This window comes from Pseudophryne corroboree, chromosome 1 (assembly GCF_028390025.1).
Source record: "Pseudophryne corroboree isolate aPseCor3 chromosome 1, aPseCor3.hap2, whole genome shotgun sequence".
NCBI classification, from domain to species: domain Eukaryota; kingdom Metazoa; phylum Chordata; class Amphibia; order Anura; family Myobatrachidae; genus Pseudophryne; species Pseudophryne corroboree.
Window position 1 is genome coordinate 1,198,979,946 of NC_086444.1, and position 72,089 is coordinate 1,199,052,034.

The window sequence follows — 72,089 nt, forward strand, 5'->3', positions numbered from 1 at the left end:
ATGGATAGTATAGTATTACTTATACTTATGGACGACGAGTGCACTGACGACACAGAGGTAGGTACAGCCGTGGCCTACCGTACTGTTGCTTAGTGCTTATATATATAAAATACTGTATAACGGACCTGGTGGACACTGTCAGCAGACTGCTAAACTAGTATAAAGAAAGAAAAAAAAACATCACAGGTATACAATGTAGATGGATGGATAGTATAGTATTACTTATACTTATGGACGACGAGTGCACTGACGACACAGAGGTAGGTACAGCCGTGGCCTACCATACTGCTGCTTAGTGCTTATATATATAATATACTGTATAACGGACCTGGTGGACACTGTCAGCAGACTGCTAAACTAATATGAAGAAAGAAAAAAAAAAAACACCACAGGTATACAATGTAGATGGATGGATAGTATAGTATTACTTATACTTATGGACGACGAGTGCACTGACGATACAGAGGTAGGTACAGCCGTGGCCTACCGTACTGCTGCTTAGTGCTTATATATATAATATACTGTATAACGGACCTGGTGGACACTGTCAGCAGACTGCTAAACTAGTATGAAGAAAGAAAAAAAAAACACCACAGGTATACAATGTAGATGGATGGATAGTATAGTATTACTTATACTTATGGACGACGAGTGCACTGACGACACAGAGGTAGGTACAGCCGTGGCCTACCGTACTGCTGCTTAGTGCTTATATATATAATATACTGTATAACGGACCTGGTGGACACTGTCAGCAGACTGCTAAACTAGTATGAAGAAAGAAAAAAAAAACACCACAGGTATACAATGTAGATGGATGGATAGTATAGTATTACTTATACTTATGGACGACGAGTGGACTGACGTCACAGAGGTAGGTACAGCCGTGGCCTACCGTACTGCTGCTTAGTACTTATATATATAATATACTGTATAACGGACCTGGTGGACACTGTCAGCAGACTGCTAAACTAGTATGAAGAAAGAAAAAAAAAACACCACAGGTATACAATGTAGATGGATGGATAGTATAGTATTATTTATACTTATGGACGACGAGTGCACTGACGACACAGAGGTAGGTACAGCTGTGGCCTACCGTACTGCTGCTTAGTGCTTATATATATAATATACTGTATAACGGACCTGGTGGACACTGTCAGCAGACTGCTAAACAAACTAGCATGAAGAAAGAAAAAAAAACACCACAGTGTTTTTCAGGCAGACAAACGTATACTGGACTGGTGGTCACTGTCAGCAAAACTGTGCACTGTACTCCTGCTATAACTGCTCCCCAGTCCCCACAATTAGGCAGTGTGAGCAGAGCAGTGCACTCAGCACAGATATATCATGCAGCAGTGCAGCACACTGAGTGAGCACAGCCACAGATATGGTGGAGCATTTTTTTTCAGGCAGAGAAACAAAGGATTAAAATCACTGGTGGTATAATCAAAACCCTGCACTGTACTCCCTAACAGCTGCTCCCCGTCCTCAATACTCCCCACAATTATAACAATGTCACTCCTAGTCTTTTCTATTACGGAGAGGACGCCAGCCACGTCCTCTCCCTATCAATCTCAATGCACGTGTGAAAATGGCGGCGACGCGCGGCTCCTTATATAGAATCCGAGTCTCGCGAGAATCCGACAGCGGGATGATGACGTTCAGGCGCGCTCGGGTTAACCGAGCAAGGCTGGAGGATCTGAGTCGCTCGGACCCGTGTAAAAAAAAGGTGAAGTTCGGGCGGGTCGGATTCCGAGGAACCGAACCCGCTCATCACTATGTGCAGCGTAATATAATTTGGTATTATTTTGTGGCCACGCCCCTTCCCCATGAAGCCACGCTCCTATATTTTGCCTTATTTAAAATATAATGGGGGAGGGGGGGGGCACGCCGATGATATTTCTTGCACACAGCGCTAAAATGTCTAGTTATGGCACTGGCGCCCAGCATCCTCTACGGACTACGAGAAAAGGATTTACCAGTAGGTAATTAAAATCCTATTTTCTCTTAGGTCCTAGAGGATGCTGGGGTCCATTTTAGTACCATGGGGATGTACCAAAGCTCCCAGTACGGGCGGGAAAGTGCTAATGTTCCTGTAGAACTGACTGACCAAACTGAAGGTCGTCAGCAGTCAAGGTGTCAAACCTGTAAAACTTAGCAAACGTGTTTGCCCCTAACCAAGTAGCTGCTCTGCAAATTTGCAATGCTGAGACCCCCGGGCAGCTGCCTAGGAAGAACCCACTTTCCATGTAGAGTGGGCTTTTACCGAACTCGGTAACGGCAATCCTGATATGGAATAAGCGTGCTGAATGGTACCTCCGATCCAGCGCTCAATAGTGTGCCTAGAAGCAGGACCCCCAATCTTGTTGGGGTCATAGAGGACAAACAAAGATTCTGTTTTCCATATCCGAGCTGTTCTTGCAACATAAGTCCTCAACGCTCTGACGACATCCAAGGACTTTTGAAACGGCTGAGGTGTCAGAAGCCACTGGCACCACCACAGGTTGGTTGATATGGAAATAAGACACAACCTTTGGAAGAAAATGCTGACGCGTCCGCAGTTCAGCTCTATCTTCATGAAAAATCAAATAAGGACTCTTGTGTTACAGAGCCCCTAATTCAGACACTCATCTGCCTGAGGCCAAGGCCAACAGTATGACCACTTTCCAAGTGAGAAACTTCAACTCTACCTCTTGTAGAGGATCAAACCAGTCCGATTTTAAGGAAATGCAACACCACATTAAGATCCCATAGTGCCGCAGGAGGCACAAAGGGAGGTTGGATGCGCAGAACCCCCTTCACGAACGTCTGGACCTCAGGAAGGGAAGCCAACTGTTTCTGAAAGAAAATGGACAAGGCCGAAATTTGGACCTTGATAGACCCTAATCTCAAGCCAGCATCCACACCCGCCTGTAGAAATAGGAGAAGATGTCCTAATTTAAACTCCACTGCAGGAGACTTCTTGGATTCACACCAAGATACATATTTTCTCCAAATACGATGGTAATGTTTGGACGTTACCCCTTTCCTGGCCAGAATAAGTGTGGGAATGACTTCATTGGGAATACCCTTACGGGCTAGGATCTGACGCTCAACAGCCATGCTATCAATCGCAGCTGCGGTAAGTCTTGATAAACAAACGGCCCCTGCTGAAGCAGGTCCTCGCGAAGAGGAAGAGGCTGAGGATCTTCCAGTAATAACTCCTGAAGATCTGGACACCAAGCCCTCCTTGGCCAGTCTGGAGCAATGAAAATTGCTCGAATCCTTGTTCTTGTGATGATCTTGAGAACTTTTGGTATTAGTGGAAGTGGAGGGAACAGATACACTGACTGAAACACCCACTGGGTCACCAGTGCATCCACTGCTATTGCTTGTGGGTCTCTTGACCCGGAACAATATTGCTTCTTGTTGAGACGTGATGCCATCATATCTACTTGAGGAACGCCCCAACGATCTCCTACCTCTACAAAGACTTCTGGGTGGAGGCCCCATTCTCCTGGATGGAGAGCGTGTCTGCTGAGGAAGTCTGCTTCCCAGTTGTCCACTCCCGGAATGAAAATTGCCGACAGAGCTTTTGCATGTCTTTCTGCCCAGAGGAGTATCTTTGTCACCTCTGCCATTGCCGCTCTGCTTTTTGTTCCGCCCTGGCGGTTTATGTAAGCTACTGCCGTTACATTGTCCGACTGGATCTGTATGGGACGACCTTGAAGAAGGTGTGCCGCTTGATGAAGGCTGTTGTACACAGCTCTCAATTCCAGAATGTTTATGTGAAGGAGTACTTCTTGACTTGACCATCGTCCTTGGAAGCTTTCCCCTTGCGTGACTGCTCCCAACCTCGGAGGCTTGCATCTGTGGTCACCAGGATCCAAGTCTGAATCCCGAACCTGCGTCCCTCCTGGAGGTGAGAACTTTGAAGCCACCACAAGAGTGAAATTCTGGCTTTTGTTGACAGGATTATCCTCCGGTGCATGTGTAGGTACGATCCGGACCACTTGTCCAGTAGGTCCCATTGGAACACCCTGGCGTGGAATCGGCCAAATCGTAGAGCCTCGTATACCGCTGCCATATTCCCCAGCAGGCGGATGCACTGATGAATCGATACGCGTGCTGGTTTTAAAACTTGTTTGACCATCCTCTGGATCTCCAGAGCCTTTTCCACCAGTAGGAATACTTTCTGTGCTTCCGTGTCCAATATCATTCCCAGAAATGATAACCTCATTGTGGGTTCCAATTGTGATTTTGGAAGGTTTATGATCCAACCGTGCTGTTGAAGCACCGTCAGGGAAAGTGCAATGTTCTGCACTAGTTTCTCCCTGGATCTCGCTTTTATGAAGAGATCGTCCAAGTATGGGATGACTTTGACTACATTCTTGCGAAGAAGAACCATCATCTCCGACATCACCTTGGTGAATATTCTCGGAGCCGTGGAGAGCCCGAAAAGCAATGTTTGGAACTGGTAGTGGCAGTCCTGCACCGCAAACCTCAGGTATGCCTGATGCGGTGGGTAGATGGGAACATGTAAATAAGCATCTTTGATGTCCATCGATACCAGAAATTGCTTTTTCTCCAAGCTGGAGATCACCGCTCTCAGGGATTCCATCTTGAATTTGAACCTTTTCAAATAAAGATTCAGAGTCTTTAGGTTTAAAATCGGTCTGACCGAGCCATCAGGTTTCGGCACTACAAACAGGCTTGAATAAAACCCTTTTTCCTGTTTTGACACAGGAACTAAGGAAATTACATTGGCCCTCATTCCGAGTTGTTCGCTCGCTAGCTGCTTTTAGCAGCATTGCACATGCTAGGCCACCGCCCTCTGGGAGTGTATCTTCACTTAGCAGAATTGTGAACGAAAGATTAGCAGAATTGCGAATAGAAAATTCTTATCAGTTTCTAAGTAGCTCGAGTAGCTACACTGCTATCAGCTCAGCCAGTTTCGTTCCTGGTTTGACGTCACAAACACGCCCTGCGTTCGGCCAGCCACTCCCCCGTTTCTCCAGACACTCCCGCGTTTTATCCTGGCACGCCTGCGTTTTTCCGCACACTCCCAGAAAACGGTCAGTTTCCGCCAAGAAACACCCACTTCCTGTCAATCACACTCCGATCACTTCAACCAGAGGTGGATTGGCCATAGGGCTTACAGGGAAGATTCCCGGTGGGCAGACGCACCCGTGGGGCCTGTTTAGTTTGAGGACATGTGGTCCTTTTTATAGACATACTGAATAAGATGTAAAATAATTTGCATATATGAAAATTACTTTGCCACTTAAGGGGGGTACTCACGAAGCGATATTCTAAACAATCTGACTAGATTGCTTAGAATTTGAGCATTATCGCTCCGTGTGTACCCCCTACAGCGATAGCGATGCGCAGCCCCGCGCATCGCTATCGCTGGTACTAGATTGGCCTGCATGCATGCAGTGAGCGCCCCCCCCGTCTCCCCCTGCGCGCTCAGCACAGATCGCGCTGTGCTGAGCGGTGGGAGAGATGTGTGCTGAGCGGTTCGCTCAGCACACATCTCTCCCGCATCGGGCCGTCCATATGGGCCTTATGCCTGTGATTGCAGATTATTTAGTGTATGCTCTGTCTGCCTGCTTGGCTGACATATAAGATTGAGTGAATAGTGATTGGGATACGGTTGGTGTAATAAGCAAGAAAATATATCTTTCTAAAGAATTATATAGTTTCCTAAATTCTAAAGGTGTATCATATAATGTGCTCATAATATTTAATTTTGTTTCCTTTTAACTTCCCCCTTGATGCTGGACATCCCCACTATCTGGAAAGTCTTGGGGGGAGGGTGCTGCTGCCATGGCCCATGGCTAGACCTTACACCTCTGGTGCTGCCCATGTGGGGCCACTAGTACAAATTTTTCCAGGGATGCTTTTTGTTCCCAATCCGTCCCTGACTTCAACGATGAAAATTCTTCATTCGGATGTGAGTAAATCTACTAAGTTTTGTGCTAAAATACTTAGCGCATGCGCACTGCGTACCATGCGCATGCGTATTTTTGACTTAAACGCTCCGTTGCGAAAATTGGCAACGAGCAAACAACTCGGAATGACCCCCATTGTCTTGACATAATTTCTGTATTGCGTTCAGCACTTTTGCTCTGTCCTGAACAGAAGCTGGTAAGACTGATTTGAAAAATCGGCATGGGGCAGGTCCTGAAATTCCAATTTGTACCCTTGGGATACTATCTGCAATACCCAAGGATCCAGATCTGAGTGAACCCAGACCTGGCTGAAAGACAGTAGATGAGCCCCCACCCGATCGTACTCCCGCAGGGGAGCCCCAGCGTCATGTTGAGGTTTTAGCAGAAGTAGCTGTTGACTTCTGCTCCTGCGAGCCTGATGGTGTTGTAGATTTTTTGCCCCTTCCTCGCCCTCTTCCTGCGAAGAAGGGGGTACCCTTTGCCTTTTTGGACTTGTTGGGCCGAAAGGATTGCATCGTATGAGAATGAAATCCTTTCCTAGGTGGAGCAGCTGCGGAAGGCTGACTTGCCTGATGTAGTTGTTGAAATCAGGGCATCCAGCTTGTCTCCAAAGACGGCTTCTTCATTGTAAGGAAGCGCCTCAATGTTCTTTTTGATTCTGCATCAGCATTCCATTGGCGGATCCACAGCGCCCTGCGGGCTGAAATCGCCATAGCGGAGGATCTTGAACTCAGCAACCCAATATCCTTCATAGCTTCAACTAAGTAACCTGCAGCATCTTTGATATGGCCGAGAGTTAGGACTATTTCATCCCTGTCAACTGTGTCTATGTTAACAAGCAAGTTGTCAGACCATTTTTCCACAGCGTTACCCACCCACGCACAAGCAATGGTGGGCCTGAGCATCGTTCCGTTAGCCGTATATATGGATTTCAGGGTTGTTTCTAATTTACGGTCAGCTGGATCTTTTAAGGCGGCTGAACCAGGGGCAGGCAAAACAATTTTCTTAGACAGCCGAGAAACTGAAGTGTCTATCATTGGGGGAGTCTCCCATTTGTGCCTGTCTTCCTCAGGGAAAGGGTACGCTACACGTATCCTTCTGGGAAGGGTACATTTCTTCTCTGGGTTAGCCCAGGATTCTTCAAAGAACGCATTCAAATCCTTTGAAGGAGGAAAAGTCACAACCTGCTTTTTATTTAATTTAAAATAACCCTTTTCCTCTGGGACCAGTGTTGTTTCAGGAAACTCCAACACTTCCTTTATAGCAACTGTCATACATTGTATGCTTTTGGCTAATTTGGGGTCTACCCCTCTCAAATCCCCAGTGTCGACGTCAGAGTCGGAATCTGTGTCTGTGTCCCCTTGCATTATCTGGGCCAGAGACCTTTTCTGGGAACTGGATGGGACCCGAGTGGATGATATGGAGGGGTCAGTAAACAGTGCATCCTCCACAGACTGCCTCCAATATTTAGTCTGTTGTTCAGACTCAGAATTTCTTAGCAAGCATTGACATATTCTTTTGCAACATTCTCACCCACTCCGGCTCTTTGTGAGAGGGAAGGACCACCACATTACCCTCTTGTGTATCTAAAATGGGTTCTTCCTGGGAAGAACCCTCCCCAATGTCTGACATGTTACACACTTGTGTATACACACACACACACACACACCCCTGTCACACAGGGGAGCTATTGGGGACAGACCCACACTAAAGTCTGTCAGAGAGACACAGAGGGATTTGCCAGTCCACACACTGCGCCTTATTGTGAATTGTGGAAATATTACCCACTTACAGCGCATATATCAATAATAGGCCCACAGACCTAATTATAATGAACACTCTCTGCCCCTTCTATAACACCCTGTACTTGTATCAGTTGTCATGAGGAGAAACAGCGTTCAGAAGCTTCACACTGGAGTTTCTGCAGGAGAAAATGGCACCCAGTGCATACCTCCCAACATTTCTTCTTTATAAAGCGGGACACATGCGCTCCCGAAAAAGGGGCGTGCCCTAAGAAAAAGGGGCGTGGTTTAACGTGAGTACCCGCTATCGCGAGCCACGCCCCATTTTCGTCACTGAGGGGGCATGCCCAGCGCTCTGTGAGCCGCTGGCATGCCCCCTGTCCCTCTGACTTCAGTGAATAGACGCTGTGCACATGCGCACAGCGTCTATTCACCGCTGCTCTGCTAAGCAGGGCAGCGACAGACAGAGCCTCCCAACTGCCCCCCCCCCCCCCACCGCGGGACACTGCGGCCCGCGGGTGGGACAGCGGGACAGTCCCCAAAAAACGGGACTGTCCTGCGAAAATCGGGACAGTTGGGAGGTATGCCCAGTAGAGATGAGCGGGTTCGGTTCCTCGGAATCCGAACCCCCCCGAACTTCAGCCTTTTTACACGGGTCCGAGGCAGACTCGGATCTTCCCGCCTTGCTCGGTTAACCCGAGCGCGCCCGAACGTCATCATCCCGCTGTCGGATTCTCGCGAGGCTCGTATTCTATCGCGAGACTCGGATTCTATATAAGGAGCCGCGCGTCGCCGCCATTTTCACACGTGCATTGAGATTGATAGGGAGAGGACGTGGCTGGCGTCCTCTCCGTTAGAATAGATAGAGACACTTGAGTTGATTTACTACTAACTTAGTAATTTTGGGGAGCATTAGGAGTACTCAGAGTGCAGAGTTTTGCTGATAGTTACTAGTGTGACCACCACCAGTTTTATTTATTATTTAATATAATCCGTTCTCTGCCTGAAAAAAAACGATACACAGTCACATACCATATCTGTGCTCAGCCTCAGTGTGCTGCATGATAATATCATCTATGTATATCTGACTGTGCTGAGTGCTCACTGCTCACACAGCTGAATTGTGGGGGAGACTGGGGTGCAGTTATAGCAGGAGTACAGTGCACACTTTTGCTGCCAGTGTGACTGACCAGTGACCACCAGTATATTGTCTGCCTGAAAAAGTTAAACACTCCTGTGGTGTTTTTTTTTTTAATTCTATAAACGCATTCTGCTGACAGTGTCCAGCAGGTCCGTCATTCATTATATTATATAGATATTTACCTGCAGTAGTGTTATATTTTTTTTGTTCATCTCTATCATCTTAATCATCTCTATATTAGCAGACGCAGTACGGTAGTCCACGGCTGTGGCTACCTCTGTGTCGTCAGTGCTAGTCCATAATTGTATACCTGCCTGTGGTGGGGTTTTTTTTTCTATCTTCTTCATACTAATAGTTTAGGAGTCTGCTGACAGTGTCCAGCAGGTCCGTCATTATATTATATATACCTGCAGTAGTGATATATATATATTTTTTATATCATTATCATCTCTATACTAGCAGACGTAGTACGGTAGTCCACGGCTGTAGCTACCTCTGTGTCGTCAGTGCTCGTCCATAATTGTATACCTACCTGTGGTGGGGGTTTTTTTTTCTATCTTCTTCATACTAGTAGTTTAGGAGTCTGCTGACAGTGTGCAGCAGGTCCGTCATTATATTATATATACCTGCAGTAGTGATATATATATATTTTTTATATCATTATCATCTCTATACTAGCAGACGCAGTACGGTAGTCCACGGCTGTAGCTACCTCTGTGTCGTCAGTGCTCGTCCATAATTGTATACCTACCTGTGGTGTTTTTTTTTTTCCTATCTTCTTCATACTAGTAGTTTAGGAGTCTGCTGACAGTGTCCAGCAGGTCCGTCATTATATTATATAATACCTGCAGTAGTGATATATATATATTTTTTATATCATTATCATCTCTATACTAGCAGATGCAGTACGGTAGTCCACGGCTGTAGCTACCTCTGTGTCGTCAGTGCTCGTCCCTAATTGTATACCTACCTGTGGTGGTTTTTTTTTTCTATCTTCTTCATACTAGTAGTTTAGGAGTCTGCTGACAGTGTCCAGCAGGTCCGTCATTATATTATATATACCTGCAGTAGTGAAATATATATATTTTTTATATCATTATCATCTATACTAGCAGACGCAGTACGGTAGTCCACGGCTGTAGCTACCTCTGTGTCGTTAGTGCTCGTCCATAATTGTATACCTACCTGTGGTGGGGTTTTTTTTTCTATCTTCTTCATACTAGTAGTTTAGGAGTCTGCTGACAGTGTCCAGCAGGTCCGTCATTATATTATATATACCTGCAGTAGTGATATATATATATTTTTTATATAATTATCATCTCTATACTAGCAGACGCAGTACGGTAGTCCACGGCTGTAGCTACCTCTGTGTCGTCAGTCACTCGTCATCCATAAGTATACTAGTATCCATCCATCTCCATTGTTTACCTGAGGTGCCTTTTAGTTGTGCCTATTAAAATATGGAGAACAAAAATGTTGAGGTTCCAAAAATAGGGAAAGATCAAGATCCACTTCCACCTCGTGCTGAAGCTGCTGCCACTAGTCATGGCCGAGACGATGAAATTCCATCAACGTCGTCTGCCAAGGCCGATGCCCAATGTCATAGTACAGAGCATGTAAAATCCAAAACACAAAATATCAGTAAAAAAAGGACTCAAAAATCTAAAATAAAATCGTCGGAGGAGAAGCGTAAACTTGCCAATATGCCATTTACCACACGGAGTGGCAAGGAACGGCTGAGGCCCTGGCCTATGTTCATGGCTAGTGGTTCAGCTTCACATGAGGATGGAAGCACTCAGCCTCTCGCTAGAAAAATGAAAAGACTTAAGCTGGCAAAAGCACAGCAAAGAACTGTGCGTTCTTCGAAATCCCAAATCCACAAGGAGAGTCCAATTGTGTCGGTTGCGATGCCTGACCTTCCCAACACTGGACGTGAAGAGCATGCGCCTTCCACCATTTGCACGCCCCCTGCAAGTGCTGGAAGGAGCACCCGCAGTCCAGTTCCTGATAGTCAGATTGAAGATGTCAGTGTTGAAGTACACCAGGATGAGGAGGATATGGGTGTTGCTGGCGCTGGGGAGGAAATTGACAAGGAGGATTCTGATGGTGAGGTGGTTTGTTTAAGTCAGGCACCCGGGGAGACACCTGTTGTCCGTGGGAGGAATATGGCCATTGATATGCCTGGTGAAAATACCAAAAAAATCAGCTCTTCGGTGTGGAAGTATTTCAACAGAAATGCGGACAACAGGTGTCAAGCCGTGTGTTGCCTTTGTCAAGCTGCAATAAGTAGGGGTAAGGACGTTAACCACCTCGGAACATCCTCCCTTATACGTCACCTGCAGCGCATTCATCATAAGTCAGTGACAAGTTCAAAAACTTTGGGCGACAGCGGAAGCAGTCCACTGACCAGTAAATCCCTTCCTCTTGTAACCAAGCTCACGCAAACCACCCCACCAACTCCCTCAGTGTCAATTTCCTCCTTCCCCAGGAATGCCAATAGTCCTGCAGGCCATGTCACTGGCAATTCTGACGAGTCCTCTCCTGCCTGGGATTCCTCCGATGCATCCTTGCGTGTAGCGCCTACTGCTGCTGGCGCTGCTGTTGTTGCTGCTGGGAGTCGATGGTCATCCCAGAGGGGAAGTCATAAGACCACTTTTACTACTTCCACCAAGCAATTGACTGTCCAACAGTCCTTTGCGAGGAAGATGAAATATCACAGCAGTCATCCTGCTGCAAAGCGGATAACTGAGGCCTTGGCATCCTGGGCGGTGAGAAACGTGGTTCCGGTATCCATCATTACTGCAGAGCCAACTATAGACTTGTTTGAGGTACTGTGTCCCCGGTACCAAATACCATCTAGGTTCCATTTCTCTAGGCAGGCGATACCGAAAATGTACACAGACCTCAGAAAAAGACTCACCAGTGTCCTACAAAATGCAGTTGTACCCAATGTCCACTTAACCACGGACATGTGGACACGTGGAGCAGGGCAGACTCAGGACTATATGACTGTGACAGCCCACTGGGTAGATGTATTGACTCCCGCCGCAAGAACAGCAGCGGCGGCACCAGTAGCAGCATCTCGCAAACGCCAACTCTTTCCTAGGCAGGCTACGCTTTGTATCACCGCTTTCCAGAATACACACACAGCTGAAAACCTCTTACGGCAACTGAGGAAGATCATCGCGGAATGGCTTACCCCAATTGGACTCTCCTGTGGATTTGTGTCATCGGACAACGCCAGCAATATTGTGTGTGCATTAAATCTGGGCAAATTCCAGCACGTCCCATGTTTTGCACATACCTTGAATTTGGTGGTGCAGAATTATTTAAAAAACGACAGGGGCGTGCAAGAGATGCTGTCGGTGGCCAGAAGAATTGCGGGACACTTTCGGCGTACAGGCACCACGTACAGAAGACTGGAGCAACACCAAAAACGCCTGAACCTGCCCTGCCATCATCTGAAGCAAGAAGTGGTAACGAGGTGGAATTCAACCCTCTATATGCTTCAGAGGTTGGAGGAGCAGCAAAAGGCCATTCAAGCCTATACAACTGACCACGATATAGGAGGTGGAATGCACCTGTCTCAAGCACAGTGGAGAATGATTTCAACGTTGTGCAAGGTTCTGCAACCTTTTGAACTTGCCACACGTGAAGTCAGTTCAGACACTGCCAGCCTGAGTCAGGTCATTCCCCTCATCAGGCTTTTGCAGAAGAAGCTGGAGACATTGAAGGAGGAGCTAACACTGAGCGATTCCGCTAGGCATGTGGGACTTGTGGATGGAGCCCTTAATTCGCTTAACAAGGATTCACGGGTGGTCAATCTGTTGAAATCAGAGCACTACATTTTGGCCACCGTGCTCGATCCTAGATTTAAAACCTACCTTGGATCTCTCTTTCCGGCAGACACAAGTCTGCAGGGGTTCAAAGAACTGCTGGTGAGAAAATTGTCAAGTCAAGCGGAACGCGACCTGTCAACATCTCCTCCTTCACATTCTCCCGCAACTGGGGGTGCGAGGAAAAGGCTCAGAATTCCGAACCCACCCGCTGGCGGTGATGCAGGGCAGTCTGGAGCGACTGCTGATGCTGACATCTGGTCCGGACTGAAGGACCTGCCAACGATTACGGACATGACGTCTACTGTCACTGCATATGATTCTCTCACCATTGAAAGAATGGTGGAGGATTATATGAGTGACCGCATCCAAGTAGGCACGTCAGACAGTCCGTACGTATACTGGCAGGAAAAAGAGGCAATTTGGAGGCCCTTGCACAAACTAGGGATGAGCGGGTTCGGTTCCTCGGAATCCGAACCCGCCCGAACTTCATGTTTTTTTACACGGGGCCGAGCGACTCGGATCTTCCCGCCTTGCTCGGTTAACCCGAGCGCGCCCGAACGTCATCATCCCGCTGTTGGATTCTCGCGAGGCTCGGATTCTATCGCGAGACTCGGATTCTATATAATGAGCCGCGCTTCGCCGCCATTTTCACACGTGCATTGAGATTCATAGGGAGAGGACGTGGCTGGCGTCCTCTCCGTTTATAGAGAAGAGAGTGAGACAGTAGAGAGAGACACAGTAGTAATTTTGGGGAGCATTAGGAGGAGTACTAGTTACTTGCTGAAGTGATAGATAGTGTGACTGTATATTATCTGACTTGTGGGGGAGACACTGACAGTGGGGAGCAGTTAGAGTCTGAGAGCAGGACTCAGGAGTACATATAACGTACAGTGCACACTTTTGCTGCCAGAGTGCCACACTGCCATTGTGACCACACTGACCACCAGTATAATATATATTGTGATTGTCTGCTTAGGAGTACTACTTGAAAAAAGTGTTTAGAAAGTAGACTCTTTTTTGGGAGCACTCTAATTCAGAGGGTAGAAATATAATTAATTAATTAATACTGGTAAAACCATTTTTATTAGATTTATACATTAAAAAATATTTTTAGGAGTATTTGCGTGAAAAATTAGAAGCTTTGCGAAAATATAAAACACATTATAATTGGTACGTGATATCCGTATCACAGTGTATCGGTTGCCGGAAATTAATGACTGTGGTTACAGAGTTCATACATCATTGCACATTAAGATTTATGTAATGTATGACCATCATTTATTCAGCAAGTATCCATTGTGGATTACAGTAGATGCTGAGAATTAAATCATAGGTCATATGAAAGTCAGGTGCCCCGTAGTATGTATATATGTAAATATATATGGGTGACACTTTCTAGGGGAGTCAATTTATTGCAGTACCAGGGTGTTCAGAGGTGGTCTCCCATCCTAGTACTAACCCGGCCTTTCACTGCTTAGCTTCCAAGGTCAGAAGAGATTGGGCATCTCCAGTGATGTATGACCGCAAATATTGTACTCTCCCTCTAAGATCACCAAAAAATGTGCAGCCACTTTGTTATAGGAGTTCCAAAGTGCCCAATGTTTTGGGTGTGGATGGCAATATAGGGGAGTAAAATTGTTGCAGTACCTGGGTGTTCAAAGGTGGTCACCCATCCTTTTACTGACCCGGCCTTTCACTGCTTAGCTTCCAAGATCGGAAGAGATTGGGCATTTCCAGTGAGGTATGACCGCAAATATTATACTCACCCTCCTCAATCATCCAAAAAATTATATTATAATTGTCAAAAAGTAGTAAGTTATATATACATAAGGTGCAATAAAAAATTGGGATAATATGTAGCCACCTGGCTTATTTACCCTGTAACAATCAGCCACAGGTAACAATATACACATGAGTGAAGGTCTATTGTGTGGGTATAATTTCTAAACACCACATAATTAGATTATGTGGTGTTTAGAAATTACAGGGTAAATAAGCCAGGTGGCTACATATTATCCCAATTTTTTATTGCACCTTATGTATATATAACTTACTACTTTTTGACAATTATAATATAATTTTTTGGATGATTGAGGAGGGTGAGTATAATATTTGCGGTCATACCTCACTGGAAATGCCCAATCTCTTCCGATCTTGGAAGCTAAGCAGTGAAAGGCCGGGTCAGTAAAAGGATGGGTGACCACCTTTGAACACCCAGGTACTGCAACAATTTTACTCCCCTATATTGCCATCCACACCCAAAACATTGGGCACTTTGGAACTCCTATAACAAAGTGGCTGCACATTTTTTGGTGATCTTAGAGGGAGAGTACAATATTTGCGGTCATACATCACTGGAGATGCCCAATCTCTTCTGACCTTGGAAGCTAAGCAGTGAAAGGCCGGGTTAGTACTAGGATGGGAGACCACCTCTGAACACCCTGGTACTGCAATAAATTGACTCCCCTAGAAAGTGTCACCCATATATATTTACATATATACATACTACGGGGCACCTGACTTTCATATGACCTATGATTTAATTCTCAGCATCTACTGTAATCCACAATGGATACTTGCTGAATAAATGATGGTCATACATTACATAAATCTTAATGTGCAATGATGTATGAACTCTGTAACCACAGTCATTAATTTCCGGCAACCGATACACTGTGATACGGATATCACGTACCAATTATAATGTGTTTTATATTTTCGCAAAGCTTCTAATTTTTCACGCAAATACTCCTAAAAATATTTTTTAATGTATAAATCTAATAAAAATGGTTTTACCAGTATTAATTAATTAATTATATTTCTACCCTCTGAATTAGAGTGCTCCCAAAAAAGAGTCTACTTTCTAAACACTTTTTTCTGTACTGCCTTACATTGACTCTGTGGAGCACCACTGAAAGCAACAACCAGGTGGGGCCAAGATTGACTATCCATACCCCTTGTTGCTATATCTAGAAGCAATTCGAGATAATTCAGTTTTTCAGAGGCTACTAATTATACTACTAATCTATTTGAGGACTTGTGCGGTTCCCAAAAACTTCCTTTTTTTCATAGGAGTACTACTTGCAAGTTGCTGATAGTGTGACCAGTAACCTGACCACCAGTCACCACCAGTTTAATATATATATATATATATATATATAATTGTATATAATATATATATAATATTGTATACCACCTACCCGTGGTTTTTTCTTTCTTTCTTCTTTATACATACTACTATAGTAGCTTACTGTAGCAGTCTGCGGTGCTGCTGAGCTGACTGTGTCCAGCAGGTCCGTCATCAGTCATTACATAATAAATATATATACCTGTCCGGCTGCAGTACTAGTGATATTATATATATATATATATATTGATTTCATCTCATTATCATCCAGTCTATATTAGCAGCAGACACAGTACGGTAGTCCACGGCTGTAGCTACCTCTGTGTCGGCAGTCGCTCGTCCAACCATAATTGTATACCACCTACCCGTGTTTTTTTTTTTTCTTTCTTCTTTATACATACTACTATAGTAGCTTACTGTAGCAGTCTGCGGTGCTGCTGAGCTGACAGTGTCCAGCAGGTCCGTCATCAGTCATTACATAATAAATATATATACCTGTCCGGCTGCAGTACTAGTGATATTATATATATATATATATATATATATATATTGATTTCATCTCCTTATCATCCAGTCTATATTAGCAGCAGACACAGTACGGTAGTCCACGGCTGTAGCTACCTCTGTGTCGGCAGTCGCTCGTCCATCCATAATTGTATACCACCTACCCGTGGTTTTTTTTCTTTCTTTTTTCTTTATACATACTACTATAGTAGCTTACTGTAGCAGTCTGCGGTGCTGCTGAGCTGACAGTGTCCAGCAGGTCCGTCATCAGTCATTACATAATAAATATATATACCTGTCCGGCTGCAGTACTAGTGATATTATATATATATATATATTGATTTCATCTCCTTATCATCCAGTCTATATTAGCAGCAGACACAGTACGGTAGTCCACGGCTGTAGCTACCTCTGTGTCGGCAGTCGCTCGTCCATCCATAATTGTATACCACCTACCCGTGGTTTTTTTTTTCTTTCTTCTTTATACATACTACTATAGTAGCTTACTGTAGCAGTCTGCGGTGCTGCTGAGCTGACAGTGTCCAGCAGGTCCGTCATCAGTCATTACATAATAAATATATCTACCTGTCCGGCTGCAGTACTAGTGTGATATAATATATATTGATTTCATCTCATTATCATCCAATCTATATTAGCAGCAGACACAGTACGGTAGTCCACGGCTGTAGCTACCTCTGTGTCGGCAGTCGCTCGTCCATCCATAATTGTATACCACCTACCCGTGGTTTTTTCTTTCTTTCTTCTTTATACATACTACTATAGTAGCTTACTGTAGCAGTCTGCGGTGCTGCTGAGCTGACAGTGTCCAGCAGGTCCGTCATCAGTCATTACATAATAAATATATATACCTGTCCGGCTGCAGTACTAGTGATATTATATATATATATATTGATTTCATCTCATTATCATCCAGTCTATATTAGCAGCAGACACAGTACGGTAGTCCACGGCTGTAGCTACCTCTGTGTCGGCAGTCGCTCGTCCATCCATAATTGTATACCACCTACTCGTGGTTTTTTTTTTTTCTTTCTTCTTTATACAAACTACTATAGTAGCTTACTGTAGCAGTCTGCGGTGCTGCTGAGCTGACAGTGTCCAGCAGGTCCGTCATCAGTCATTACATAATAAATATATCTACCTGTCCGGCTGCAGTACTAGTGTGATATAATATATATTGATTTCATCTCATTATCATCCAGTCTATATTAGCAGCAGACACAGTACGGTAGTCCACGGCTGTAGCTACCTCTGTGTCGGCAGTCGCTCGTCCATCCATAATTGTATACCACCTACCCGTGGTTTTTTTTTTCTTTCTTCTTTATACATACTACTATAGTAGCTTACTGTAGCAGTCTGCGGTGCTGCTGAGCTGACAGTGTCCAGCAGGTCCGTCATCAGTCATTACATAATAAATATATATACCTGTCCGGCTGCAGTACTAGTGATATTATATATATATATATATATTGATTTCATCTCATTATCATCCAGTCTATATTAGCAGCAGACACAGTACGGTAGTCCACGGCTGTAGCTACCTCTGTGTCGGCAGTCGCTCGTCCATCCATAATTGTATACCACCTACCCGTGGTTTTTTTTTTTTCTTTCTTCTTTATACATACTACTATAGTAGCTTACTGTAGCAGTCTGCAGTGCTGCTGAGCTGACAGTGTCCAGCAGGTCCGTCATCAGTCATTACATAATAAATATATATACCTGTCCGGCTGCAGTACTAGTGATATTATATATATATATATTGATTTCATCTCATTATCATCCAGTCTATATTAGCAGCAGACACAGTACGGTAGTCCACGGCTGTAGCTACCTCTGTGTCGGCAGTCGCTCGTCCATCCATAAGTATACTAGTATCCATCCATCTCCATTGTTTACCTGAGGTGCCTTTTAGTTGTGCCTATTAAAATATGGAGAACAAAAATGTTGAGGTTCCAAAATTAGGGAAAGATCAAGATCTACTTCCACCTCGTGCTGAAGCTGCTGCCACTAGTCATGGCCGAGACGATGAAATGCCAGCAACGTCGTCTGCTAAGGCCGATGCCCAATGTCATAGTACAGAGCATGTAAAATCCAAAACACCAAATATCAGTAAAAAAAGGACTCCAAAATCTAAAATAAAATTGTCGGAGGAGAAGCGTAAACTTGCCAATATGCCATTTACCACACGGAGTGGCAAGGAACGGCTGAGGCCCTGGCCTATGTTCATGGCTAGTGGTTCAGCTTCACATGAGGATGGAAGCACTCAGCCTCTCGCTAGAAAACTGAAAAGACTCAAGCTGGCAAAAGCACCGCAAAGAACTGTGCGTTCTTCGAAATCCCAAATCCACAATGAGAGTCCAATTGTGTCGGTTGCGATGCCTGACCTTCCCAACACTGGACGTGAAGAGCATGCGCCTTCCACCATTTGCACGCCCCCTGCAAGTGCTGGAAGGAGCACCCGCAGTCCAGTTCCTGATAGTCAGATTGAAGATGTCAGTGTTGAAGTACACCAGGATGAGGAGGATATGGGTGTTGCTGGCGCTGGGGAGGAAATTGACAAGGAGGATTCTGATGGTGAGGTGGTTTGTTTAAGTCAGGCACCCGGGGAGACACCTGTTGTCCGTGGGAGGAATAGGGCAGTTGACATGCCTGGTGAAAATACCAAAAAAATCAGCTCTTCGGTGTGGAAGTATTTCACCAGAAATGCGGACAACATTTGTCAAGCCGTGTGTTGCCTTTGTCAAGCTGTAATAAGTAGGGGTAAGGACGTTAACCACCTCGGAACATCCTCCCTTATACGTCACCTGCAGCGCATTCATAATAAGTCAGTGACAAGTTCAAAAACTTTGGGCGACAGCGGAAGCAGTCCACTGACCAGTAAATCCCTTCCTCTTGTAACCAAGCTCACGCAAACCACCCCACCAACTCCCTCAGTGTCAATTTCCTCCTTCCCCAGGAATGCCAATAGTCCTGCATGCCATGTCACTGGCAATTCTGACGAGTCCTCTCCTGCCTGGGATTCCTCCGATGCATCCTTGCGTGTAACGCCTACTGCTGCTGGCGCTGCTGTTGTTGCTGCTGGGAGTCGATGGTCATCCCAGAGGGGAAGTCGTAAGCCCACTTTTACTACTTCCACCAAGCAATTGACTGTCCAACAGTCCTTTGCGAGGAAGATGAAATATCACAGCAGTCATCCTGTTGCAAAGCGGATAACTGAGGCCTTGACAACTATGTTGGTGTTAGACGTGCGTCCGGTATCCGCCGTTAGTTCACAGGGAACTAGACAATTTCTTGAGGCAGTGTGCCCCCGTTACCAAATACCATCTAGGTTCCACTTCTCTAGGCAGGCGATACTGAGAATGTACACGGACGTTAGAAAAAGACTCACCAGTGTCCTAAAAAATGCAGTTGTACCCAATGTCCACTTAACCACGGACATGTGGACAAGTGGAGCAGGGCAGGGTCAGGACTATATGACTGTGACAGCCCACTGGGTAGATGTATGGACTCCCGCCGCAAGAACAGCAGCGGCGGCACCAGTAGCAGCATCTCGCAAACGCCAACTCTTTCCTAGGCAGGCTACGCTTTGTATCACCGGTTTCCAGAAAACGCACACAGCTGAAAACCTCTTACGGCAACTGAGGAAGATCATCGCGGAATGGCTTACCCCAATTGGACTCTCCTGTGGATTTGTGGCATCGGACAACGCCAGCAATATTGTGTGTGCATTAAATATGGGCAAATTCCAGCACGTCCCATGTTTTGCACATACCTTGAATTTGGTGGTGCAGAATTTTTTAAAAAACGACAGGGGCGTGCAAGAGATGCTGTCGGTGGCCAGAAGAATTGCGGGACACTTTCGGCGTACAGGCACCACGTACAGAAGACTGGAGCACCACCAAAAACGCCTGAACCTGCCCTGCTATCATCTGAAGCAAGAAGTGGTAACGAGGTGGAATTCAACCCTCTATATGCTTCAGAGGTTGGAGGAGCAGCAAAAGGCCATTCAAGCCTATACAATTGAGCACGATATAGGAGGTGGAATGTATGGCCTTTTGGATGGCCCTTCCAAAAAACACTCCCCAAACAGCACATGACGCAAAGAAGAAAAAAAGAGGCGCAATGAGGAAGCTGTGTGAGTAAGATAAGCGACCCTAGTGGCCGACACAAACACCTGGCCCATCTAGGAGTGGCACTGCAGTGTCACGCAGGATGGCCCTTCCAAAAAACACTTCCCAAACAGCACATGACGCAAATAAAAATGAAAGAAAAAAGAGGTGCAAGATGGAATTGTCCTTGGGCCCTCCCACCCACCCTTATGTTGTATAAACAGGACATGCACACTTTAACCAACCCATCATTTCAGTGACAGGGTCTGCCACACGACTGTGACTGAAATGACGGGTTGGTTTGGACCCCCACCGAAAAAGAAGCAATTAATCTCTCCTTGCACAAACTGGCTCTACAGAGGCAAGATGTCCACCTCATCATCATCCTCCGATATATCACCGTGTACATCCCGCTCCTCACAGATTATCAATTCGTCCCCACTGGAATCCACCATCTCAGCTCCCTGTGTACTTTGTGGAGGCAATTGCTGCTGGTCAATGTCTCCACGGAGGAATTGATTATAATTCATTTTAATGAACATCATCTTCTCCACATTTTCTGGAAGTAACCTCGTACGCAGATTGCTGACAAGGTGAGCGGCGGCACTAAACACTCTTTCTGAGTACACACTTGTGGGAGGGCAACTTAGGTAGAATAAAGCCAGTTTGTGCAAGGGCCTCCAAATTGCCTCTTTTTCCTGCCAGTATAAGTACGGACTGTCTGACGTGCCTACTTGGATGCGGTCACTCATATAATCCTCCACCATTCTTTCAATGGTGAGAGAATCATATGCAGTGACAGTAGACGACATGTCCGTAATCGTTGTCAGGTCCTTCAGTCCGGACCAGATGTCAGCATCAGCAGTCGCTCCAGACTGCCCTGCATCACCGCCAGCGGGTGGGCTCGGAATTCTGAGCCTTTTCCTCGCACCCCCAGTTGCGGGAGAATGTGAAGGAGGAGATGTTGACAGGTCGCGTTCCGCTTGACTTGACAATTTTGTCACCAGCAGGTCTTTGAACCCCAGCAGACTTGTGTCTGCCGGAAAGAGAGATCCAAGGTAGGTTTTAAATCTAGGATCGAGCACGGTGGCCAAAATGTAGTGCTCTGATTTCAACAGATTGGCCACCCGTGAATCCTTGTTAAGCGAATTAAGGGCTCCATCCACAAGTCCCACATGCCTAGCGGAATCGCTCCCTTTTAGCTCCTCCTTCAATGCCTCCAGCTTCTTCTGCAAAAGCCTGATGAGGGGAATGACCTGACTCAGGCTGTCAGTGTCTGAACTGACTTCACGTGTGGCAAGTTCAAAAGGTTGCAGAACCTTGCACAACGTTGAAATCATTCTCCACTCCTAGATGGGCCAGGTGTTTGTGACGGCCACTAGGGTCGCTTAGCTTAGTCATCCAGCGACCTCGGTGCAAATTTTAGGACTAAAAATAATATTGTGAGGTGTGAGGTATTCAGAATAGACTGAAAATGAGTGGAAATTATGGTTTTTGAGGTTAATAATACTTTGGGATCAAAATGACCCCCAAATTCTATGATTTAAGCTGTTTTTTAGGGTTTTTTGAAAAAAACACCCGAATCCAAAACACACCCGAATCCGACAAAAAAAATTCGGTGAGGTTTTGCCAAAACGCGGTCGAACCCAAAACACGGCCGCGGAACCGAACCCAAAACCAAAACACAAAACCCGAAAAATTTCAAGTGCACATCCCTAGCACAAACTGGCTTTATTCTACCTAAGTTGCCCTCCCACAAGTGTGTACTCCGAAAGAGTGTTTAGTGCCGCCGCTCACCTTGTCAGCAATCGGCGTACGAGGTTACTTCCAGAAAATGTGGAGAAGATGATGTTCATTAAAATGAATTATAATCAATTCCTCCATGGAGACATTCACCAGCAGCAATTGCCTCCACAAAGTACACAGGGAGCTGTGATGGTGGATTCCAGTGGGGATGAATTGATAATCTGTGAGGAGGGGGATGTACACGGTGATGAATCGGAGGATGATGATGAGGTGGACATCTTGCCTCTGTAGAGCCAGTTTGTGCAAGGAGAGATTAATTGCTTCTTTTTTGGAGGGGGTCCAAACTAACCCGTCATTTCAGTCACAGTCGTGTGGCAGACCCTGTCGCTGAAATGATGGGTTGGTTAAAGTGTGCATGTCCTGTTTATACAACATAAGGGTGGGTGGGAGGGCCCAAGGACAATTCCGTCTTGCACCTCTTTTTTCTTTCATTTTTCTTTGCGTCATGTGCTGTTTGGGGAGTGTTTTTTGGAAGGGCCATCCTGCGTGACACTGCAGTGCCACTCCTAGATGGGCCAGGTGTTTGTGTCAGCCACTAGGGTCACTTATCTTAGTCACACAGCTACCTCATTGCGCCTCTTTTTTTTCTTCTTTGCGTCATGTGCTGTTTGGGGAGTATTTTTTGGAAGGGCCATCCGGCCTGACACTGCAGTGCCACTCCTAGATGGGCCAGGTGTTTGTGTCGGCCACTAGGGTCGCTTAGCTTACTCACACAGCTACCTCATTGCGCCTCTTTTTTTCTTTGCGTCATGTGCTGTTTGGGGAGTGTTTTTTGGAAGGGCCATCCTGCGTGACACTGCAGTGCCACTCCTAGATGGGCCAGGTGTTTGTGTCGGCCACTAGGGTCGCTTAGCTTACTCACACAGCTACCTCATTGCGCCTCTTTTTTTTCTTCTTTGCGTCATGTGCTGTTTGGGGAGTGTTTTTTGGAAGGGCCATCCTGCGTGACACTGCAGTGCCACTCCTAGATGGGCCAGGTGTTTGTGTCGGCCACTTGGGTCGCTGAGCTTAGTCATCCAGCGACCTCGGTGCAAATTTTAGGACTAAAAATAATATTGTGAGGTGTGAGGTGTTCAGAATAGACTGAAAATGAGTGGAAATTATGGTTATTGAGGTTAATAATACTTTGGGATCAAAATGACCCCCAAATTCTATGATTTAAGCTGTTTTTTAGGGTTTTTTGAAAAAAACACCCGAATCCAAAACACACCAGAATCCGACAAAAAAAATTCGGTGAGGTTTTGCCAAAACGCGTTCGAACCCAAAACACGGCCACAGAACCGAACCCAAAACCAAAACACAAAACCCGAAAAATTTCCGGTGCACATCTCTAATGCCCATTGAGTGTTCTGGCAAGTCTGAGGAGAAGCCCCGCCCTTCAGCCTCAGCAATGTAATATTTATACTGGCTGGGGATGGCACATCAGCGGCTGTACATGTATGTGCCCTTTTTGCCAGTGTGAGTAAGGTTTTAAAACATGCCCTCAGAGCGCGCCCCCCCCCCCCCCCCCGCGCTCTGCACCCTTGTGCTGAGAGACATGGCGCGCAGCGTCCCTCCGCTTCGCGTGTACCTGTATGCCACCAACGATGACCGGAGGATCCCCTCTCTGCAGGACTCCGGTAATATACTCACCAGCCTTCTGATTTCTGGCTCTGTTAGGGTGTGGCGGCAGTGCTGTGGGAGTGAACGCTGGCCAGGTTTGGGCTGTGTTCAGTACCCTTCAGGAGCTAATGGTGTCCTGTCAGTGGAAGTAGAACCATTAACTAATTGAGAAGTTGGTTGCTACTTCCCCCCCTAAGTCCCACGAAGCAGGGAAGCTGTTGCCAGCAGCTTCCCTGTAAAATAAAAAACATAAGAAAGTATTTTTCCAGCAAAGCTCTGTAGAGCTCCACTAGTGTGCGTCCAGTCTCCCGGGCACATTTTCTAAACTGAGGTCTGGAGCAGGGGCATAGAGGGAGGAGCCAGTTCACACTGTTGAAAAGTCTTAAAGTGCCGAAGGCTCCTGCGGAACCGTCTATACCCCATGGCACTAAAATGGACCCCAGCATCCTCTAGGACGTAAGAGAAAAGCTATATTTTATCTTAATTAGAATACTATATTGCCCTGACTTGTCAATTGCAGCTAATGAGTGCCCCCAAAAAAGAGTCTTCTTTTCTTTCCTGTGTCAGTGTGCCATACCCGTGTCTCTAAGTCACTGAGCCTCATATAGACGTGGCGGTGTCACCACCGCTAACCACTGTGTCACCAATGCTAACCACTGTGTCACCACTGCTAGTGGCACCGCTGCCACCACCATCTTAGGATTCACTGGACGCAATAAATGATCCCTCTCTCGCCTCTCACGCTCAGCTTTGTTACTTATGACTAATGTTACTTAAAGAAGGATCACAACAGTGCCAGTGCAGGGCTCTGTGCCACCCTGTGCCGGGGGACTCAACCCTGATCATGTGACATCATGACATCACACCAGAGGGATGGGGCCTCTTTATTACAATTCTGTATGTTTGATTGGTTGCTGGTTCGCACTTTATGACAAGACGAAGCCTTAACTGAGCAATATATGTTTTGGATCCATGATTTGCATAATTTCAATGATTTATACAGTATGCTAATGCTGAAGTGTGGCTGTTCATAGATTGACACTACATTTGGTTTTTACATACATTTGAATGTGTATAATTGTTTGTCAGGAGCCAATTAACTTGCCGGTATGTTTTCAGATTGTGGGAGGAAAGCAGAGTACCCGGAGGCAACCCCAGCAAGCACGGGGAGAATATATAAACTCCACACAGTTTGGGCAATGGTGGGAATCGAACCCAAGACCTCAGTGCTGTGAGGCAGTAATGCTAACCATTACATCAGAGGTTCTCAAATGCAATGCTCAAAGCACCCCAGGGGTTCAGGATTTAAGTCTATCCAATCCATGGCTCAGCATGGATGGTTAAATCAAACTGACTGATGTACTAATTTAGTTATCTGTGGCCAAGCATGGATATAATTAAAACCTGGACCGTTGGGATGCCCTGAAGACCACATTTCAGAACCTCTGTCTTACACCATTATTTAGATTTTTCTCCCAGACTTCTCATTGTGATTTATATTAACTAAATAGTACTTATTTAAATGACTTTACATAAGTAGGAAAGTGTGAGATGAGGGATGAAACCGGGATCTTCTACATTATACTCTTGTGAATTTATTTTGATTGAACACCACACAGATATATCTCCATGCTTGGGACGCTGTGTGACCAGCCTCGTGCAAGTTTCCGACTCTGAGATTGAGAGGCCCTGGGTAGCGCAATCTCCTGTTTCCTTATACAACTATATAACAGTATGATTTGATGCTGGTATATATGAATGTGAAGCAGGAATAGAAGGCATACTGTACCTAATCAGAGTGCTTGAATCATTTGCTATACGATGACTTGTAATCATTATACTGCATTCAGTCATACACAGCTCCTTTCCCAGAGATGGTAAATCTATACTGTACTTTTAGATGTCTGTGTAGATTATTTCAAACAATCAAGCAACTAAAATGAACATATTTCTGTTTTGCTTTCCTCTCTTACATCTGTATGCAACTTTTTGAGTTGTCCTGGAATATCTTATGCACAATTGGAGGATGATTACACAGTGTGGCGGGTTTAGATTTGCATGCAAGTGGGCTGTAATTAGAGCCATATTGCATGCTCAGAGATAACTTTGTATACGTGTCCTAATGCTAAATTATATGCATCTACAGGGGTGTAGTATGGTATGCCGGCGGTCGCCACATACCGCCACATACCGACCGCCGGCATACCGACAGAGTGGCGAGCGCAAATGAGCCCCTTGCGGGCTCGCTGCGCTCACCACGCTGCGGGCACGGTGGCGCGCCACGCTATTTTATTCTCCCTCCAGGGGGGTCGTGGACCCCCACAAGGGAAAATAAGTGTCGGTATGCCGGCTGTCGGGATTCCGGCGCCGGTATACTGTGCGCCGGAATCCCAACAGCCGGCATACTGAAGACTACCCCATCTACAGTATATGACCATTCCCTCCATCTCCATACACTTGATAGCCAATATCTTTATCAGGATGGACTTGCGCCAGCCCTGCCCTTGCTGCAGCCCGCAATTCTATCCACACGCCCTCACTAAACTTTGCCTATATATTTACCTATTTACACCCCTCAGCCGCGAATGGAGATGCAGCTGAGCTGCCAATGACTTCGAAAGAGTTGTGCAGGAAAACTAGTGAAGATGGTCTGATGTAGACGACGGAAACGTGCACAGATGGACAGAGAGGTGATGCCAAGCGGAACATCGCACAGAACTGAATTTCTCATATATTGTTTACTATGTAAAAGGGCCAGAGCGATCTTACACAGATGCCAGGGGCAAACGCAGGATTTCTAAAGGAGGGTTTCTAAATGCAATCCACATTTCTCTTACATCCTAGAGGATGCTGGGGTCCACATTAGTACCATGGTGTATAGACGGGTCCACCAGGAGCCATTGGCACTTTAAGAGTTTGAGAGTGTGGGCTGGCTCCTCCCTCTATGCCCCTCCTACCAGACTCAGTTTAGAAAATGTGCCCAGAGAAGCCGGCCACAGCTAGGGGAGCTCTACACTCACCTTCTGGAGGGCCGCAGGTTCAGGATTCAGGACTGGATCCTTTTAACCACGGATGCAAGTCTCCGAGGCTGGGGCGCAGTCACTCAAGGAAAGACCTTCCAAGGAAGGTGGTCAAGGCTGGAAGCCGGCCTGCCGATAAACATTCCAGAACTAAGAGCCGTCTACGACGGTCTTCTCCAAGCGGCCCATCTTCTGAGAAATCGGGCCATTCAAGTGCAGTCGGACAATGTAACGACAGTGGCTTACATCAACCAACAGGGCGGAAGGAAGAGCAGAGCTGCAATGTCAGAGGTAACAAGAATCATCCTCTGGGCGGAAAAACACGCGTTGGCGCTGTCAGCAATCTTCATTCTGGGAGTAGACAACTAGGAAGCGGACTTCCTCAGCAGAAACGATCTCCATCCGGAGGTGTTCACGGAGGTAACAGATCTTTGGGGTGTACCTCAAATCAACATGATGGCCTCTCGTCTCAATAAGAAGCTTCGGTGATATTGTTCCAGGTCGAGGGACCCGCAAGCAGTGGCGGTGAATGCCCTGGTGACTCCATGTGTTTTCCAGTCGGTGTACGTGTTTCCACCACTCCCACTCATTCCAAGAGTGCTAAAGCTCATAAGGAGAACAAGTGTTCAAGCGATCCTCTTTGCTCCAGACTGGCCAAGAAGGTCTTGGTACGCGGATCTTCTGGATCTACTGCTAGAAGAGCCGAGGCCTCTTCCTCTTCCGGAGGACCTGCTGCAGCAGGGGCCGTTCACCTATCAAGACTTATCACGGCTGCGTTTGACGGCATGGAGGTTGAACACCAGATACTAGCTCGGAAATGCATTCTGAACAAGGTTATTCCTACCCTGATACAGGCTAGGAAAGGAGTTACGTCTAAACACTACCATATTGGAAAAAATATGTATCTTGGTGTGAGTCCAAGAAGTTTCCTACTGTGGAGTTTCAACTGGGACGTTTTCTCCTCTTCCTGCAAGCAGGTGTGGATATGGGCCTGAGGGTGGGATCCATAAAGGTACAAATTTCTGCCCTATCCATTTTCTTCCAGAAACAGTTGGCTGCCCTCCCTGAGGTTCAGACTTTTCTGAAGGAAGTTCTGCACATCCAACCTCCCATTGTGCCACCTGCGGCGCCCTGGGATCTTAACGTGGTGTTGCAGTTCCTCCAGTCGAACTGGTTTGAGCCTCTACGGTAGGTAGAGGTCAAGTTTCTCACGTGGAAGGCTGTCACTTTGTTGGCCTTAGCTTCTGCTAGACGTGTGTCAGAGTTTGGGGCTTTGTCCTGTAGAAGCCCATACTTGATCTTCCATGAAGATAGGGCTGAGCTTCGGACACATCAGCAGTTTCTTCCGAAGGTCGTGTTGGCATTTCATATCAACCAACCTATTGTGGTGCCAGTTGCTACTGACTCCTCAATTTCATCAAAGTCCTTGGATGTTGTAAGGGCTCTGAAAATCTATGTGAAGAGGACTGCTCGTCACAGAAAATCGGACTCTCTGTTTGTCCTGTATGATCCCAAGAAACTTGGGTGTCCTGCTTCAAAGCAGACGATCTCTCGCTGGATCAGGTTCACTATCCAGCATGCGTATTCTACGGCAGGATTGCCGTGTCCTACATCTGTTAAGGCCCACTCTATTTATAAGGTTGGTTCTTCCTGATCGGCTGCCCGGGGTGTCTCGGCTTTACAGCTTTGCCGAGCAGCTACTTGGTCTGGGTCGAACACGTTTGCAAAGTTCTACAAGTTCGATACTTTGGCCGCTGAAGACCTGAAGTTTGGTCAATCAGTTCTGCAGGAGTTTCCGTGCTCTCCCTCCCGTTCTGGGAGCTTTGGTACATCCCCATGGTACTAATGTGGACCCCAGCATCCTCTAGGACGTAAGACAAAATAGGATTTTGGTTCCTACTGGTAAATCGTTTTCTCGTAGTCTGTAGAGGATGCTGAGCACCTGCCCAGCGCTTCGTTTTCCTGCTATCATTATTTGGTTCAGTACAACTTCGTTTTAGTTGAATACTGCATTGTTACTTGGTAAGTAATGTTTCAGCGGTTGCTGCGTTTCAAGCTAGTTGGCTTGATGTGCCTTGTATGTGTGAGCTGGTGCGAATCTCGCCACTATCTATGTAAATTCCTTCTCTCGAAGATGTCCGTCTCCTCAGGCACAGTTTCTAGACTGAGTCTGGTAGGAGGGGCATAGGGGGAGGAGCCAGCCCACACTCTAAAGTGCCAATGGCTCCTGGTGGACCCGTCTATACCCCATGGCACTAATGTGGACCCCAGCATCCTCTACGGACTACGAGAAAAGGATTTACCAGTAGGTAACCAAAATCCTATTTTTCCCATTCTGCGGAACATTGGAGCAAGTGCTGTAGTCTGAGCGAGCGGTACAAGAACCTAGTAATGACCCTAGACATTAATTTAAACATTGGTCTTTTTATACACTGGATAGTATATGGAATACAGTATTAATATTTCACATTATAAATGGTCTATAGTATAGGCTGTATCAAACATATTTAACTAATATCAATAAGTGGTCAGGGAAAGTGAAATATCCCATAGTAAATGTACAAAAATAATAGAACCAGTAGGAGACAGAACTGCACTTTCTATGCACATTCTCCCACCTCATGGTAAGGCTCCTGTCTCTTCTTCCTGGAAGCTACTCTCTGATCCAGTGCACTGATTTAGGGCTCAGAGCCACACACACAGAAAACTTGGTTGAAGAAGTTGCTACCACTGGGCATGTGCAGCAGCACTGTTATGCCCCTTAAACTGCATGTTGTGGCGGCAGCTCTAGTAATTATATTATGTACTATTGCTATTGTGGTCATAATCTGAGCAGCAGGCCAAGAGGATGTTTACCTCTGTTACCGTGTCATGAACTTTGTCTCACTTGCTACCTCACAGGTCCCTGTAAGGAGACAACAATACTACCCTGCAGGGGCCTACCCTAACCTATGTCACAATACTACACTGCCTACACTAATAGAAGCCCTCATCTCACTGGCCAAAGAAACCTTAGCTATGAGTGCTGTGCAATATAGTCTATGCAATGCATATTCTAACAATTTATGCTAACAAGGTTACCGGGCACATATACAACAGTAACAACAATAATAATTACAAAGTACAAGAATCACCACACAGCAACCTAGGCACTGCCCATTTAATCCTTCCTGTATACACAGAGCTGAAACGATGGTGATAATTTAGTCTTGGTGGGATACATTTTGGCAGGAAAGCAGACTTAGCACGGGCCCCAGACAGCCCTCCGCTCCCTATGCATGTACACAGGCCTAATGGACACAGGCCTAATGGTGAAAACAGGGAACTCTAGCCCTGGCCTAGTGCCCAGGTTCACCAATGAGGCGCTCTTCAATTGAGGTCCTAATGTCCAGGTTTATGTAACAATGTGGGCATGGACCCTATGCCAGTAGCCACAGGCCTAATGCCCATCTGCCTAATACCAACTGACGTGGGCCTCGTGCCAAGGGTCACTTACCAGGGCTCAGGCCTAGCGCCTGCCTAATCGGATGCACAGTGAAGTGACCTGGGCCGAATGCCCAGAGTCACTTGTGATGGGGAGGGCTCAAAATGTTATCTGCCTATTTATTAGTGATGAGCGGGTTCCGTTTTACTCGGTTTTACTCGGTTCTCAAAACAGAACCTTATGGGCTATCCAAAACACGTGACATCCGTGAGCCAATAAGATGCCGTTTTGAGAACCGAGTAAAACCGAGTAAAACCGAACCCGCTCATCACTACTATTTATATCTTATTTGACCTGTTAATAATGCACAAGGGAGTCTATGTACAAACCCTTGGAGAGAGATAAAGTGGAGAAAGATTAAGAACTAACCAATTGGCTCCTAATTGTAATTTTTCAAACACAGCACAACTAGAGATGAGCGCCTGAAATTTTTCGGGTTTTGTGTTTTGGTTTTGGGTTCGGTTCCGCGGCCGTGTTTTGGGTTCGACCGCGTTTTGGCAAAACCTCACCGAATTTTTTTTGTCGGATTCGGGTGTGTTTTGGATTCGGGTGGTTTTTTCAAAAAACCCTAAAAAACATCTTAAAACATTGAATTTGGGGGTCATTTTGATCCCATAGTATTATTAACCTCAATAACCATAATTAACACTCATTTTCAGTCTATTCTGAACACCTTACACCTCACAATATTATTTTTAGTCCTAAAATTTGCACCGAGGTCGCTGGATGACTAAGCTCAGCGACCCTAGTGGCCGACACAAACACCGGGCCCATCTAGGAGTGGCACTGCAGTGTCACGCAGGATGTCCCTTCCAAAAAACCCTCCCCAAACAGCACATGACGCAAAGAAAAAAAGAGGCGCAATGAGGTAGCTGTGTGAGTAAGATTAGCAACCCTAGTGGCCGACACAAACACCGGGCCCATCTAGGAGTGGCACTGCAGTGTCACGCAGGATGTCCCTTCCAAAAAACCCTCCCCAAACAGCACATGACGCAAAGAAAAAAAGAGGCGCAATGAGGTAGCTGACTGTGTGAGAAAGATAAGCGACCCTAGTGGCCGACACAAACACCGGGCCCATCTAGGAGTGGCACTGCAGTGTCACGCAGGATGTCCCTTCCAAAAAACCCTCCCCAAACAGCACATGACGCAAAGAAAAAAAGAGGCGCAATGAGGTAGCTGTGTGAGTAAGATTAGCGACCCTAGTGGCCGACACAAACACCTGGCCCATCTAGGAGTGGCACTGCAGTGTCACGCAGGATGTCCCTTCCAAAAAACCCTCCCCAAACAGCACATGACGCAAAGAAAAAAAGAGGCGCAATGAGGTAGCTGACTGTGTGAGAAAGATAAGCGACCCTAGTGGCCGACACAAACACCGGGCCCATCTAGGAGTGGCACTGCAGTGTCACGCAGGATGTCCCTTCCAAAAAACCCTCCCCAAACAGCACATGACGCAAAGAAAAAAAGAGGCGCAATGAGGTAGCTGTGTGAGTAAGATTAGCGACCCTAGTGGCCGACACAAACACCTGGCCCATCTAGGAGTGGCACTGCAGTGTCACGCAGGATGTCCCTTCCAAAAAACCCTCCCCAAACAGCACATGACGCAAAGAAAAATAAAAGAAAAAAGAGGTGCAAGATGGAATTGTCCTTGGGCCCTTCCCACCCACCCTTATGTTGTATAAACAAAACAGGACATGCACACTTTAACCAACCCATCATTTCAGTGACAGGGTCTGCCACACGACTGTGACTGAAATGACGGGTTGGTTTGGACCCCCACCAAAAAAGAAGCAATTAATCTCTCCTTGCACAAACTGGCTCTACAGAGGCAAGATGTCCACCTCATCATCATCCTCCGATATATCACCGTGTACATCCCCCTCCTCACAGATTATCAATTCGTCCCCACTGGAATCCACCATGTCAGCTCCCTGTGTACTTTGTGGAGGCAATTGCTGCTGGTCAATGTCTCCGCGGAGGAATTGATTATAATTCATTTTAATGAACATCATCTTCTCCACATTTTCTGGATGTAACCTCGTACGCCGATTGCTGACAAGGTGAGCGGCGGCACTAAACACTCTTTCGGAGTACACACTTGTGGGAGGGCAACTTAGGTAGAATAAAGCCAGTTTGTGCAAGGGCCTCCAAATTGCCTCTTTTTCCTGCCAGTATAAGTACGGACTGTGTGACGTGCCTACTTGGATGCGGTCACTCATATAATCCTCCACCATTCTATCAATGGTGAGAGAATCATATGCAGTGACAGTAGACGACATGTCCGTAATGGTTGTCAGGTCCTTCAGTCCGGACCAGATGTCAGCATCAGCAGTCGCTCCAGACTGCCCTGCATCACCGCCAGCGGGTGGGCTCGGAATTCGGATTTGGGATTTCGAAGAATGCACAGTTCTTTGCTGTGCTGCTTTTGCCAGCTTGAGTCTTTTCATTTTTCTAGCGAGAGGCTGAGTGCTTCCATCCTCATGTGAAGCTGAACCACTAGCCATGAACATAGGCCAGGGCCTCAGCCGTTCCTTGCCACTCCGTGTGGTAAATGGCATATTGGCAAGTTTACGCTTCTCCTCCGACAATTTTATTTTAGGTTTTGGAGTCCTTTTTTTTCTGATATTTGGTGTTTTGGATTTGACATGCTCTGTACTATGACATTGGGCATCGGCCTTGGCAGACGACGTTGCTGGCATTTCATCGTCTCGGCCATGACTAGTGGCAGCAGCTTCAGCACGAGGTGGAAGTGGATCTTGATCTTTCCCTAATTTTGGAACCTCAACTTTTTTGTTCTCCATATTTTATAGGCAGAACTAAAAGGCACCTCAGGTAAACAATGGAGATGGATGGATTGGATACTAGTATACAATTATGGACGGACTGCCACGGTTAGGTGGTATAAAAAAACCACGGTTAGGTGGTATATAATACAATTATGGATGGACGGACTGCCTGCCGAGTTCCGACACAGAGGTAGCCACAGCCGTGAACTACCGCACTGTACACTGGTTGATAAAGAGATAGTAGTATACTCGTAACAACTAGTATGACACTATGACGACGGTATAAAGAATGAAAAAAAAACCACGGTTAGGTGGTATATATTATAATAATAATACAATTATGGATGGACGGACTGCCTGCCGACTGCCGACACAGAGGTAGCCACAGCCGTGAACTACCGCACTGTACACTGGTTGATAAAGAGATAGTAGTATACTCGTAACAACTAGTATGACACTATGACGACGGTATAAAGAATGAAAAAAAAACCACGGTTAGGTGGTATATATTATAATAATAATACAATTATGGATGGACGGACTGCCTGCCGACTGCCGACACAGAGGTAGCCACAGCCGTGAACTACCGCACTGTACACTGGTTGATAAAGAGATAGTAGTATACTCGTAACAACTAGTATGACACTATGACGACGGTATAAAGAATGAAAAAAAAACCACGGTTAGGTGGTATATATTATAATAATAATACAATTATGGATGGACGGACTGCCTGCCGACTGCCGACACAGAGGTAGCCACAGCCGTGAACTACCGCACTGTACACTGGTTGATAAAGAGATAGTAGTATACTCGTAACAACTAGTATGACACTATGACGACGGTATAAAGAATGAAAAAAAAACCACGGTTAGGTGGTATATATTATAATAATAATACAATTATGGATGGACGGACTGCCTGCCGACTGCCGACACAGAGGTAGCCACAGCCGTGAACTACCGCACTGTACACTGGTTGATAAAGAGATAGTAGTATACTCGTAACAACTAGTATGACACTATGACGACGGTATAAAGAATGAAAAAAAAAACACGGTTAGGTGGTATATATTATAATAATAATACAATTATGGATGGACGGACTGCCTGCCGAGTTCCGACTGCCGACACAGAGGTAGCCACAGCCGTGAACTACCGCACTGTACTGTGTCTGCTGCTAATATAGACTGGTTGATAAAGAGATAGTATACGATACATACAACAATATACTACTATACTGGTGGTCAGGCACTGGTCACCACTAGTCACACTGGCAGTGGCACTCCTGCAGCAAAAGTGTGCACTGTTTAATTTTAAATTAATATAATATTATGTACTCCTGGGGGCTCCTGCTATAACAACCTGCAGTGCTCCCCAGTCTCCCCCACAATTATTATAAGCTTTGCCTTTTATACATTGATGTGCAGCACACTGGGCTGAGCTGAGTGCACACAGACTGAGTCACACTGTGTGACTGGCTGCTGCTGTGTATCGTTTTTTTTCAGGCAGAGAACGGATATAGCAGAGAACGGATATATTATATTAAAATAAATAAAAGTTAACTAACAACAACTGCACTGGTCACTGTGGTAAACTCTGTCTGACTCTGCACAATCTCTCTCTCTCTTCTAATCTAATTTCTAATGGAGAGGACGCCAGCCACGTCCTCTCCCTATCAATCTCAATGCACGTGTGAAAATGGCGGCGACGCGCGGCTCCTTATATAGAATCCGAGTCTCGCGAGAATCCGACAGCGTCATGATGACGTTCGGGCGCGCTCGGGTTAACCGAGCAAGGCGGGAGGATCCGAGTCTGCTCGGACCCGTGAAAAAAACATGAAGTTCGTGCGGGTTCGGTTTCAGAGAAACCGAACCCGCTCATCTCTAAGCACAACCTGTAAAATTCCAGATAGAACCTAATTGGATGCAATACTTTGGTGCTGACCGCCGCTGTACCTCCGGCGCTGGGACCTGACACTTGATCCCAACACCAGCTGCCACCATGGAGCAAATCTACACATCTATATAATTACATTTGGGGAAGCAAGGAGAAAGTTTGAACCAATGTCTAAATGAATGATTATAGTTTAATAGATTCCGATTATAATTTTTTACTGTAAACAAAATAACCTAGGAGTAACAAGTCAGCCATACTCAAACTTTTTATAGAAATTGTTTTTGAATTTTCTTTATTATTACAGTATTTTCATCATCATCATCATCATCATCATCATCATCATCATCAGTATCCCATTCTGTGTCTCTTAAGGTGTGTATACACGGTGAGATATTTTTTTTGCGATTTTGACTATATAGTCACAATCGAAAAGAAAGTTAGTGCAGATCGCAAGCTGAAAGTCACCTTGCGATCCCGATTCGGTCCCGCGAGGTCGGTATCGCAAGCCCAGATAGACTGTGCAGGAAAGTCAATTTTGACTATCTAATATAAAAGATAGTCAAAATTGAAACTTAGAAAAAATTGTACAAAGCCAGTATCACAAGCACAGTCATCTTTGCTTTCGATACCGATCTAGTCCCTATCGCATAGTGAGAATCGGGGGTTTAGCCCGAATCTCGCGTGTGTACACCCCTTTAGACAGAAATAACAATATTGGCCATAAAATTAGCTTACCTGAGACTGTGATGTACAAATCTCTCAGCTGTGGAACATCAATAGATGGAGAAGATGCAGTGCACACTTGTTCATCAGTGTCTGCACTGTCTGTGGCAAACTGCTATTCCTAGGCTGAGTGACATCACAAAAGCTGTTTATGTACAGTACGTAGGTCTATGACATCACAAACACGGTAACACCTGTTTCCTCTCAACCTGCCTATGTTGTATAATAACCGAGCGAGGAAAGAGGAAACTTAGGCCTAATTCAGACCTGAACGTAGTAGCAAATTTGTTAGCAGATGTGGGTGTGGTGTGTTCAAACTAGAGATGTGTGGCGGGCACTTTTCGTATTTTGGTTTTGGATCTGGATCCCGCTTGTGTTTTGGATCTGAATTGATATTTGCCTAAACCACCCTTTCAGGTTTTGGATTTGGATGTGATTGATTTAAAAAAAAAAAAAAAATTGCTAAAATCACAGAATTTGGGGGTAATTTTGATCCTACGGTATAATTAACCTCAATAACATTAATTTCCACTCATTTCCAGTCTATTCTGAACACCTCACAATATTGTTTTTAGGTCAAAAGGTTGCACCGAGGTCGCTGGATGACTAAGCTAAGCGATACAAGTGTGCGGCACAAACACCTGGCCCATCTAGGAGTGGCACTGCAGTGGCAGACAGGATGGCAGATTTGAAAACTAGGCCCCAAACAGAACATGATGCAAAGAAGAAAAAGAGGTGGAATGAGGTAGCTGTGTGGCTAACCTAAGCGACCCAAGTGGCCGACACAAACACCTGGCCCATCTAGGAGTGGCACTGCAGTGGCAGACAGGATGGCAGATTTAAAAAATAGGCCCCAAACAGAACATAATGCAAAAGAAAAAAAAGAGGTGCAAGATGGAATTGTCTTGGGCCCTCCCACCCACCCTTATGTTGTATAAACAGGACATGCATACTTTAACAAACCAATCATTTCAGCGACAGGGTCTGCCACACGACTGTGGCTGAAATTATTGGTTTGTTTGGGCCCCCACCAAAAAATGAAACAATTAATCCCCCCACCAAAAAAGAAGCAATTCATCTCTCCTTGCACAAACTGGCTCTACAGAGGCAAAATGTCATCCTCATCCTCCGATTCCTCAACCCTTTCAGTGTGTACATCATCCTCCTCCTCCTCGAGTATTAATTCATTCCCACTGGAATCCACCACCACAGGTCACTGTGTACTTTCTGGAGGCAATTGTTGGTAAAGTTCTTCCTGGAGCAATTTATAATTCATTTTGATGAACATCATCTTCTCCACATTTTGTTGAAGTAAACTCCTACACTGATCGCTGACAAGGTGACCGACTGCACACGGGGGGGGGGGGGGGGGGGGATCAGCAAGGGCCTCCAAATAGCTCTTTATCCTGCCAGTATACATACGGATTGTCAGACATGCCTACTTGGATGCTGTCACCGATATAATCCTCCACCATTCTTTCAATGGTGACAGCATCATATGCAGTGAAAGTACACATGTTAGTAATCATTGACAGGTCCAGTGCCGTTTCTAGCGGCGGGCGAGCCGTGCAACCGTACGGGGCGCCCGCTGCGGCACTTTGTGTGTCCTTATCTCCTCTCCTCCCTCTTCCCGAGCGCTCCTGCTCGGGGGGCGGAGTTTCGCAGAATGACGCGTTTGCGTCGTGATGTCACAACGCAAACGCGTCATTCCGCGAAACCCCACCCCCGAGCAGGAGTGCTTGGGAAGATGGAGGAGAGGAGATAAGCCTGGAAGGAGGAGGTGGCCGGCGCGAGGGACGTGAGGCAGCCGGACCCGAAGAGCAGGAAGATGTAAGTAGTATCTCTATCTCTCTCTCCCCTCCCTCCCTCCAACCCCCACTTGACACCTGCCTGCCGCACTGTGTAAAATGGGGACACCTGCCTGCCGTACTGTGTAAAATGGGGACACCTGCCTGCCGTACTGTGTAAAATGGGGACACCTGCCTGCCGTACTGTGTAAAATGGGGACACCTGCCTGCGTACTGTGTAAAATGGGGATAGCTGCCTGCCCCACTGTGTAAAATGGGGATACCTGCCTGCGTACTGTGTAAAATGGGGACACCTGCCTGCCGTACTGTGTAAAATGGGGACACCTGCCTGCCGTACTGTATAAAATGGGGACACCTGCCTGCCGTACTGTGTAAAATGGGGATAGCTGCCTGCCCCACTGTGTAAAATGGGGACACTTGCCTGCCGCACTGTGTAAAATGGGGACACCTGCCTGCCGTACTGTGTAAAATGGGGATACCTGCCTGCCGCACTGTGTAAAATGGGGACACCTGCCTGCCGTACTGTGTAAAATGGGGATAGCTGCCTGCCCCACTGTGTAAAATGGGGACACCTGCCTGCCGTACTGTGTAAAATGGGGACACCTGCCTGCCGTACTGTGTAAAATGGGGATACCTGCCTGCCGCACTGTGTAAAATGGGGATACCTGCCTGCCGTACTGTGTAAAATGGGGACACCTGCCTGCCGTACTGTGTAAAATGGGGACACCTGCCTGCCGTACTGTGTAAAATGGGGACACCTGCCTGCCGTACTGTGTAAAATGGGGACACCTGCCTGCCGTACTGTGTAAAATGGGGACACCTGCCTGCCGTACTGTGTAAAATGGGGATAGCTGCCTGCCCCACTGTGTAAAATGGGGATACCTGCCTGCGTACTGTGTAAAATGGGGACACCTGCCTGCCGTACTGTGTAAAATGGGGACACCTGCCTGCCGTACTGTATAAAATGGGGACACCTGCCTGCCGTACTGTGTAAAATGGGGACACCTGCCTGCCGTACTGTGTAAAATGGGGGCAGCTGCCTGCCCCACTGTGTAAAATGGGGACACCTGCCTGCCGTACTGTGTAAAATGGGGACACCTGCCTGCCGTACTGTGTAAAATGGGGATACCTGCCTGCCGCACTGTGTAAAATGGGGATACCTGCCTGCCGTACTGTGTAAAATGGGGACACCTGCCTGCCGTACTGTGTAAAATGGGGACACCTGCCTGCCGTACTGTGTAAAATGGGGATAGCTGCCTGCCCCACTGTGTAAAATGGGGACACCTGCCTGCCGTACTGTGTAAAATGGGGACACCTGCCTGCCCCACTGTGTAAAATGGGGATACCTGCCTGCCGCACTGTGTAAAATTGGGACACCTGCCTGCCGTACTGTGTAAAATGGGGACACCTGCCTGCCGTACTGTGCAAAATGGGGACACCTGCCTGCCGTACTGTGTAAAATGGGGATAGCTGCCTGCCCCACTGTGTAAAATGGGGACACCTGCCTGCCGCACTGTGTAAAATGGGGACACCTGCCTGCCGTACTGTGTAAAATGGGGATACCTGCCTGCCGTACTGTGTAAAATGGGGATACCTGCCTGCCGCACTGTGTAAAATGGGGATACCTGCCTGCCGCACTTTGTAAAATGGGGATACCTGCCTGCCGTACTGTGTAAAATGGGGATACCTGCCTGCCGCACTGTGTAAAATGGGGATACCTGCCTGCCGCACTTTGTAAAATGGGGATACCTGCCTGCCGTACTGTGTAAAATGGGGACACGTGTCTGCCGTACTGTGTAAAATGGGGACACATGTCTGCCGTACTGTGTAAAATGGGGATACCTGCCTGCCGTACTGTTTAAAATGGGGATACCTGCATGCCGTACTGTGTAAAATGGGGACACCTGCCTGCCGTACTGTGTAAAATGGGGACACCTGCCTGCCGTACTGTGTAAAATGGGGACACCTGCCTGCCGTACTGTGTAAAATGGGGACACGTGTCTGCCGTATTGTGTAAAATGGGGACACCTGCCTGCCGTACTGTGTAAAATGGGGACACGTGCCTGCCGCACTGTGTAAAATGGGGACACCTGCCTGCCGTACTGTGTAAAATGGGGACACCTGCCTGTCGTGCTGTGTAAAATGGGGATACCTGCCTGCCGCACTGTGTAAAATGGGGATACCTGCCTGCCGTACTGTGTAAAATGGGGATACCTGCCCGCCGCACTGTATAAAATGGGGATACCTGCCTGCCGTACTGTGTAAAATGGGGACACGTGCCTGCCGTACTGTGTAAAATGGGGACACGTGTCTGCCGTATTGTGTAAAATGGGGACACCTGCCTGCCGTACTGTGTAAAATGGGGACACGTGCCTGCCGCACTGTGTAAAATGGGGACACCTGCCTGCCATACTGTGTAAAATGGGGACACCTGCCTGTCGTGCTGTGTAAAATGGGGATACCTGCCTGCCGTACTATGTAAAATGGGGACACGTGCCTGCCGCACTGTGTAAAATGGGGATACCTGCCTGCCATACTGTGTAAAATGGGGATACCTGCCTGCCGTACTGTGTAAAATGGGGATACCTGCCTGCCGCACTGTATAAAATGGGGATACCTGCCTGCCGTACTGTGTAAAATGGGGACACGTGCCTGCCGCGCTGTATAAAATGGGGATACCTGCCTGCCGCGCTGTGTAAAATGGGGATACCTGCCTGCCGCGCTGTGTAAAATGGGGTCACCTGCCTGCCGCGCTGTGTAAAATGGGGACACCAGTCTGCCGCGCTGTGTAAAATGGGGACACCTGCCTGCCGCGCTGTGTAAAATGGGGACACTTGCCTGCTGTAAAGTGTAAAATGGGGACTTTTTTATTTTTATTTTTTTCTCCTAAGGTGGGCGTGATGAGATCAGATGAGGCCACACCCACTTTAATGATACAACACTCATTTCAATCAGGCCACACACCCTTTTTATAGCTATGTGGGGGGGCACACATTTTTTTTTATAGCAATGGGGGGGCGCATTTTGAAATCTCGCACTGGGAACCAAATTGGCTAGAAACGGCCCTGGACAGGTCCTTCAGTCTGGACCAGATGTCAACACTTGATCCTGACTGCCCTGCATCACCGCCAGCAGGTGGGCTAGGAAATGTTATCCTTTTCCTCGCAGCCCCAGTTGCAGGAGAAATTAAGGAGGAGCTGTTGATGGGTCACGTTCCGCTTGAGTTGACAATTTTCTCACCAGCAGGTCTTTGCACCTCTGCAGACTTGTGTCTGCTGGAAAGAGAGATACAATGTAGGCTTTAAATCTAGGATCGAGCACGGTGGCCAAAATGTAGTGCTATGATTTCAACAGATTGACCACCCTTGAATCCTGGCAAAGCGAATGAAGGGCTCCATCCACAAGTCCCACATACGTAGCGGAATTGCTCCATCTTAGCTCCTCCTTCAATTTTGCCAGCTGATTCTGCAAAAGCCTGATGAGGGGAATGACCTGACTCAAGCTGGCAGTGTCTTAACTGACTTCACGTGTGGCAAGTTCGAAGGGTTGGAGAACCTTGCACAACATGGAAATCATTCTCCACTGCGCTTGAGTCAGGTGCATTCCCCCTCCTATGCCTATATCGATGGTGGAAGTATAGGCTTGAATGGCCTTTTGCTGCTCCACTGTTCTCTGAAGCATATAGAGTGTTGAATTCCACCTCGTTACCACCTCTTGCTTCAGGTGATGGCAGGGCAGGTTCAGGAGTGTTTGCTGGCACTCCAGTCTTCGGCACGCAGTGCTGAATGTCGAAAGTGGCCGCAATTTTTTTGGCCACCGACAGCATCTTCTGCATGCCCGTCATTTTTTTTAAAATTCTGCACCACCAAATTAATTGTATGTGCAAAACATGGGACATGCTGGAATTTGCCCAGATGTAATGCACGCACAATATTGGCGGCGTTGTCCGATATCACAAATTCCCAGGAGAGTGGGGTAAGCCATTGTGCGATGATGTCCCTCAGTTTCCGTAAGAGGTTGTCAGCGGTGTGGCTCTTACGGAAACTGGTGATACACAGCGTAGCCTGCCTAGGAACGAGCTGGCGTTTGTGAGATGCTGCTACTGGTGCTGCTGTTGCTGCTGCGGGAGGAAATACATCTACCCAGTGGGATGTCACAGTCATGTAGTCCTTAGTTTGCCCTGCTCCACTTGTCCACATGTCCATGGTTAAGTGGACAGTGGGTACAACCGCATTTTTCAGGACACTGAGGACACTTTTCTTAATGTCCCTGTACATTCCGGGTATCGCTTTCCTAGTGAAGTTGAATCTAGATGGGATTTGGTACCGGGGACACAGTACCTCCATCAACTGTCTAAATCCCACTGCACTAATGGCGGATACTGGACACATGTCTAACACCAGCATAGTTGTTATGGCCTCAGTAATCTGCTTTGCAACAGGGTGACTGCTGTCATATTTCATCTTCCTCGCAAAGGACTGTTGGACAGTCAATTAATTAGTTGAAGTAGTAAAACTGGTCTTCTGACTTCCCCTCTGGGATGACGATCGACTCCCAGCAGCAACAACAGCAGCGGCAGCAGCAGCAGCAGTAGGCATACCACTCAAGGATCCTCCGGAGGAATCCCGGTTAGGAGAGGACTCATCAGTCATGCCAGTGACATGGCCTGCAGGACTACTTACATTCCTGACTGAGGAGGAAGTTGACGTTGAGGGAGTTGGTAGTGTGGCTTGCAGGAGCTTGAGTACAAGAGGAAGACGGGATTTAGGTGTCAGTGGACTCCTTACGCTCTTACCCAAAGTTTCTGTACTTGACAATGACTTCCGATGAATGCGCTGCAGGTGACGTATAAGGGAGAATGTTCCTAGGTGGTTAACGTCCTTACCCCTACTTATTACGGATTGACGAAGGCAACACACGGCTTGACACCTGTTGTCCAGATTTGTGGAGAAATAATTCCACACCAAAGAGGTAACTTTTTTGGTATTTTGCCCAGGCATCACAATGGGCTTTCTCATCCCACAGACATAAACTGTCTCCACTGGTGCCTTATTCAAACAAACCACATCACCATCAGAATCCTCATCGTCAACTTCCTCCTCAGATCCAACTACACCTATATCCTCCTCATCCTGGTGTACGTCTACAGTGACATCCTCAATCTCAATATCAGCAACTGGACTGGTGGTGCTCTTCCCAGCACTTGCAGAGGGCATGCAAATGGTGGTAGGAGCCTCCTCTTTTTCTTGGGAAGGTCCGGCCTAGACATCACAACCGCGGACACACTTGGACTCTCCTCTGGGATTTGTGATATCTCTGAACACACAGTTGTATTTTCTGCTTTAACAAGCTTAATTTTTTACATTTTTCGAGAGGGAGGAGGGCTTCCATCCTCCTGAGAAGCTGAGCCACCAGTCATGAACATAGAGCAAGGCCTTAGGCTTTCCTTGCCACTTCGTGTCGTGAATGGCATATTGCCAATTTTACGTTTCTCATCAGATAATTTCTTTTTTCGGATTATTAATTTTTGCTTCTTGGATTTTACATGCCATCTATGACATTGGGCATCGGCCTTACCAGACGACGTTGATGGAATTGCATCATCAATGTCATGACTGGTGGCAGCAGCAGCAGCTTCAACACTAGTACTAGGAACTGGAAGTGGTTCCTGATCTTCCACTATTTTTTCCTCCAAATTGTTGTTTCCCATTTCACAGGACAGCACCTCTTTATTATTACAGCACACAGAACAGTGCCCCTTTATTTTCATAGCATTCCTGTATACTTACAGCATACAGGGCCAGTGTAATGTTATTTGAACAGCAGCACCCCTATATTTTACAGCATACAGGAGCAGTGTGCTTTTCTTTTTTAACAACTGCACCTCTGAATTTTTACAACATACAGGGTCAGCAGCACCACTATATTTTAAAGCATATAGGAGCAGTGTGCTTTTAATTTTTAACAACTGCACCCTTGCATTTTTACAACATCTCTAGTTCAAACTGAAATCTAAATTGCAGTGTAACAATAAAGCAGCCAGAATTAACCCTGCACAAAAACAATATAACCCACCCAAATCTAACTCTCTCTGCACATGTTATATCTGCCCCCCCTGCAGTGCACATGGGCCCTCATTCCGAGTTGTTCGCTCGGTATTTTTCATCGCATCGCAGTGAAAATCCGCTTAGTACGCATGCGCAATGTTCGCACTGCGACTGCGCCAAGTAACTTTACTATGAAGAAAGTAATTTTACTCACGGCTTTTTCTTCGCTCCGGCGATCGTAATGTGATTGACAGGAAATGGGTGTTACTGGGCGGAAACACGGCGTTTCAGGGGCGTGTGGCTGAAAACGCTACCGTTTCCGGAAAAAACGCAGGAGTGGCCGGGGAAACGGTGGGAGTGCCTGGCCGAACGCTGGGTGTGTTTGTGACGTCAACCAGGAACGACAAGCACTGAACTGATCGCACAGGCAGAGTAAGTGTGGAGCTACTCTGAAACTGCTAAGTAGTTAGTAATCGCAATATTGCGAATACATCGGTCGCAATTTTAAGAAGCTAAGATTCACTCCCAGTAGGCGGCGGCTTAGCGTGTGTAACTCTGCTAAATTCGCCTTGCGACCGATCAACTCGGAATGAGGGCCATGGTTTTTCCCATCTGCTAACAAATTTGCTGCTACGATCAGGTCTGAATTAGGTTCACAGGTAAGAGATAGAAGAGACAGTGGAACTTAGTGATATGATGAATTGGGCAGGGGGCGGGATCACATCTGACAAATAAAGGTTTCATAAAGGCCTTAAAGGTTAAGGGGCCCATTTATTAAAATTTTTACTAAAATAATGTGAAAAAGGATGTTTTCACAGTTTTCACATTATTTTAGTATTACCTGAATGTATTAAAGGGCATTTGGAAAAGTTTTAATGAAAAACTGCTCCAAACTGTTATGAGCCACGGCAGTGGCTCATTCCTGTCTTGCATTTTGCTCATGTATTTTATGTTATATTTCTGTTTGCTTGCCAGGATTTCTCATGTACGGATGGTGTAATGGTTAGCATTACTGCCTCACAACACTGAGGTCATGGGTTCGATTCCCACCATGGCCCTAACTGTGCGGAGTTTGTATATTCTCACCGTACTTGCATGGGTTTCCTCCGGGTACTCCGGTTTCCTCCCACAATCCAAAAATATACTGGTAGGTTAATTGGCACCCCACAAAATTATCCTTAGTGTGAATGTGTGTGTGTGTACATGTGATAGAGAATATAGATTGTAAACTCCACTGGGGCAGGGACTGATGTAAATGAGCAAAATATTCTCTCTATAAAGCGCTGTGGAATATGTGTGCGCTATATAAATAACTGGTAATGTACTTGTTTAGAGTACTGTTGTTGGCTGCCTGTGGTGAGTCTGTGAAATTGCAGCCTGTTTCCTATGTGTTCAGCCTCACCTGTCAGGTAATTAGGTCATGATGTGGTGAGTCTGTGTACTGCAGTCTGTCTCTTGTACGTGTAGTGTCACCTGCCAGTAATTAGGCCATTATCTTGTGCTTGGCTTCCAGCTATCCTGATTGGGGCGTGCTTCCTTTATTACTTAGCTTGCCCTGCATCCAGAGCTGGTGATAGAAGTAGATTATTGTACCTGTATGTTCCTGGTTAGCTTCCTGCAAGCCTGTTTATGGTCCAAATCAGCTGTTCCTGGTCCTTGTCTGTAATTTCTGGTTCCTGTCTGAACTCCTGGTGCCCTGGTCCTGGACCGTGGTCCTGGTCGTGTCCAGTCAAGTGTCCTGTTCGGTTTCCAGCTCTGTCGGACAGTCCTTGGAACTCCCCTGTGTCACTCCCTTGTGGTCTTGTGAGTCTGCAGCTCTGCCGCATTCTGCGTCAGAGGCCGCATTGTTATTACTTTTCTGCTGTGACCTGGAGACTTTGTTCTATTCTTGACCAGATCTTGCCAGCCGGTGTTCAGGTTTTTGTGGAGTATCCACGCTAACAGTTCTTTATTTATATTTATATCTTTCAAATCCCTGAGCATTGTTGCTCTCACTGTTTATTTGCTTATAACATCTAAAATCATTGTTGGTTTCATTATCACTCGTGCATTGGTGTTGCAGGGTTAGTTAGGTTTCCCCTTACTCACTCGCAGTCTCGGGTGGTGCCTTGTCACTTTATAAGACCGGGGGGCATCGGAGTTTGGGCGGACCTAATTTGCCCATTCAAACGTGGCTGCCATGGGCACAAGAACTTTAGCACCGCAGGCACCATCTGACCACTAAGAGGGGTAACAGAGTCAGGGGTAGAGCACAAGTTCCTGCAGTCATTCATACTGGCCGCAGTTTCACTCATGAGTACTGTAACTCCCTAGCTGCCGCATACTCCCCTGAGTTCCAGGTACTCAATTCGTAACAGTATCACCAGCCATACAACAAAAAAACAAAGCTAAATGGTGCAGTTTTTCTTTTTTGGAAGAATCCAGTGTCCAGTTCAGAATCCAGTGTCCAGTTCAGAATCCAGTGTCCAGTTCAGAATCCAGTGTCCAGTTCAGAATCAAGTCCAGCCTTGTCTTGTCCAGTTCAGAATCCAGTCCAGCCTTGTCTTGTCCAGTTCAGAATCCAGTCCCGCCTTGTCTTGTCCAGTTCAGAATTCAGTCCAGCCTTGTCTTGTCCAGTTTAGAATCCAGTCCAGCCTTGTCTAGTCCAGTTCAGAATCCAGTCCAGCCTTGTCTAGTCCAGTTTAGAATCCAGTCCAGCCTTGTCTAGTCCAGTTCAGAATCCAGTCCAGCCTTGTCTAGTCCAGTTCAGAATCCAGTCCAGCCTTGCCTTGTCTAGTTCAGAATCCAGTCCAGCCTTGTCTAGTCCAGCCTTGAATCCAGAGCGGCTGGAAGTTTTGCAGCAATCCTTAAAGCAACTGCAAAACCTTCTGACCAAATTTTTTTTCTTACTCACTCGCAGTCTTGGGTGGTGCCTTGTCACTTTATAAGGCCAGGGGGCATCGGAGTTTGGGCGGACCTAATTTGCCCATTCAAACGCGGCTGCCGTGGGCACATGAACTTTAGCACCGGAGGCACCATCCGACCACTAAGAGGGTAACGGAGTCAGGGGTAGAGCACGAGTTGCTGCAGTCATTCATACTGGCCACAGCTTCACTCATGAGTACTGTAACGCCCTAGCTGCCACATACTCCTGAGTTCCAGGTACTCAATTCGTAACACAAACCCTTTAATTCACTTTTTTTTAGTAATCCACATTGCATTCCCCCTATTTATAATGGGAAATGCGATGTGATCAAATTGACTAAAAACAATGTGAAAAAACACTGCAGCGTGCCATGTGATAATCTCGCCAGCTCAGGCTGGCGAGATCACAGGGCAGCATGGCGATAGGCAGGAATTTGCCCAGGTTTCTCTGCCCTGGCAGAGAAAGCTGAGTGAGGACCCGGCTCCAGTGATCAGCTCTGTGTGTCCGATGGACATGCTGTGCAGTGTAAGGGGTGTGGATAGCATTGCGCCATATCCACAAGTTAATCCCTGTTTAGGGGGCACTAATGGCAACCATCCTTCTGCTTTAGCACTGTTGGAATGCAATAAACTGAGCCATTGATAAAAGGTCAAGTGAGATATTTAATCTGGAAAATACAAATTCTTTGTGCAAGTGAAAGTAAGATCCTTTAAACGAAGGAGACTGAGTCTATTTAACCAAGAGACCCTCATTGCTAGTTATATTTGTCAGGAGACACTAATCCTCTTGTGAATAGAACTGGGAAACATTGACATTATTGCAGCCCAGGATTCTTTATATAACTGTGTATCAATTCCCCCATTGCTATGCTGTGGCACCACAGACTTTTTACAAGAGCTCCAACATTAGTTGCCGGTGAGGATCATTACAGCTTGGCTAGTAAAAGTTAGAAATTTAGTAATTGTTTTTGTAAAGGGTGTTTTTCATTATTCTCCTCTTGAAAACATTACAGTTTGTAATTATAATATGCCAATATCAGTGATTCAATTGATTGTCTTTTGCATTTTTTAATGATCCATTGTGAACTGTAGCCAATTGTCTTCTCTTTATTCTTCTCTGATGCCCAAGTCTTCTTTTGATTATTTAAATTGTATGCCAATTAACCAAGCATCATCCTCAATCCAGAGTTCATTGCTGCTCAATAAAAAGACATCCTGTTGGAATTGCTGACTCATTCCTGTTTTGTATTAATCTATCCTACCTCTCTACTACAGAACAAGGTATAGGGAGAAACATTTAACTGGAAAGGTCTGTCACATAGCCACCTGTGTTACCGCTCTCAACCACGTACGCGCCAGCCGCTGGATTTTATGTGTGAAACTGGGTACATGAATGATGCTTTTACGCATTGGTTAAAACTCACAGGAGCAGTGAGGCAGGACAAATTAAACCTAGGTAGAGGCACTATCTGACTGTGGCGGAACACTGCCAAAACCCAGAACACTGGAAGGTGTGTGGTGCTTTAAGAACTTTGTTAAGAACACAGCGAAGAAGAGGATACACTCTAGTACATGTGCCCTCTGCAGCTAGGATCTGTAACAAAGGCTGAATTTCTGTACGCAGCTCTGGTGCTGAGATGTAATCAGACAGTTGCGGTGGGATGTAATGGAGTCCGAGGTCACCGGAGGTGTGGGATGCCAGCCGATCTTGGACGTTTTTTTAAAGGGGCAATGACTTACAAGGCAAGTTTAGATGAAATGGAAGCACACTGCATGGCTGTTTTAAACTTGCACTGGATTAGTATATGATGGCTGTTTGCAGGAATATATTGGTGAAGACTGCGGCCAGGGAACCGGAAATTCCACAGGTTGGCAGGTGCAGGAAGTTCCAGGATATGTTGGTACAGGTTGTTGCACACAGGAAAGGCGACAAGGCTTCCAGTAGGTCCTTGAATAATGCAGGCAGAAGCACACTGGTGTAGAGCACCACAGGAGAGCACTAGCACAGTACTGGGAAGTATACACAGAAGCGCTGATATACTCAGAGAGTGAAATGCAGATTAGGTCAGCAGACAGAGCTACTAACCAGTTGTTCTGGCAATGTGCTCAGAGCACGGATAGGCTGGAGCCGTCATGTGTAAAGTTGAGGTCCGGGATAGGAGCAGAATGATCATGTGATGAGATGCAACATGGCGTCACCCAAGCTGCACTTTATCTCAGGAAATGCTGTCACCCGGAATCCATGTTTGGAAGGGCATGTGGAATCTGGCTAGCGGGGTCATCCCATGAGGAATGGCGATAGTGCTGGATGAGGTAAGCAGGTTTTGAGAACTGCAATGTGACACGTTTTGTGATTAGCAGCCAACAGCACTGGTTTTGTCTATCACATTGACCATAAATAATTTGATTAGATTCTGAACCACCAACACATGGCATCCCTGCAAGTGCCCCACAGCACCCCAGGGTGCCACAGCACTCAGATTGGGAACTACTACCTTAGATGATGATGATGATGAAAAGGAAGAAGTTAAATACATTGGCATCACTTGGGTAGGTGTCACCCAGTGCGGTACTGTGTGAGTTGCTCTTGCCGCCGTTTCCGTCATGCTCAGGGCTTGTGTGACACCCCTTGCAGTGGGTGTTATGTGTTGTGTGTCGTACCTGGTCTCAGATTGTTCTTCCTTTTCTTCCTGTCACGGGTACGCCTAAATTCAGAATACAAGGTGGACACCAGGAAGATAAGTGACATTTACATTAGAGATGAGCGGGTTCGGTTTCTCTGAATCCGAACCCGCCCGAACTTCATGTTTTTTTACACGGGTCCGAGCGACTCGGATCTTCCCGCCTTGCTCGGTTAACCCGAGCGCGCCCGAACGTCATCATCACGCTGTCGGATTCTCGCGAGGCTCGGATTCTATCGCGAGACTCGGATTCTATATAAGGAGCCGCGCGTCGCGCCCATTTTCACACGTGCATTGAGATTGATAGGGAGAGGACGTGGCTGGCGTCCTCTCCGTTTAGAAATTAAAATAGATAGGAGAGTGAGAGTGAGACACTTCATTTACTTACTGGAGCTTAGGAGGAGTTATACTAGTGACTGATGACCAGTGACCTGACCCACCAGTGCAGTTTTATAATTTATTATTATTTAATAATCCGTTCTGTTCTTGTTCTCTGCCTGAAAAAAACGATACACAGTGACTCAGTCACACTCACATACCATATCTGTGCTCAGCCCAGTGTGCTGCATCATCTATGTATAATATCTGACTGTGCTCACACAGCTTAATTGTGGGGGAGACTGGGGAGCAGTTATAGGTTATAGCAGGAGCCAGGAGTACATATTAAACAGTGCACACTTTTGCTGCCAGAGTGCCACTGCCAGTGTGACTGACCACTGACCACTGTGACCAGTGACCTGACCACACTGACCACCAGTATAGTATATTGTGATTGAATGTCTGCCTGAAAAAGTACACTCGTCGTGTGACTTGTGTGGTGTTTTTTTATTCTATAAAAATAAAAAAACTCATTCTGCTGACAGACAGTGTCCAGCAGGTCCCTCATTATATAATATATACCTGTCCGGCTGCAGTAGTGATATATATATATATATTTTTTATATCATTATTTATCATCCAGTCTACACTAGCAGCAGACACAGTACGGTAGTTCACGGCTGTAGCTACCTCTGTGTCGGCACTCGGCAGTCCATCCATAATTGTATACCACCTACCCGTGGTTTTTTTCTTCTTTCTTCTTTATACATACTACATCTCATTATCATCCAGTCTATATTAGCAGCAGACACAGTACAGTACGGTAGTCCACGGCTGTAGCTACCTCTGTGTCGGCACTCGGCAGTCCATCCATAATTGTATACCACCTACCCGTGGTTTTTTTTTTCTTTCTTCTTTATACATACTACATCTCATTATCATCCAGTCTATATTAGCAGCAGACACAGTACAGTACGGTAGTCCACGGCTGTAGCTATCTCTGTGTCGGCACTCGGCAGTCCATCCATAATTGTATACCACCTACCCGTGGTTTTTTTTTTCTTTCTTCTTTATACATACTACATTTCATTATCAACCAGTCTATATTAGCAGCAGACACAGTACGGTAGTTCACGGCTGTAGCTACCTCTGTGTCGGCACTCGGCAGTCCATCCATAATTGTATACCACCTACCCGTGGTTTTTTTTTCTTTCTTCTTTATACATACTACATCTCATTATCATCCAGTCTATATTAGCAGCAGACACAGTACAGTACGGTAGTCCACGGCTGTAGCTACCTCTGTTTCGGCACTCGGCAGTCCATCCATAATTGTATACCACCTACCCGTGGTTTTTTTTTTCTTTCTTCTTTATACATACTACATCTCATTATCATCCAGTCTATATTAGCAGCAGACACAGTACAGTACGGTAGTCCACGGCTGTAGCTACCTCTGTGTCGGCACTCGGCAGTCCATCCATAATTGTATACCACCTACCCGTGGGTTTTTTTTTCTTTCTTCTTTATACATACTACATCTCATTATCAACCAGTCTATATTAGCAGCAGACACAGTACGGTAGTTCACGGCTGTAGCTACCTCTGTGTCGGCACTCGGCAGTCCATCCATAATTGTATACCACCTACCCGTGGTTTTTTTTTCTTTCTTCTTTATACATACTACATCTCATTATCATCCGGTCTATATTAGCAGCAGACACAGTACAGTACGGTAGTCCACGGCTGTAGCTACCTCTGTGTCGGTACTCGGCAGTCCATCCATAATTGTATACCACCTACCCGTGGTTTTTTTTTTCTTTCTTCTTTATACATACTACATCTCATTATCATCCAGTCTATATTAGCAGCAGACACAGTACAGTACGGTAGTCCACGGCTGTAGCTACCTCTGTGTCGGCACTCGGCAGTCCATCCATAATTGTATACCACCTACCCGTGGTTTTTTTTTTCTTTCTTCTTTATACATACTACATCTCATTATCAACCAGTCTATATTAGCAGCAGACACAGTACGGTAGTTCACGGCTGTAGCTACCTCTGTGTCGGCACTCGGCAGTCCATCCATAATTGTATACTAGTATCCATCCATCTCCATTGTTTACCTGAGGTGCCTTTTAGTTGTGCCTATTAAAATATGGAGAACAAAAATGTTGAGGTTCCAAAATTAGGGAAAGATCAAGATCCACTTCCACCTCGTGCTGAAGCTGCTGCCACTAGTCATGGCCGAGACGATGAAATGCCAGCAACGTCGTCTGCCAAGGCCGATGCCCAATGTCATAGTACAGAGCATGTCAAATCCAAAACACCAAATATCAGTAAAAAAAGGACTCCAAAACCTAAAATAAAATTGTCGGAGGAGAAGCGTAAACTTGCCAATATGCCATTTACCACACGGAGTTGCAAGGAACGGCTGAGGCCCTGGCCTATGTTCATGGCTAGTGGTTCAGCTTCACATGAGGATGGAAGCACTCAGCCTCTCGCTAGAAAACTGAAAAGACTCAAGCTGGCAAAAGCACCGCAAAGAACTGTGCGTTCTTCGAAATCCCAAATCCACAAGGAGAGTCCAATTGTGTCGGTTGCGATGCCTGACCTTCCCAACACTGGACGTGAAGAGCATGCGCCTTCCACCATTTGCACGCCCCCTGCAAGTGCTGGAAGGAGCACCCGCAGTCCAGTTCCTGATAGTCAGATTGAAGATGTCAGTGTTGAAGTACACCAGGATGAGGAGGATATGGGTGTTGCTGGCGCTGGGGAGGAAATTGACCAGGAGGATTCTGATGGTGAGGTGGTTTGTTTAAGTCAGGCACCCGGGGAGACACCTGTTGTCCGTGGGAGGAATATGGCCGTTGACATGCCTGGTGAAAATACCAAAAAAATCAGCTCTTCAGTGTGGAGGTATTTCAACAGAAAAGCGGACAACAGGTGTCAAGCCGTGTGTTGCCTTTGTCAAGCTGTAATAAGTAGGGGTAAGGACGTTAACCACCTCGGAACATCCTCCCTTATACGTCACCTGCAGCGCATTCATAATAAGTCAGTGACAAGTTCAAAAACTTTGAGCGACAGCGGAAGCAGTCCACTGACCAGTAAATCCCTTCCTCTTGTAACCAAGCTCACGCAAACCACCCCACCAACTCCCTCAGTGTCAATTTCCTCCTTCCCCAGGAATGCCAATAGTCCTGCAGGCCATGTCACTGGCAATTCTGACGAGTCCTCTCCTGCCTGGGATTCCTCCGATGCATCCTTGCGTGTAACGCCTACTGCTGCTGGCGCTGCTGTTGTTGCTGCTGGGAGTCGATGGTCATCCCAGAGGGGAAGTCGTAAGCCCACTTGTACTACTTCCAGTAAGCAATTGACTGTCCAACAGTCCTTTGCGAGGAAGATGAAATATCACAGCAGTCATCCTGCTGCAAAGCGGATAACTGAGGCCTTGACAACTATGTTGGTGTTAGACGTGCGTCCGGTATCCGCCGTTAGTTCACAGGGAACTAGACAATTTATTGAGGCAGTGTGCCCCCGTTACCAAATACCATCTAGGTTCCACTTCTCTAGGCAGGCGATACCGAGAATGTACACGGACGTCAGAAAAAGACTCACCAGTGTCCTAAAAAATGCAGTTGTACCCAATGTCCACTTAACCACGGACATGTGGACAAGTGGAGCAGGGCAGGGTCAGGACTATATGACTGTGACAGCCCACTGGGTAGATGTATGGACTCCCGCCGCAAGAACAGCAGCGGCGGCACCAGTAGCAGCATCTCGCAAATGCCAACTCTTTCCTAGGCAGGCTACGCTTTGTATCACCGCTTTCCAGAATACGCACACAGCTGAAAACCTCTTACGGCAACTGAGGAAGATCATCGCGGAATGGCTTACCCCAATTGGACTCTCCTGTGGATTTGTGGCATCGGACAACGCCAGCAATATTGTGTGTGCATTAAATATGGGCAAATTCCAGCACGTCCCATGTTTTGCACATACCTTGAATTTGGTGGTGCAGAATTTTTTAAAAAACGACAGGGGCGTGCAAGAGATGCTGTCGGTGGCCAGAAGAATTGCGGGACACTTTCGGCGTACAGGCACCACGTACAGGAGACTGGAGCACCACCAAAAACTACTGAACCTGCCCTGCCATCATCTGAAGCAAGAAGTGGTAACGAGGTGGAATTCAACCCTCTATATGCTTCAGAGGTTGGAGGAGCAGCAAAAGGCCATTCAAGCCTATACAATTGAGCACGATATAGGAGGTGGAATGCACCTGTCTCAAGTGCAGTGGAGAATGATTTCAACGTTGTGCAAGGTTCTGATGCCCTTTGAACTTGCCACACGTGAAGTCAGTTCAGACACTGCCAGCCTGAGTCAGGTCATTCCCCTCATCAGGCTTTTGCAGAAGAAGCTGGAGACATTGAAGGAGGAGCTAACACGGAGCGATTCCGCTAGGCATGTGGGACTTGTGGATGGAGCCCTTAATTCGCTTAACAAGGATTCACGGGTGGTCAATCTGTTGAAATCAGAGCACTACATTTTGGCCACCGTGCTCGATCCTAGATTTAAAGCCTACCTTGGATCTCTCTTTCCGGCAGACACAAGTCTGCTGGGGTTGAAAGACCTGCTGGTGAGAAAATTGTCAAGTCAAGCGGAACGCGACCTGTCAACATCTCCTCCTTCACATTCTCCCGCAACTGGGGGTGCGAGGAAAAGGCTCAGAATTCCGAGCCCACCCGCTGGCGGTGATGCAGGGCAGTCTGGAGCGACTGCTGATGCTGACATCTGGTCCGGACTGAAGGACCTGACAACGATTACGGACATGTCGTCTACTGTCACTGCATATGATTCTCTCACCATTGAAAGAATGGTGGAGGATTATATGAGTGACCGCATCCAAGTAGGCACGTCACACAGTCCGTACTTATACTGGCAGGAAAAAGAGGCAATTTGGAGGCCCTTGCACAAACTGGCTTTATTCTACCTAAGTTGCCCTCCCACAAGTGTGTACTCCGAAAGAGTGTTTAGTGCCGCCGCTCACCTTGTCAGCAATCGGCGTACGAGGTTACATCCAGAAAATGTGGAGAAGATGATGTTCATTAAAATGAATTATAATCAATTCCTCCGTGGAGACATTGACCAGCAGCAATTGCCTCCACAAAGTACACAGGGAGCTGAGATGGTGGATTCCAGTGGGGACGAATTGATAATCTGTGAGGAGGGGGATGTACACGGTGATATATCGGAGGATGATGATGAGGTGGACATCTTGCCTCTGTAGAGCCAGTTTGTGCAAGGAGAGATTAATTGCTTCTTTTTTGGTGGGGGTCCAAACCAACCCGTCATTTCAGTCACAGTCGTGTGGCAGACCCTGTCACTGAAATGATGGGTTGGTTAAAGTGTGCATGTCCTGTTTATACAACATAAGGGTGGGTGGGAGGGCCCAAGGACAATTCCATCTTGCACCTCTTTTTTCTTTAATTTTTCTTTGCGTCATGTGCTGTTTGGGGAGGGTTTTTTGGAAGGGACATCCTGCGTGACACTGCAGTGCCACTCCTAGATGGGCCCGGTGTTTGTGTCGGCCACTAGGGTCGCTTATCTTACTCACACAGCTACCTCATTGCGCCTCTTTTTTCTTTGCGTCATGTGCTGTTTGGGGAGGGTTTTTTGGAAGGGACATCCTGCGTGACACTGCAGTGCCACTCCTAGATGGGCCCGGTGTTTGTGTCGGCCACTAGGGTCGCTTATCTTACTCAAACAGCTACCTCATTGCGCCTCTTTTTTTCTTTGCGTCATGTGCTGTTTGGGGAGGGTTTTTTGGAAGGGACATCCTGCGTGACACTGCAGTGACACTCCTAGATGGGCCCGGTGTTTGTGTCGGCCACTAGGGTCGATTAACTTAGTCATCCAGCGACCTAGGTGCAAATTTTAGGACTAAAAATAATATTGTGAGGTATTCAGAATAGACTGAAAATGAGTGTAAATTATGGTTTTTGAGGTTAATAATACTTTGGGATCAAAATGACCCCCAAATTCTATGATTTAAGCTGTTTTTTAGTGTTTTTTGAAAAAAACACCCGAATCCGACAAAAAAAATTAGGTTAGGTTTTGCCAAAACGCGGTCGAACCCAAAACACGGCCGCGGAACCGAACCCAAAACCAAAACACAAAACCCGAAAAATTTCCGGCGCTCATCTCTAATTTACATTTATCTGCAACACTTCGTCACTGTAAACTTTTTAAATGTAAAGGAGTCAATTCAATTCAAATCAACTTTATTGTTATCAACAAGTCACATACATGAGCAGCCAATGAAATGAATCACATGTGCAATCAGAAAAGTTATAAAAAGTAAAAAAAGAAATCATCACACTAAAAAAAAACTTCCTCAAGGACTATGAGTATGATTTTAACATGTTTATCTCTTTCAGGAAAAACTACATTTTAGTTGACTAGTGCCGCATTATATAGTTCTATATATTATTTGATGGCAGCATAGCAAACACATAATGGTTTGAATGGGATAAGTCTCCTCGTATGCTTTGTACTTTGTTTAGAACTCATTAATCATATACTACCTGTATACTAGGAGACAATAACAAATACACTGCACAACAAACTTTCAACTGTGTCAGCTACTAGAAGCAACAATTACCATAATACCGTAATACTCTGAATCTTGGCCATTGCTGTAGGAAACACAATTGGGCCAGACTTTAATCAAGTTATGAAAGGTCAATAGCGCAATATGCAAATACTTCAGGAGCAATAAATAATCTTGATACTGTACACTCTGCAGTCAATAATCTTGATGTTCTTCACTTATAATACTTGTTATGTGAATGAAAGGCCCTACAGCAACACACACTGTGGCCGTAATGCACTTAAGACTAGAATATAGGCAACCACACAAAAGTTCTGATAATGCAGTAGTTAAAATGCATTCAATAAACATCATAACTGATGTTCCCTAAAAATGAGGTAATGGAAAACAATTTACTCAATAACTCCCTTAGTAGAATGAGTCTTGACAAGGAATGGGTTAACCTGGTGATCTTCACTGGCCAGCCCTTGTGTCAGTGCACATAAAAGTGGGAGCAGCAAATAACTGTGGCGTGATTAGCTCAATAACGACTGAGCGCCTCTTGTATGTACAGTAGATGCAGGGTTAATGCAGGGTTCTATTTTTGTTGCAAAACTCAAAAGAAAGTGTGCATCATGGACAGCTTCACGGCAGATAGTGATGCTAGATAAATGTTTCTTAATACAGCATATGCAGCGGTATAGGTGAGGGGTGGAAGCTATGTTCTTTGGCTATCAGCTTGTTGTATTTTGATGTAAAGTGGCAGTTCAGGTTGGGTACACAAGTGGGTTAGATACAGACCTGTTCAGTGCTGTTCAGTGTGACTCTGCTGCTCTGTTGCCGCTCCTTGATGTCTCTTTCTTCCTGCGCTCTCATACTTCTCTGGTTTTCAGCACACTCTCTCGGTTCTCAGCGTTGGTATCTGAGCACTCCTCTTGCACCACCAGCTTCCTTGATCACAGCGGTGGCCTGGCTCTGCCTCGGAACGGCGTCTATTCCCTCGACATGTTGCCCCTGCCAGAAGCTGTAGCGTGCCTGCCTCACCAATCTCCTGCAGCAATCTCCTAGTCTCTGTAGCTCTGCTCCAACACACAGTGAGAAGCCTGCAAATACGCCCAGCGGGACCTGTTGTCATTGGTACTTGCTGGGTACTCCTGTCTTCCATATTCTTCCCTGCTGCACCAGCCGGTGTCCGTAGGGTCCTAGTGTATCACACTTGCAGAGTGTGTATTACACGGGATCCAGACAATCGGTCGACAATGTCCAGGTCAACAGTCAATGAAAGGTCGACACTGGAAAAGGTCAACATGGACAAAAGGTCGACGGGTTCAAATGGTCGACATGGCAATAGTCGATACACATATGGTTGACACTTTTTGTGTGTGTTTTTTTCATGTTTTTGGACTGTTTCCATTCTTGACTATCCATGTATCAAATCGTAACCTTTAGTAACCTTGTGTCAAGAAAAGGAGAACAATATGCTGCACCTGAAGTATGGCGAGCGCAGCCAGCCCGTAAGGGGATGCGTTTGTACAATTGGTGGTCCCAGATGGAAAAACTGTCCACACTAACCCCAACAATGCAAAAAAAATAAGAATTTACTCACCGGTATTTCTATTTCTCGTAGTCCGTAGTGGATGCTGGGGACTCCGTAAGGACCATGGGGAATAGACGGCTCCGCAGGAGACTGGGCACATCTAAGAAAGATTTAGGACTATCTGGTGTGCACTGGCTCCTCCCCCTATGACCCTCCTCCAAGCCTCAGTTAGGAACTGTGCCCGGAAGAGCTGACACAATAAGGAAGGATTTTTGAATCCCGGGTAAGACTCATACCAGCCACACCAATCACACCATATAACACGTGATAGGAACCCCGGTTAACAGTATGATAACAAATGGAGCCTCTAAAGAGATGGTTCACAACAAAACCCGATTTTTGTAACAATAACTATGTACAGGTATTGCAGACAATCCGCACTTGGGATGGGCGCCAAGCATCCACTACGGACTACGAGAAATAGAATTACCGGTGAGTAAATTCTTATTTTCTCTGACGTCCTAGTGGATGCTGGGGACTCCGTAAGGACCATGGGGATTATACCAAAGCTCCCAAACGGGCGGGACAGTGCGGATGACTCTGCAGCACCGAATGAGAGAATTCCAGGTCCTCCTCAGCCAGGGTATCAAATTTGTAGAATTTTGCAAACGTGTTTGCCCCCGACCAAGTAGCTGCTCGGCAAAGTTGTAAAGCCGAGACCCCTCGGGCAGCCGCCCAAGATGAGCCCACCTTCCGTGTGGAATGGGCTTTTACAGATTTAGGCTGCGGTAAGCCTACCGCAGAATGCGCCAGCTGAATAGTGCTACAAATCCAGCGCGCAATAGACTGCTTAGAAGCAGGAGCACCCAGCTTGGTGGGTGCATACAGGATAAACAGCGAGTCAGTCTTTCTGACTCCAGCCGTCCTGGAAATATAAATTTTTAGGGCCCTGACTACGTCCAGCAACTTGGAATCCTCCAAGTCCCTAGTAGCCGCAGGCACCACAATAGGTTGGTTCAAGTGAAAAGCTGAGACCACCTTTGGGAGAAACTGAGGACGAGTCCTCAATGCTGCCCTTTCCATATGGAAAATCAGATAAGGGTTTTTACAAGCCAAAGCCGCCAATTCTGAAACCCGCCTGGCCGACGCCAAGGCCAACAGCATGACCACTTTCCACGTGAGATATTTTAAATCCACAGTCTTAAGTGGTTCGAACTAATGTGATTTCAGGAATGCCAAAACCACATTGAGATCCCAAGGTGCCACTGGGGGCACAAAAGGAGGCTGAATATGCAGTACTCCTTTGACAAAAGTCTGAACTTCGGGCAGTGAAGCCAGTTCTTTTTGGAAGAAAATCGACAGAGCCGAAATCTGGACCTTTATGGACCCCAATTTGAGGCCCAACGTCACCCCTGCTTGCAGGAAGTGCAGGAATCGACCCAGTTGAAATTCCTCCGTCGGGGCCTTCATGGCCTCACACCAAGCAACATATTTTCGCCAAATGTGGTGATAATGTCTTGCGGTGACATCCTTCCTGGCTTTGATCAGGGTAGGGATGACTTCCTCCGGAATACCCTTTTCCTTCAGGATCCGGTGTTCAACCGCCATGCCGTCAAACGCAGCCGCGGTAAGTCTTGGAACAGACAGGGTCCCTGCTGCAGCAGGTCTTGTCTGAGTGGGAGAGGCCAAGGGTCCTCTGTAAGCATCTCTTGAAGTTCCGGGTACCAAGCTCTTCTTGGCCAATCCGGAACCACGAGTATGGTTTTCACTCCTCGCCTTCTTATTATTCTCAGTACCTTGGGTATGAGAGGTAGAGGAGGAAACACATAAACCGACTGGTACACCCATGGTGTCACTAGAGCGTCCACCGCTATCGCCTGAGGGTCTCTTGACCGGGCGCCATATCTTTTCAACTTCTTGTTGAGGCGGGACGCCATCATGTCTACCTGTGGTTTTTCCCACCGGTTGACCAGCATTTGGAAGACTTCTGGATGAAGTCCCCATTCTCCCGGGTGGAGGTCGTGCCTGCTGAGGAAGTCTGCTTCCCAGTTGTCCACTCCCGGATGAACACTGCCGTCAGTGCTAACACATGATTCTCTGCCCATCTGAGAATCCTTGTGGCTTCTGCCATCGCCATCCTGCTTCTCGTGCCGCCCTGTCTGTTTACATGGGCGACCGCCGTGATGTTGTCTGACTGGATCAGTACCGGCTGGTTTTGAAGCAGGGGTCTTGCCTGGCTTAGGGCATTGTAAATGGCCCTTAGCTCCAGGATATTTATGTGAAGAGAAATCTCCTGATTTGACCACAGTCCTTGGAAATTTCTTCCCTTTGTGACTGCCCCCCAGCCCCGAAGGCTGGCATCCGTGGTCACCAGGACCCAGTCCTGTATTCCGAATCTGTGGCCCTCTAGTAGATGAGCCCTCTGCAGCCACCACAGCAGCGACACCCTGGTTCTGACCGATAGGGTTATCCGCTGTTGCATCTGGAGATGGGACCCAGACCATTTGTCCAACAGGTCCCACTGGAACGTCCTTGCGTGGAACCTTCCGAATGGAATTGCTTTGTACGAAGCTACCATTTTTCCCAGGACTCGTGTGCATTGATGTACCGACACTTTTCCTGGTTTTAGGATGTCTCTGACCAGAGATGACAATTCCTCGGCTTTTTCCAGTGGAAGAAACACTCTTTTCTGGTCTGTGTCCAAAATCATTCCCAGGAACAGAAGACGTGTCGTCGGGACCAGCTGTGACTTTGGAATGTTTAGAATCCAGCCGTGCTGTTGTAGCACTTCCTGATAAAGTGCCACCCCCACTATCAACTGTTCTTTGGACCTCGCCTTTATCAGGAGATCGTCCAAGTACGGGATAATTAAAACTCCCTTCTTGCGAAGGAGTATCATCATTTCGGCCATTACCTTGGTAAAGACCCTCGGTGCCGTGGATAACCCGAACGGCAGCGTCTGGAACTGATATTGACAGTCCTGTACCACAAATCTGATGTACTCCTGGTGCGGAGGGTAAATGGGGACATGCAGGTACTAGAGATGAGCGCCTGAAATTTTTCGGGTTTTGTGTTTTGGTTTTGGGTTCGGTTCCGCGGCCGTGTTTTGGGTTCGACCGCGTTTTGGCAAAACCTCACCGAATTTTTTTTGTCGGATTCGGGTGTGTTTTGGATTCGGGTGTTTTTTTCAAAAAACCCTAAAAAACAGCTTAAATCATAGAATTTGGGGGTAATTTTGATCCCAAAGTATTATTAACCTCAAAAAACATAATTTACACTCATTTTCAGCCTATTCTGAACACATCACACCTCACAATATTATTTTTAGTCCTAAAATTTGCACCGAGGTCGCTGTGTGAGTAAGATAAGCGACCCTAGTGGCCGACACAAACACCGGGCCCATCTAGGAGTGGCACTGCAGTGTCACGCAGGATGTCCCTTCCAAAAAACCCTCCCCAAACAGCACATGACGCAAAGAAAAAAAGAGGCGCAATGAGGTAGCTGACTGTGTGAGAAAGATAAGCGACCCTAGTGGCCGACACAAACACCGGGCCCATCTAGGAGTGGCACTGCAGTGTCACGCAGGATGTCCCTTCCAAAAAACCCTCCCCAATCAGCACATGATGCAAAGAAAAAGAAAAGAAAAAAGAGGTGCAAGATGGAATTATCCTTGGGCCCTCCCACCCACCCTTATGTTGTATAAACAAAACAGGACATGCACACTTTAACCAACCCATCATTTCAGTGACAGGGTCTGCCACACGACTGTGACTGATATGACGGGTTGGTTTGGACCCCCCCCAAAAAAGAAGCAATTAATCTCTCCTTGCACAAACTGGCTCTACAGAGGCAAGATGTCCACCTCATCTTCACCCTCCGATATATCACCGTGTACATCCCCCTCCTCACAGATTATCAATTCGTCCCCACTGGAATCCACCATCTCAGCTCCCTGTGTACTTTGTGGAGGCAATTGCTGCTGGTCAATGTCTCCGCGGAGGAATTGATTATAATTCATTTTAATGAACATCATCTTCTCCACATTTTCTGGATGTAACCTCGTACGCCGATTGCTGACAAGGTGAGCGGCGGCACTAAACACTCTTTCGGAGTACACACTTGTGGGAGGGCAACTTAGGTAGAATAAAGCCAGTTTGTGCAAGGGCCTCCAAATTGCCTCTTTTTCCTGCCAGTATAAGTACGGACTGTGTGACGTGCCTACTTGGATGCGGTCACTCATATAATCCTCCACCATTCTATCAATGTTGAGAGAATCATATGCAGTGACAGTAGACGACATGTCCGTAATCGTTGTCAGGTCCTTCAGTCCGGACCAGATGTCAGCATCAGCAGTCGCTCCAGACTGCCCTGCATCACCGCCAGCGGGTGGGCTCGGAATTCTGAGCCTTTTCCTCGCACCCCCAGTTGCGGGAGAATGTGAAGGAGGAGATGTTGACAGGTCGCGTTCCGCTTGACTTGACAATTTTGTCACCAGCAGGTCTTTCAACCCCAGCAGACCTGTGTCTGCCGGAAAGAGAGATCCAAGGTAGGCTTTAAATCTAGGATCGAGCACGGTGGCCAAAATGTAGTGCTCTGATTTCAACAGATTGACCACCCGTGAATCCTTGTTAAGCGAATTAAGGGCTGCATCCACAAGTCCCACATGCCTAGCGGAATCGCTCCGTGTTAGCTCCTTCTTCAATGCCTCCAGCTTCTTCTGCAAAAGCCTGATGAGGGGAATGACCTGACTCAGGCTGGCAGTGTCTGAACTGACTTCACGTGTGGCAAGTTCAAAGGGCATCAGAACCTTGCACAACGTTGAAATCATTCTCCACTGCACTTGAGACAGGTGCATTCCATCTCCTATATCGTGCTCAATTGTATAGGCTTGAATGGCCTTTTGCTGCTCCTCCAACCTCTGAAGCATATAGAGGGTTGAATTCCACCTCGTTACCACTTCTTGCTTCAGATGATGGCAGGGCAGGTTCAGTAGTTTTTGGTGGTGCTCCAGTCTTCTGTACGTGGTGCCTGTACGCCGAAAGTGTCCCGCAATTTTTCTGGCCACCGACAGCATCTCTTGCACGCCCCTGTCGTTTTTTAAAAAATTCTGCACCACCAAATTCAAGGTATGTGCAAAACATGGGACGTGCTGGAATTTGCCCATATTTAATGCACACACAATATTGCTGGCGTTGTCCGATGCCACAAATCCACAGGAGAGTCCAATTGGGGTAAGCCATTCCGCGATGATCTTCCTCAGTTGCCGTAAGAGGTTTTCAGCTGTGTGCGTATTCTGGAAAGCGGTGATACAAAGCGTAGCCTGCCTAGGAAAGAGTTGGCGTTTGCGAGATGCTGCTACTGGTGCCGCCGCTGCTGTTCTTGCGGCGGGAGTCCATACATCTACCCAGTGGGCTGTCACAGTCATATAGTCCTGACCCTGCCCTGCTCCACTTGTCCACATGTCCGTGGTTAAGTGGACATTGGGTACAACTGCATTTTTTAGGACACTGGTGAGTCTTTTTCTGACGTCCGTGTACATTCTCGGTATCGCCTGCCTAGAGAAGTGGAACCTAGATGGTATTTGGTAACGGGGGCACACTGCCTCAATAAATTGTCTAGTTCCCTGTGAACTAACGGCGGATACCGGACGCACGTCTAACACCAACATAGTTGTCAAGGACTCAGTTATCCGCTTTGCAGTAGGATGACTGCTGTGATATTTCATCTTCCTCGCAAAGGACTGTTGAACAGTCAATTGCTTACTGGAAGTAGTACAAGTGGGCTTACGACTTCCCCTCTGGGATGACCATCGACTCCCAGCGGCAACAACAGCAGCGCCAGCAGCAGTAGGCGTTACACGCAAGGATGCATCGGAGGAATCACAGGCAGGAGAGGACTCGTCAGACTTGCCAGTGACATGGCCTGCAGGACTATTGGCATTCCTGGGGAAGGAGGAAATTGACACTGAGGGAGTTGGTGGGGTGGTTTGCGTGAGCTTGGTTACAAGAGGAAGGGATTTACTGGTCAGTGGACTGCTTCCGCTGTCACCCAAAGTTTTTGAACTTGTCACTGACTTATTATGAATGCGCTGCAGGTGACGTATAAGGGAGGATGTTCCGAGGTGGTTAACGTCCTTACCCCTACTTATTACAGCTTGACAAAGGGAACACACGGCTTGACACCTGTTGTCCGCATTTCTGGTGAAATACCTCCACACCGAAGAGCTGATTTTTTTGGTATTTTCACCTGGCATGTCAACGGCCATATTCCTCCCACGGACAACAGGTGTCTCCCCGGGTGCCTGACTTAAACAAACCACCTCACCATCAGAATCCTCCTGGTCAATTTCCTCCCCAGCGCCAGCAACACCCATATCCTCCTCATCCTGGTGTACTTCAACACTGACATCTTCAATCTGACTATCAGGAACTGGACTGCGGGTGCTCCTTCCAGCACTTGCAGGGGGCATGCAAATAGTGGAAGGCGCATGCTCTTCACGTCCAGTGTTGGGAAGGTCAGGCATCGCAAACGACACAATTGGACTCTCCTTGTGGATTTGGGATTTCAAAGAACGCACAGTTCTTTGCGGTGCTTTTGCCAGCTTGAGTCTTTTCAGTTTTCTAGCGAGAGGCTGAGTGCTTCCATCCTCATGTGAAGCTGAACCACTAGCCATGAACATAGGCCAGGGCCTCAGCCGTTCCTTGCCACTCCGTGTGGTAAATGGCATATTGGCAAGTTTACGCTTCTCCTCCGACAATTTTATTTTAGGTTTTGGAGTCCTTTTTTTTCTGATATTTGGTGTTTTGGATTTGACATGCTCTGTACTATGACATTGGGCATCGGCCTTGGCAGACGACGTTGCTGGCATTTCATCGTCTCGGCCATGACTAGTGGCAGCAGCTTCAGCACGAGGTGGAAGTGGATCTTGATCTTTCCCTAATTTTGGAACCTCAACTTTTTTGTTCTCCATATTTTATAGGCAGAACTAAAAGGCACCTCAGGTAAACAATGGAGATGGATGGATTGGATACTAGTATACAATTATGGACGGACTGCCACGGTTAGGTGGTATAAAAAAACCACGGTTAGGTGGTATATATTATAATAATAATACAATTATGGATGGACGGACTGCCTGCCGACTGCCGACACAGAGGTAGCCACAGCCGTGAACTACCGCACTGTACACTGGTTGATAAAGAGATAGTAGTATACTCGTAACAACTAGTATGACACTATGACGACGGTATAAAGAAAGAAAAAAAAATACCACAGTTAGGTGGTATATATTTTAATAATAATACAATTATGGATGGACGGACTGCCTGCCGACTGCCGACACAGAGGTAGCCACAGCCGTGAACTACCGCACTGTACACTGGTTGATAAAGAGATAGTAGTATACTCGTAACAACTAGTATGACACTATGACGACGGTATAAAGAATGAAAAAAAAACCACGGTTAGGTGGTATATATTATAATAATAATACAATTATGGATGGACGGACTGCCTGCCGAGTGCCGACACAGAGGTAGCCACAGCCGTGAACTACCGCACTGTACACTGGTTGATAAAGAGATAGTAGTATACTCGTAACAACTAGTATGACACTATGACGACGGTATAAAGAAAGAAAAAAAAATACCACGGTTAGGTGGTATATATTATAATAATAATACAATTATGGATGGACGGACTGCCTGCCGACTGCCGACACAGAGGTAGCCACAGCCGTGAACTACCGCACTGTACACTGGTTGATAAAGAGATAGTAGTATACTCGTAACAACTAGTATGACACTATGACGACGGTATAAAGAAAGAAAAAAAAATACCACAGTTAGGTGGTATATATTTTAATAATAATACAATTATGGATGGACGGACTGCCTGCCGACTGCCGACACAGAGGTAGCCACAGCCGTGAACTACCGCACTGTACACTGGTTGATAAAGAGATAGTAGTATACTCGTAACAACTAGTATGACACTATGACGACGGTATAAAGAATGAAAAAAAAAACCACGGTTAGGTGGTATATATTATAATAATAATACAATTATGGATGGACGGACTGCCTGCCGACTGCCGACACAGAGGTAGCCACAGCCGTGAACTACCGCACTGTACACTGGTTGATAAAGAGATAGTAGTATACTCGTAACAACTAGTATGACACTATGACGACGGTATAAAGAAAGAAAAAAAAATACCACAGTTAGGTGGTATATATTATAATAATAATACAATTATGGATGGACGGACTGCCTGCCGACTGCCGACACAGAGGTAGCCACAGCCGTGAACTACCGCACTGTACACTGGTTGATAAAGAGATAGTAGTATACTCGTAACAACTAGTATGACACTATGACGACGGTATAAAGAAAGAAAAAAAAATACCACAGTTAGGTGGTATATATTATAATAATAATACAATTATGGATGGACGGACTGCCTGCCGAGTGCCGACACAGAGGTAGCCACAGCCGTGAACTACCGCACTGTACACTGGTTGATAAAGAGATAGTAGTATACTCGTAACAACTAGTATGACACTATGACGACGGTATAAAGAATGAAAAAAAAACCACGGTTAGGTGGTATATATTATAATAATAATACAATTATGGATGGACGGACTGCCTGCCGACTGCCGACACAGAGGTAGCCACAGCCGTGAACTACCGCACTGTACACTGGTTGATAAAGAGATAGTAGTATACTCGTAACAACTAGTATGACACTATGACGGTATAAAGAATGAAAAAAAAACCACGGTTAGGTGGTATATATTATAATAATAATACAATTATGGATGGACGGACTGCCTGCCGACTGCCGACACAGAGGTAGCCACAGCCGTGAACTACCGCACTGTACACTGGTTGATAAAGAGATAGTAGTATACTCGTAACAACTAGTATGACACTATGACGACGGTATAAAGAAAGAAAAAAAAATACCACGGTTAGGTGGTATATATTGTAATACAATTATGGATGGACGGACTGCCTGCCGAGTTCCGACTGCCGACACAGAGGTAGCCACAGCCGTGAACTACCGCACTGTACTGTGTCTGCTGCTAATATAGACTGGTTGATAAAGAGATAGTATACAATACATACAACAATATACTACTATACTGGTGGTCAGGCACTGGTCACCACTAGTCACACTGGCAGTGGCACTCCTGCAGCAAAAGTGTGCACTGTTTAATTTTAAATTAATATAATATTATGTACTCCTGGGGGCTCCTGCTATAACAACCTGCAGTGCTCCCCAGTCTCCCCCACAATTATTATAAGCTTTGCCTTTTATACATTGATGTGCAGCACACTGGGCTGAGCTGAGTGCACACAGACTGAGTCACACTGTGTGACTGGCTGCTGCTGTGTATCGTTTTTTTTCAGGCAGAGAACGGATATAGCAGAGAACGGATATATTATATTAAAATAAATAAAAGTTAACTAACAACAACTGCACTGGTCACTGTGGTAAACTCTGTCTGACTCTGCACAATCTCTCTCTCTCTTCTAATCTAATTTCTAATGGAGAGGACGCCAGCCACGTCCTCTCCCTATCAATCTCAATGCACGTGTGAAAATGGCGGCGACGCGCGGCTCCTTATATAGAATCCGAGTCTCGCGAGAATCCGACAGCGTCATGATGACGTTCGGGCGCGCTCGGGTTAACCGAGCAAGGCGGGAGGATCCGAGTCTGCTCGGACCCGTAAAAAAAACATGAAGTTCGTGCGGGTTCGGTTTCAGAGAAACCGAACCCGCTCATCTCTAGCAGGTACGCATCCTTGATGTCCAGGGATACCATGTAATCCCCCTCCTCCAGGCTCGCAATAACCGCCCTGAGCGATTCCATCTTGAACTTGAACCTTTTGATACAAGTGTTCAAGGTTTTTAAATTTAAGATGGGTCTTACCGAACCGTTCGGTTTCGGTACCACAAACATTGTGGAGTAGTAACCCTTTCCTTGCTGAAGGAGGGGTACCTTGACGATCACTTTCTGTGAATACAGTTTTTGAATAGCCACCAACACTGCCTCCCTGGCAGAGGGAGTTGCCGGCAAGGCAGATTTTAGGAAACGGCGGGGGGGAGACGTCTCGAATTCCAGCCTGTACCCCTGAGATACTACTTGAAGGACCCAGGGATCCACTTGTGAGAGAGCCCACTGTGTGCTGAAAAACCCGAGACGTGCCCCCACCGTTCCCGATTCCGCCTGAGCAGCCCCAGCGTCATGCTGTGGACTTACCGGACGCAGGGGAGGACTTCTGCTCCTGGGAACTAGCTGTGTGCTGCAGCTTTTTCCCCCTTCCTCTGCCCCTCGGCAGAAAGGATGAGCCTCTAGCCCGCTTATTTTTCTGGGGCCGAAAGGACTGTACCTGATAATACGGTGCTTTCTTTTGCTGTGGGGTAGCCTGTGGCAAAAAAGTCGATTTCCCAGCAGTAGCTGTGGAAACGAGGTCTGAAATACCTTCCCCAAAAAGTTCCACCCCTTTATAGGGTAAAACTTCCATGTGCCGCTTGGAGTCGGCATCACCTGACCATTGCCTAGTCCATAACCCCCGTCTGGCGGCAATGGACATAGCGCTTATTTTTGATGCCAGCCGGTAGATATCCCTCTGTGCATCACGCATGTATAAGACCGCGTCTTTTATATGGTCAATCGTTAACAAAATATTGTCCCTATCCATGGTATCAATGTTTTCCGACAGGGAGTCTGACCACGCAGCAGCAGCACTGCACATCCAAGCTGATGCAATAGCGGGTCTCAATATAATGCCAGTGTGTGTGTATATAGCTTTTAGGGTACTTTCCAGCTTTCTATCAGCAGGTTCTTTTAGGGCGGCCGTATCCGGAGACGGTAGTGCCACCTTCTTTGATAAGCGTGTCAATGCTTTATCTACCCTAGGGGGTGTTTCCCAGCGTGACCTATCCTCTGGCGGGAAAGGGTACGCAGCCATTAACTGTTTAGAAATGATCAATTTCTTATCTGGGGAAGTCCACGCTTCCTCACACACCTCATTTAATTCGTCAGATGCAGGAAAAACTACTGGTAGTTTTTTCTCACCAAACATAATACCCTTTTTTGTGGTACCTGGGGTATCATCAGAAATGTGTAAAACATTTTTCATAGCCTCAATCATATAACGGGTGGATCTATTGGAGGGTACACTCGTCTCATCATCGTCGACACTGGAGTCGGTATCCGTGTCGACATCTGTATCTGTCATCTGAGGTAGCGGGCGTTTTATAGCCCCTGATGACATTTGAGACGCTTGGACAGGCACAAGCTGAGTAGCCGGCTGTCCTATGTCGTCAAACCTTTTATGTAAGGAGCTGACACTGTCACGTAATTCCTTCCATAAGTCCATCCACACTGGTGTCGACCCCGCAGGGGGTGACATCACATTCACAGGCATTTGCTCCGCCTCCACATCATTATCCTCATCATACATGTCGACACAGCAGTACCGACACACAGCAGACACACAGGGAATGCTCTTACAGAGGACAGGACCCCACAAAGCCCTTTGGGGAGACAGAGGGAGAGTATGCCAGCACACACCAGGGCGCTATATAACACAGGGATATCACTATACAGAGTGTTTTCCCCTATAGCTGCCTATAATATATATATACTGCGCCTAAATTGTGCCCCCCCTCTCTTTTTTACCCTTTCTGTAGTGCAGGACTGCAGGGGAGAGCCAGGGAGCTTCCTTCCAGCGAAGCTGTGAGGGAATAATGGCGCCAGTGTGCTGAGGGAGTTGGCTCCGCCCCTTTTTCGGTGGGCTTTCTCCCGCTATTTTATCGTTTCTGGCAGGGGTTAATATACACCTATATAGCCTCTGGGGCTATATATGGTGTTAGTTTTGCCAGCCAAGGTGTTATTATTGCTGCTCAGGGCGCCCCCCCCCAGCGCCCTGCACCCATCAGTGACCGCAGTGTGTGGTGTGCATGAGGAGCAATGGCGCACAGCTGCAGTGCTGTGCGCTACCTTGGAGAAGACAGAAGTCTTCAGCCGCCGATTTTCCGGACCACCTTCTTGTTTCTGGCTCTGTAAGGGGGACGGCGGCGCGGCTCCGGGAACGGACGACGAGGTCGGGTCCTGTGTTCGATCCCTCTGGAGCTAATGGTGTCCAGTAGCCTAAGAAGCCCAAGCTACCACCACTTAGGTAGGTTCGCTTCTTCTCCCCTTAGTCCCTAGTTGCAGTGAGCCTGTTGCCAGCAGGTCTCACTGAAAATAAAAAACCTAAACTATACTTTCTTCTAGGAGCTCAGGAGAGCCCCTAGTGTGCATCCAGCTCAGCCGGGCACAGAAATCTAACTGAGGCTTGGAGGAGGGTCATAGGGGGAGGAGCCAGTGCACACCAGATAGTCCTAAATCTTTCTTAGATGTGCCCAGTCTCCTGCGGAGCCGTCTATTCCCCATGGTCCTTACGGAGTCCCCAGCATCCACTAGGACATCAGAGAAAACGGTTGACCAATTTTTGTCGACCATTTCCAGTGTCGACCTTTCATAGGTACACCTTTTGTCAGTGTCGACCATATGAGGTCAACCCAATGACTGTCAACCTAGATGTTGTAGATCTTGTATACCTCACACATATGACACTTGGGGAATGTAATAGGGTGTGAGAATCAGAAAGTGAGAGATTTTGTGAGAGTTTTCTGTTTTGTTCTTTTCTTTCTTGTTTTTTAAAGCAGAAATCATTTACATGGCAAAATCAACCTGGATTTGCTGTGTAAGCGATTGACGCTTTTTAAAAAAAAACAGAAAACTCTCACAAAATGTCTCACTTTCTGATTCTCACACCCTATTACATCCCCCATAAGTGTCATCCCCCTGGGATGGTGTCACATAGTGATGCCAAAGCACCCTCCTTGTAATGTGGGGAGGTTAGGGTTAGGCACTAGGGGGAGGGTAGGGGTTAGGCTACGGGAGGGGCAGTTAGGGTTAGGCACTAGGGGGAGGGGAGGTGTTAGGCTATGGGAGGGGAGGTTAGGGTTAGGCACTAGGGGGAGGGTTGGGGTTAGGCTACGGGAGGGGAGGTTAGGGTTAGGCACTAGGGGGAGGGTTGAGGTTAGGCTATGGGAGGGGAGGTTAGGGTTAGGCACTAGGGGGAGGGTAGGGGTTAGGCTACGGGAGGGGAGGTTAGGGTTAGGCACTAGGGGGAGGGTTGGGGTTAGGCTACGGGAGGGGAGGTTAGGGTTAGGCACTAGGGGGAGGGTTGGGTTAGGCACTAGGGGAAGGGTTGGGGTTAGGCACTAGGGGGCGGGTTGGGGTAAGGCACTAGGGGGAGGGTTGGGGTTAGGCACTAGGGGAGGGGTTAGGCTACGGGAGGGGAGGTTAGGGTTAGGCACTAAGGGGAGGGTTGAGGTTAGGCATTAGGGGGAGGGTTGGGGTTAGGCACTAGGGGGAGGGTAGGGGTTAGGATACGGATGGGGAGGTTAGGGTTAGGCACTAGGGGGAGGGTTGGGGTTAGGCACTAGGGGGAGGGGTGGGTTAGGCACTAGGGGGAGGGTTGGGTTAGGCACTAGGGGGAGGGTTGGGGTTAGGCACTAGGGGGAGGGTTAGGGTTAGGCACTAGGGGAGGGGAGGGGATAGGCTACGGGAGGGGAGGTTAGGGTTAGGCACTAAGGGGAGGGTTGAAGTTAGGCATTAGGGGGAGGGTTGGGGTTAGGCTATGGTAGGGGAGGTTAGGGTTAGGCACTAGGGGGAGGGTAGGGGTTAGGCTACAGGAGGGGAGGTTAGGGTTAGGCACTAGGGGCAGGGTTGGGGTTAGGCTACGGGAGGGGAGGTTAGGGTTAGGCACTAGGGGGCGGGTTGGGGTTAGGGTTAGGCACTAGGGGAGGGGTTAGGCTACGGGAGGGGAGGTTAGGGTTAGGCACTAAGGGGAGGGTTGAGGTTAGGCATTAGGGGGAGGGTAGGGGTTAGGCTACGGGAGGGGAGTTTAGGGTTAGGCACTAGGGGGAGGGTTGGGGTTAGGCTACGGGAGGGGAGGTTAGGGTTAGGCTAAGGGAGCAGAGGTTAGGGTTAGGCACTAGGGGGAGGGTTAGGCACTAGGGGGAGGGTTAGGCACTAGGGGAGGGGTTAGGCTACGGGAGGGGAGGTTAGGGTTAGGCACTAAGGGGAGGGTTGAGGTTAGGCATTAGGGGGAGGGTTGGGGTTAGGCTACGGGAGGGGAGTTTAGGGTTAGGCACTAGGGCGAGGGTTGGGGTTAGACTACGGGAAGGGAGGTTAGGGTTAGGCACTAGGGGGAAGGTTTGGGATTAGGGATACTTACTGCCAAAAGCCCTCATTAGGTAGCCGTCGGACCGGAAGACATTGCTGGAGCTGCCAGAGCCACCTTACCAGGTAAGTCACCATTAGACCACCAGTGACCTTTTGTTGAGATTCTAAACATGTTGACATTTCTTCAGTGTCACTGTGGACCTGTCAAGCATATGGACA

The 72,089-nt window shown here is 46.9% G+C and overlaps 4 pseudogenes; 2 read left to right on the forward strand and 2 right to left on the reverse strand.

Moving 5' to 3' along the window:
- Positions 1 to 14,067: 14,067 nt before the first annotated feature.
- Positions 14,068 to 14,187, reverse strand: LOC134939279 (5S ribosomal RNA; annotated as a pseudogene).
- A 106-nt stretch (positions 14,188 to 14,293) lies between these two features.
- Positions 14,294 to 14,413, reverse strand: LOC134938138 (5S ribosomal RNA; annotated as a pseudogene).
- A 355-nt stretch (positions 14,414 to 14,768) lies between these two features.
- LOC134938149 (5S ribosomal RNA) lies at positions 14,769 to 14,888 on the forward strand (annotated as a pseudogene).
- Positions 14,889 to 14,994: 106 nt separating this feature from the next.
- Positions 14,995 to 15,114, forward strand: LOC134939290 (5S ribosomal RNA; annotated as a pseudogene).
- The last annotated feature ends 56,975 nt before the right edge of the window (positions 15,115 to 72,089 follow it).